The 72,089-nt window shown below is 35.0% G+C and overlaps 1 protein-coding gene across 1 annotated transcript; it reads left to right on the forward strand.

The window, feature by feature from the left end:
• Positions 1-9,019: 9,019 nt before the first annotated feature.
• Positions 9,020-52,852, forward strand: LOC134854772 (uncharacterized). The gene is made up of 5 exons (XM_063871129.1): positions 9,020-9,117; positions 9,325-9,414; positions 31,572-31,739; positions 50,360-50,524; positions 52,656-52,852. The coding sequence occupies exons 1-5, from the start codon at positions 9,045-9,047 to the stop codon at positions 52,850-52,852; spliced, it is 693 nt and encodes a 230-aa protein (XP_063727199.1). The 5' UTR covers positions 9,020-9,044.
• Positions 52,853-72,089: the final 19,237 nt, after the last annotated feature.

The following is a 72,089-nucleotide window of genomic DNA, read 5'->3' on the forward strand; positions in this document are numbered from 1 at the left end:
TTTTTTATCATTAAATTATCAAGACTATTTGTATAAAATTCAACCTTGAATTAAAGGCAAATAGTAGGCTTCTTTTTTCGATTCAATTAGCAAGTGCAGGACTCTTTGGATATTCACTAAGCAAATGTTCTCATTTTATCTTTGCAATGGTATCAATTGTACTGTTTTCTTGTGTGGTACCAATTTGTTCCTACATTTAATGTGATTTTTTTCTACTTGGTGGTATGATCCAAGGACATTGCTCCTCCACAAACCCTTTTTTATGGCAGCAAGACAGCAAGTCATTCTTTTTTTTTCTATGGAAAACCTCCTGGGATTGGTAAAATTGATCTCTCCTCTGAGAAGTTGTCTTCTTTCGCATAATTGTCTTGCAGGCTATCAATGAAACTCACTTTTTCTGGTTATTTCCGTTGGGATTTTTATATTGAGGATCTACTTAATAACCCGCCCGCCCCCCCCCCCCCCCTTTCAAGAAATGGGGTGGTTGTTAAGGAGATTAAGATAGTAGAATTTTTGACCAATCAGAAAGCAGCCATTTATGAGTTCTCAATTCAAAGCTCTGGTGCTAATGTACTGTATTTATTTATAGGATGTGGAAGTTCTTTCGTAGATACCATTGGAGGGGGGTTGGAGATTGTAAAGTAGATCCGATATTGATTCTAAAAATTGGGAGGGTGAAGCTGTTTGGGACATAAATGAATGTCTTATCTGTGTCTTTTTTGCCAAGCTCTGATGCGTTGTACTCTTGTTATTCTACTCTACACTCCTGCTCGCGCAATTGAATAGAGTTAATGATCGCGCTGATGTTTTCAAATGATTTGAGCGTTCGTTACAGTGGTGGATATAGAATTTTCTCTATCGAAGTTTTATTAAGGTCGACCAAATTGATTTTCTCAGTTCACCCAAATCGCTGTAACCATGAGAACCACCCTAGTTTGACTAAGTTTTCTGCGCTGCAGCAGAATTTTTGAAAAAAAGGCAAAATAGGCGTTTTAGGCACTTTTTGGTCCGCGCTTTTTCAATGAGCGCCAGAATCATGGTATGCAGGAAATCGGCCCAAATCCGCCCCTGTTTAGTTGTAAGGCCAGTGCAAGAATTGTACCATAGCCTCAATTTTAATTTTAATCTTTTACCGGTTACTACTTACGAACTAGCGCCGCGACTTAAGAAAAGACTGGCACGCCTCAAGAAAAATCTTTTGGTATTTTGCTCAGTCGTGCATGTCGTGGCGCTTCATTCTCAGTCGCGCCGGTCCGGAATTAAAGTTTTTCAGTCGCGCTGGTCGCGCCATTTCCTTAGGTCACGCAAGCCCCGACATTTTTTTGAGTCGCGTTGGTCGCGGTGGTTTTTTTTTCAGTCGCACCGCCCTTCATTTGCCAAGTGTCGGTGGCGCTAGTCTGGAATTGCTAATATAAAGTCACGCCGGTCTGGAATTGCCATATTTGGGTCGCGTTGGTCTTTTCTTAAGTGGCGGAACTCGACCCGGGTCGTGTTACTCTGTCTCCGAAATTCATGTGGACTTGTAAAGCTAAGTTGGAATATATGCAATAATTGGATTTAGTTTAACAACACGGATATAGATATAGCCACCCCTCGCGACAGACTGCCGCCCAATACAACGTTTCATTAATTTTCTAATCTTTTTTTTGAAATTGGCGACCAATCCGTCTTAGTAGAATAATTGATAATACTAAAAAAGTGAGTGCTTTGCCTCTTGGAAGCAGGCGAAAATTTGTAACGAGCAACTTTACGTAACAGTCGTCAATTCGTAGCAGGAGAAAATTCATAACAGGTGACTACAATTAATACGCGACATTTCGTGCCATGGCTTGAAAAAATAGCGACCGCTTGCTACAATGCGCTTACATTCGGCATGAGAGGTATAGTGCAAAAGAATCAGTTAGTTGCAGATTAAAAAGCTTTTACAAATTGTCGCCTGTCACGAATTATCGCTTGTTTCGAATTGTCGCCTGTGTTACGAATTGTCACTTGTTATGAGTTGTCACCTGTTACGAAATGTCGCCTGTTACGAATTTTACCCTGTTACCAAATGTAGCTTGTTACGAATTGTCGCCCGGTACGAATTGTCGCTTGTTACGATTTGTCGCCTGTTACGAACAGCCGCCTGTTAAGAATTGTCGCTTGATACGAAGTGTCGCCGGTCGGTTACGAACTGTCGCCTGTTACCAATTGACGCCTGTTTTTAATTTTGGCCTGTTATGAATTGTTGCCCATTACAAATTACAAATTGTCGACTGTTACGAACTGTCGCCTGTTATGAATTTTCGCTTGTCACGAATTGTCGCTTGTTACAATTTGTCGCCTGTTATCAACTGTCGTCTTTTATAGTTTTTTGCTCCACGTTTTCTCTCACATGCGTTCAACTAAATCCAAAATACAGTGCTGATTCAACTCTATCGGACATAACGAACAACATTTAAAATTTCAAATGCGTTTTCTCAAATTGGGCTAAGATTAGACGAAAAGTGAAGAGCACAAAAAATGTCTAGAATTTCGTCAAAAAATGAATTAAATCTTAATTAATCAAGAATTACGCTAAAAAAACCAAAATAACTGAATATACGGATATTTCAAGAGAAGTCAATTACTCAGACCAAAAAAGTTTTAGCTGGGTAAAACTTTCAAAAGTTTGCGTAAAACGTTTGAACTTTGTTTTTAGCTAGAGATTTTGATTTGTCTATAATAAAAATGACCTTTTTTTGGCAAACAATCAAAATATATTCTCGTTTAAGAGATTTTTGAAAGTTCTACACAATTAAATTTTGAAATTTTGGCTGAGGAAAAAGCTACAACAAAATAGTTTTGGTGAAATATTTTTGTTCTTTTCTTTTTTTGTCTAATTTTAAACACCCGATTTGATAAAAGGAAATTGAAATTTCAAACATGGTTCGTTTGTCTGGATTACTTCAATCAGTACTGTAAGAGTATCAATTAAAAACTCTTAGGAAAAATAGTTCTTCAGACACGACTGACTGATAATTGTTCGACTTTCGAAGAAAACGGAATATTTATGCTTGCTGTGTGGTTTTTTTATTCTGTCAATTTCCGGCGACCGAAATCAGTTTTCAACAAAAAAAATGCAGCATTGAAGCTATCGACTTCCTGAAATCAAATTTAGAATAATATGTATTTTTATCCAATAAACTTTTGCAAAGTTCGAAAGTTGCTAATTTGGCCATGCTCTGGAATAGTTCATGCGGGGGCTTTGTAGATTTTATCCCGAATCCTCACAACGTGACGCGAACTATTGGTGCAAGGCGAACTATCCCGGACAACAAAATCTGTCCTAGCTAATTGAAGCTAGAATCGAAGCTAGCTAATTAGTCGTATTTATTTCGTACGACTCAAGTTTTAACACTTGATTTTTGATACTGTACAAGATTTATAGTTTTTCAATATTTTGTTTTCCAAAAAGTTATTCGATATGAATTAAGAAGCAATGTGAACTTTTAGAGCTTAGTCCTGATATACGTGCAGTCTTGTTTGAAAATTATCATCTCTTTTTGAAAACTCTGCTTTCGTTTACAAGAGTACAGAAATGATAATGCAATGTCAGATAATTTTATAAAAAAGAAAACTAGCTGAATAATACAAAAAGACAAGTAGTTGCCTTTTTTTAACTCCGTACAACAACCAATCATATCAATATGCAAAAACTGTTTACCTTCTTTTTTTTCGATCCATTAAAATTAATTCTTATTTAATTTGAGTTTTTCCTCCTTTTCTACGACGTGTTTCCGTTTACACATGAGTGGATTTCTTGCTTTATGCTTCCTTATGCAGACACCTTTTATGCTTGCAGTTCAGCGCCAATCAATAGGTCGTCCTTTTCTTTGCCCCTCCGACCTCAAAATTTGATAAACACCCCACCAAAAAAATAATACATTTTGACCCGCAGATCTAATGTCTAACATTGATGAATAAATTTTCCACAAAGTACAGCTTCTTAATTCTATTTTTTGATGGATTTTGGTTTGGCTCGGACTTATATTTATTCCAGCTAGGCTTATTTCCAATTTGAATTTAGATAAGATGGCAGCCAATTTCACCCCTTTGGATTACTCCTCGTGTCAAAACAGACCCATGACTAATAGCCAATATGAGACAGCTTCTTCAGGTATGGTTTATTTTTACCCTAAAAACACTATTAAATGAAATAAATTCAGTTTAAAACATAGTTGTGAATAAAAGGCTGAGGTGTCTATTAGCTCTCCGGGTCATTTCACTTTTCTAAGAACATTTTCCTGGATGTTTTCCGACCATTTTTGCGTAACCAGATGAGATTTTTCTGGCTTAGTACAAAGTAAAATATTCAAAGAAACAAATTCAATTTGAATAGTTTTTTTTAAATATTAAGTGATAATAATTGATTTAGCGTGATTTAAATATAAAATCGTCTTCTCTTTTCTATTACTTTTTATGTTCCTAATATTTCATTTTTTTTCTTCTTAGTGAGAGAGGGATATTCTGAAAAAATGTTTGGCGCGTCGAAAGATTGAAAATTTCATAATTTCCTATTTTGTCACGTCATAGCCAACAACTTTTTGAAAAAAAATGACGGAATTAGGGTAAGGACGTGTTAGATGGAGCCCTAATTCAAACGAAAACAACACTCCCAGGTATCGAATACATTTTGATATATAAAACACCCCTAAGTCCAACTATGATTATGAAAACTAGGTTTTACGAAAAATTTTCTCAGGGTCGAGGACTAGCTTTCCCGTACTGGAAATTATTTTTGGAGTAAAAGAATCCATTTTAATTAGACTTTTGGTTGATTTGAGTTGATCAACATTACGAGGTCAAACTATGAACTGGGTAGCCGCACTACTTTGTGTCTCTATGTTCCTGGATTCCAGAGATAAGTCTTTTAACATGTTACAAATTGTAAGTGGATTCCACTTGCAAAAATTCCGTGAATTCCGCGTTTTAATACCTGTAACGTAAATTTTGCCGGCATATTTGTTGTGTCGCGGATTCGGCAACAAGAGAAAATAGCTAGTAGTTTTGGATTTCACAACTGTCAGTGGATCCCGCAAAGGTAAAAGGAATCCGCAAATGTAAGTGGGATCCGCAAAATCTGTATGTAAATGGATTCCGAACTTTTTTATTACTGAACTTGCATATGCACGATTGCAAGAGCTGGATATCTTAGCAATTCGTAATTGAAAAGCAAGGTCTTAAAAATTGTCAGCGGAAACCACCAACAAATTTTAAAACATGGTTAACTAAATCGATAGATGTCACCTTTTAGTATTTGGGACACATGTCCCAGCCAGCAATTTTTGGGATCATTTTTGAGATTCTACAGACTGCAGACTGTTCCGGATTCCGCGGATTCCGCAATTGCACCAATTTTTAAAATACGGTGTCTTAGTTATTATCCAAAACAGCAAAGAAGATCAAAAGAAAAGTAGCAATCTTGCGGATTCCGCCACAAATCTGATTTTGACCTTCTGGGGAATCCACTTCAATGCTTGAATGCACAGTTTGGTCTCATTCTGAAACAGAAAAAAGACGGTAAGGAATTGAAATAAAGTGGCGCCAAACAGATCGACTTGTATACGAGGGAATATCATGAAAATAGGACCCAGAACATGAAAAATACAGCCCGAAAGGTGTCGACTCCCCGTTAGCTGGTATTGGGTAGTTTTCACACCGGTTTTTTTATTCTGTCAATTTCCGGCGACCGAAATCAGTTTTCAACAAAAAAAAATGCAGCATTGAAGCTATCGACTTCCTGAAATCAAATTTAGAATAATATGTATTTTTATCCAATAAACTTTTGCAAAGTTCGAAAGTTGCTAATTTGGCCATGCTCTGGAATAGTTCATGCGGGGGCTTTGTAGATTTTATCCCGAATCCTCACAACGTGACGCGAACTATTGGTGCAAGGCGAACTATCCCGGACAACAAAATCTTTCCTAGCTAATTGAAGCTAGAATCGAAGCTAGCTAATTAGTCGTATTTATTTCGTACGACTCAAGTTTTAACACTTGATTTTTGATACTGTACAAGATTTATAGTTTTTCAATATTTTGTTTTCCAAAAAGTTATTCGATATGAATTAAGAAGCAATGTGAACTTTTAGAGCTTAGTCCTGATATACGTGCAGTCTTGTTTGAAAATTATCATCTCTTTTTGAAAACTCTGCTTTCGTTTACAAGAGTACAGAAATGATAATGCAATGTCAGATAATTTTATAAAAAAGAAAACTAGCTGAATAATACAAAAAGACAAGTAGTTGCCTTTTTTTAACTCCGTACAACAACCAATCATATCAATATGCAAAAACTGTTTACCTTCTTTTTTTTCGATCCATTAAAATTAATTCTTATTTAATTTGAGTTTTTCCTCCTTTTCTACGACGTGTTTCCGTTTACACATGAGTGGATTTCTTGCTTTATGCTTCCTTATGCAGACACCTTTTATGCTTGCAGTTCAGCGCCAATCAATAGGTCGTCCTTTTCTTTGCCCCTCCGACCTCAAAATTTGATAAACACCCCACCAAAAAAATAATACATTTTGACCCGCAGATCTAATGTCTAACATTGATGAATAAATTTTCCACAAAGTACAGCTTCTTAATTCTATTTTTTGATGGATTTTGGTTTGGCTCGGACTTATATTTATTCCAGCTAGGCTTATTTCCAATTTGAATTTAGATAAGATGGCAGCCAATTTCACCCCTTTGGATTACTCCTCGTGTCAAAACAGACCCATGACTAATAGCCAATATGAGACAGCTTCTTCAGGTATGGTTTATTTTTACCCTAAAAACACTATTAAATGAAATAAATTCAGTTTAAAACATAGTTGTGAATAAAAGGCTGAGGTGTCTATTAGCTCTCCGGGTCATTTCACTTTTCTAAGAACATTTTCCTGGATGTTTTCCGACCATTTTTGCGTAACCAGATGAGATTTTTCTGGCTTAGTACAAAGTAAAATATTCAAAGAAACAAATTCAATTTGAATAGTTTTTTTTTAATATTAAGTGATAATAATTGATTTAGCGTGATTTAAATATAAAATCGTCTTCTCTTTTCTATTACTTTTTATGTTCCTAATATTTCATTTTTTTTCTTCTTAGTGAGAGAGGGATATTCTGAAAAAATGTTTGGCGCGTCGAAAGATTGAAAATTTCATAATTTCCTATTTTGTCACGTCATAGCCAACAACTTTTTGAAAAAAAATGACGGAATTAGGGTAAGGACGTGTTAGATGGAGCCCTAATTCAAACGAAAACAACACTCCCAGGTATCGAATACATTTTGATATATAAAACACCCCTAAGTCCAACTATGATTATGAAAACTAGGTTTTACGAAAAATTTTCTCAGGGTCGAGGACTAGCTTTCCCGTACTGGAAATTACTTTTGGAGTAAAAGAATCCATTTTAATTAGACTTTTGGTTGATTTGAGTTGATCAACATTACGAGGTCAAACTATGAACTGGGTAGCCGCACTACTTTGTGTCTCTATGTTCCTGGATTCCAGAGATAAGTCTTTTAACATGTTACAAATTGTAAGTGGATTCCACTTGCAAAAATTCCGTGAATTCCGCGTTTTAATACCTGTAACGTAAATTTTGCCGGCATATTTGTTGTGTCGCGGATTCGGCAACAAGAGAAAATAGCTAGTAGTTTTGGATTTCACAACTGTCAGTGGATCCCGCAAAGGTAAAAGGAATCCGCAAATGTAAGTGGGATCCGCAAAATCTGTATGTAAATGGATTCCGAACTTTTTTATTGCTGAACTTGCATATGCACGATTGCAAGAGCTGGATATCTTAGCAATTCGTAATTGAAAAGCAAGGTCTTAAAAATTGTCAGCGGAAACCACCAACAAATTTTAAAACATGGTTAACTAAATCGATAGATGTCACCTTTTAGTATTTGGGACACATGTCCCAGCCAGCAATTTTTGGGATCATTTTTGAGATTCTACAGACTGCAGACTGTTCCGGATTCCGCGGATTCCGCAATTGCACCAATTTTTAAAATACGGTGTCTTAGTTATTATCCAAAACAGCAAAGAAGATCAAAAGAAAAGTAGCAATCTTGCGGATTCCGCCACAAATCTGATTTTGACCTTCTGGGGAATCCACTTCAATGCTTGAATGCACAGTTTGGTCTCATTCTGAAACAGAAAAAAGACGGTAAGGAATTGAAATAAAGTGGCGCCAAACAGATCGACTTGTATACGAGGGAATATCATGAAAATAGGACCCAGAACATGAAAAATACAGCCCGAAAGGTGTCGACTCCCCGTTAGCTGGTATTGGGTAGTTTTCACACCGGTTTTTTTATTCTGTCAATTTCCGGCGACCGAAATCAGTTTTCAACAAAAAAAAATGCAGCATTGAAGCTATCGACTTCCTGAAATCAAATTTAGAATAATATGTATTTTTATCCAATAAACTTTTGCAAAGTTCGAAAGTTGCTAATTTGGCCATGCTCTGGAATAGTTCATGCGGGGGCTTTGTAGATTTTATCCCGAATCCTCACAACGTGACGCGAACTATTGGTGCAAGGCGAACTATCCCGGACAACAAAATCTTTCCTAGCTAATTGAAGCTAGAATCGAAGCTAGCTAATTAGTCGTATTTATTTCGTACGACTCAAGTTTTAACACTTGATTTTTGATACTGTACAAGATTTATAGTTTTTCAATATTTTGTTTTCCAAAAAGTTATTCGATATGAATTAAGAAGCAATGTGAACTTTTAGAGCTTAGTCCTGATATACGTGCAGTCTTGTTTGAAAATTATCATCTCTTTTTGAAAACTCTGCTTTCGTTTACAAGAGTACAGAAATGATAATGCAATGTCAGATAATTTTATAAAAAAGAAAACTAGCTGAATAATACAAAAAGACAAGTAGTTGCCTTTTTTTAACTCCGTACAACAACCAATCATATCAATATGCAAAAACTGTTTACCTTCTTTTTTTTCGATCCATTAAAATTAATTCTTATTTAATTTGAGTTTTTCCTCCTTTTCTACGACGTGTTTCCGTTTACACATGAGTGGATTTCTTGCTTTATGCTTCCTTATGCAGACACCTTTTATGCTTGCAGTTCAGCGCCAATCAATAGGTCGTCCTTTTCTTTGCCCCTCCGACCTCAAAATTTGATAAACACCCCACCAAAAAAATAATACATTTTGACCCGCAGATCTAATGTCTAACATTGATGAATAAATTTTCCACAAAGTACAGCTTCTTAATTCTATTTTTTGATGGATTTTGGTTTGGCTCGGACTTATATTTATTCCAGCTAGGCTTATTTCCAATTTGAGTTTAGATAAGATGGCAGCCAATTTCACCCCTTTGGATTACTCCTCGTGTCAAAACAGACCCATGACTAATAGCCAATATGAGACAGCTTCTTCAGGTATGGTTTATTTTTACCCTAAAAACACTATTAAATGAAATAAATTCAGTTTAAAACATAGTTGTGAATAAAAGGCTGAGGTGTCTATTAGCTCTCCGGGTCATTTCACTTTTCTAAGAACATTTTCCTGGATGTTTTCCGACCATTTTTGCGTAACCAGATGAGATTTTTCTGGCTTAGTACAAAGTAAAATATTCAAAGAAACAAATTCAATTTGAATAGTTTTTTTTTAATATTAAGTGATAATAATTGATTTAGCGTGATTTAAATATAAAATCGTCTTCTCTTTTCTATTACTTTTTATGTTCCTAATATTTCATTTTTTTTCTTCTTAGTGAGAGAGGGATATTCTGAAAAAATGTTTGGCGCGTCGAAAGATTGAAAATTTCATAATTTCCTATTTTGTCACGTCATAGCCAACAACTTTTTGAAAAAAAATGACGGAATTAGGGTAAGGACGTGTTAGATGGAGCCCTAATTCAAACGAAAACAACACTCCCAGGTATCGAATACATTTTGATATATAAAACACCCCTAAGTCCAACTATGATTATGAAAACTAGGTTTTACGAAAAATTTTCTCAGGGTCGAGGACTAGCTTTCCCGTACTGGAAATTATTTTTGGAGTAAAAGAATCCATTTTAATTAGACTTTTGGTTGATTTGAGTTGATCAACATTACGAGGTCAAACTATGAACTGGGTAGCCGCACTACTTTGTGTCTCTATGTTCCTGGATTCCAGAGATAAGTCTTTTAACATGTTACAAATTGTAAGTGGATTCCACTTGCAAAAATTCCGTGAATTCCGCGTTTTAATACCTGTAACGTAAATTTTGCCGGCATATTTGTTGTGTCGCGGATTCGGCAACAAGAGAAAATAGCTAGTAGTTTTGGATTTCACAACTGTCAGTGGATCCCGCAAAGGTAAAAGGAATCCGCAAATGTAAGTGGGATCCGCAAAATCTGTATGTAAATGGATTCCGAACTTTTTTATTACTGAACTTGCATATGCACGATTGCAAGAGCTGGATATCTTAGCAATTCGTAATTGAAAAGCAAGGTCTTAAAAATTGTCAGCGGAAACCACCAACAAATTTTAAAACATGGTTAACTAAATCGATAGATGTCACCTTTTAGTATTTGGGACACATGTCCCAGCCAGCAATTTTTGGGATCATTTTTGAGATTCTACAGACTTCAGACTGTTCCGGATTCCGCGGATTCCGCAATTGCGCCAATTTTTAAAATACGGTGTCTTAGTTATTTGTTTGTGCAATCCAAAACAGCAAAGAAGATCAAAAGAAAAGTAGCAATCTTGCGGATTCCGCCACAAATCTGATTTTGACCTTCTGGGGAATCCACTTACAATGCTTGAATGCACAGTTTGGTCTCATTCTGAAACAGAAAAAAGACGGTAAGGAATTGAAATAAAGTGGCGCCAAACAGATCGACTTGTATACGAGGGAATATCATGAAAATAGGACCCAGAACATGAAAAATACAGCCCGAAAGGTGTCGACTCCCCGTTAGCTGGTATTGGGTAGTTTTCACACCGAAAATTTTGATAAATTGCAATTTTTTTTCTTCATTATTGTTAAAAGCTTTAAAACGCTCATAAATTACTCAGAAGACAACTAAAATGGCAGTATTAAAACCTACAAAAAAAAGTTTTTCCCGGGACTATGCATCGCAATTAATCATGAAGCAACATAATTCACGAAAATGCGAAGACTTCGTTTTTGATTCAGGAGTTTTGCTACAAACAGATAGAAACTACATTACGATCAGATTTTGTGACAAAAAATGCAGGGTCGTTGCTTTTAAATTCTCCAAATGAGCCGTTTATACAGCTATAAATTAATGCCACAAAAATCTGATAATGTGCTTAATTTTACACAAAACTAGAAATGTCAAAAACTAGAAATGTCAAAAATAGATAAAGCACAAAAATAGAAATGTCAATAAATTGCTGATTTCATTTTGTATAAATATTCAACGCTTGTTATGAAACAAAAAAGACCGATTTGGAATATTAAGAACAGGGACAAAAGCAGCAGCGTAACGGATTCAGGGGGACGGCTTTACCTCCATAGATCAAAAATGCTAATCAAACAATTCCATAAACTAAGTCAATGAAAAAATACTAGTTATACCAATTTGATACATTTTGCTTTAAAAAAGTGCCATCGAAATTTCAAATACAACTTTCTCATATGGAAATTGTTTGACTAGCAAGAAGAAAAATTTTGCATGTAATTTTGTAATTGCCCCAAAAAAATTTTTTTTTCAACCGCAAATCTAATTTTGTGTGCATAACGTAGTCCTGGATACACAAAATTGGATTTTTTTTGTTTCTCTGGATAATTTTTTTCAAAAGGCTAAATTGAAAGCCCATTTGTTTTTTAAGGATGTTTATTTATTTCTTGATCAACGTCTGATAATTTAAATTTCAATTTTTGAAAATAATCATCACTGAAGGTTTTCTACAAAATTTAAAAGTTTCATGCTTCCAGTATATGATTTGGGTAAGAGACCCTTTGTAATAATTTGAAGTACCCATTTTTGGCTGACGGATCCTAAAACGCTTCTAAAGGTGGCAATGTTCACTATTTTTGAGGTGGAAGCGCCCGCCAAAAAAAAACGCGATTTGTTGGTCAAAATTTTCCGAAGATGGCCATAAAACGCCTGCATGTTATTTTTTTTTCAGTTTTTGCCTGACGCGGTTTTTATTGCTTTGTAAGCTCTCGGAAAATTAATTTAGTCGACCTGAAAAAAAAATATCGACAAAATTTTCGAAATATTTTTGAAAATCCGCCCCCCCTTCGTGAAAATCTTAGATCTGCCCCTGAAGAGCAGTTAGTTTTAGTACTCATTGTGAATAACACTTTTTCTCTAAAACTTAAAAAATCATAACAATAATGACAGCTTGTGATTTTGAAGCAATTTAAAATCAGGTTAAATCAATTGTTTTAGCATTAAAATTGAGCTATTTAAATCTACACTTTTTCCTCAAAGTTATTTTCTCTCACTAAAATCAATCTTAATACATTTTTGTCGCTCCAAAACCTATCTGAGTCTTTTTTTCCGTATGTTCAATCGGTTCATTTTTGCAATTCAATCTCAATTTACCGGATGGGGATTGATTGAAAAATGAAAAAAAAAACTTAAAATGAAAGTCATTCGTAACTACTATGTAAATCCGATTAAACGAACACTATACTATTTTTTCCCTGTTTAAAAAATGAAAAGCCTGCTAAGATAAGAAAAAACAGGTAAGCTGAAAGATCAACTGGATTATAATTATAATGCGCGTCTTTTAACCGCAGAGAAACAAAATTGGCTTGAACTTCACATCTGATAAAATTAGCTAAAAGTTTTTTTTTATATCAAGAACAGTTGTTCGACGTGGGAGTAGCCACACAATATTTGGAGAAAAAAGTAGAACGCTTTGAAAAATTTATATTTTTTTATTTTTATTTTTATTTTAGTTGGCGAGAATTGATTCAAATAAAATTTTTTTAAAAGCATAAGAAAAACCTTTAAAGTATGACATGGATTTTTTTACTAGCCCATTACGAGGCCAAACGGTGTCATTGTGATGCTTGTGCATATTTCGTCAAAAATTCAATCAAACATTCTTGAATAATTATCCCAAATGTATAAAAATTCACAGAGTTACTGATCATATGGTATAAACTTTGCACCGAATAGTCAGATCTGACAATTTGTTGAACCAGGGGAATCATATTTTATTATGTTGAATCATATTATAACGACTGCCGGAATAACTTAACCAGAAAAACTTAATTCAGCCCTTAAGTGAGGCACTGAAATATCGCTTTGGAGCTGAAACATTAGTGAAAAAAAAATCTCATGTATGATCAATAGATAACTTACGATTTTCAATTAAATTTCCTGAAAACACTTTAGTATAAGTTATAACCTATAATTAGACAAAAACTTACGATAGAGCTCAGCAGAAAAACGTATGCTTTTGAATGAACAACAGCTAAATCAAAACAAAAACTAAAATTTTCAAGCTGTACCGTAAAACATTCGTCAAAGCAAAAAAAAGTTTTTTGTGCAAAACATAGGAGTAGGAAAAAAGTATGACATGGATATAGTATTTTTTCTAGACCATTACGAGGCCAAAGAGTGTCAGTGCAAGGCTTATATAGATTCCGCAAAAAAAATCGATCAATGGTTCTCGAATATTTATCCCAAATGTATATAAACTCGCAAATTCGCTGATCCCAAATGTTTAAAAGTTCGCAGATTTAACCTCCGACTGGTTTTCGCAAAGTTTGGGAACTTAAAAATTGCCAATTTGACAACGCTCTCGACTAATGTATGCGCATTTTTGAAAATTTTATCCATAATCACGAAAGCAAATTATCCCGCGCAACAAATTCGTTCCAAAATGAGTTGAGGCTAACTAGTCGGCCGTATTTGTTTTGTACAACTTAAATTTTCACACTTGATCTTTGATAGTGTCCAAATTTTATATTTTTTCAATATTTTTTCCCCAAAAATTTATACGATATGTATATAGGGGTAGTCGGATTATTCAGGGCTTTGCCCTGAATTACGAGCATGAAAATGATCTGTCGAACCATTCTTCTTCTTTTGAGTTTTCAATTACTTCAGTTGCCATGTTTTGTTTCCAACTTCATGTTTCAATCAAAAGTTACAAAATGCGCACGTTTACAAATGAAAGTCACGAATGGCTCGAGCAATCAAAATTAGGAAAAATTAAGGTCAATAACATCCTCGGAGGAGCCCTTAGTTTTTCCTTAGGATTTATTAGTGCTAGTTTACGGCCGGTCGAGTAATTTTACCTAGCACTGTCTTTATCGCGGACAAGCGCGCTCTACTGTCAGGCCCGGTGAAAATTTCGATAGTTCGTCCAAGTGGTCAGATGCCACGCGGAAAGGCGTCCTCCAGTATCCATACGAATTCTCCAGTTTTAATGATATCCTCTGACTGTGACAATTTTGTGCGCTGGATAAGAGTCGGAGCATATTCCTTCAGGAGTCGGCGCCCGAACTAATCCATATTCTCTTTCACCAACTTCCAGGACTTTGAGGACAGCTTAGTTGTTGGTTGGTCGCTGAAGGCCATTGAGAGCGTATAGATAAACGGTCTGACAAAAAGGAAATAGTTTGGCGTCAAGGGAAGGTCGTCCGCAACAGAGCACTCTTGTTCCACTAACAAATTGCAGAGTTCACAAACAAATTGCAGAATTCAATAAGAAATTACAGAATGACTATTGTTTGCTGAAACTACATACATCATAACGAGGCTAAACAGTGCACTTTTCTTTCATCGCCAGGAAAGTCGAGGATATCGATAAGAGTTTTTTGCCAAAAAAAAAATTATAAATCGGACTAATTTGGCGCTTGAAAAATTATTAGAAAATTCTAATGCCTCATACTAGAAGCTCAATTTCAATCGTTTTTTTTTACTAAACATCTCTAAGCAAATGGTGAAAAAATCTTTTTGGCAGCGTCGAGTATGGCCAGTCAAACGCTTCTTGTTTTGGGTTTAACCTACTGTGGCCGAAGACAGGATACAAATAGGAGTATACAAAAGCCACTTTCATTTATGAAAACATATTTTTTGGTCTCTGTAAGTTAAAAAGAGGATTTTTTTAAAATTTAGAAACATAATAATGCTTTGAGCAAAACACTGCATTGCAACTGGTTAGCTAGAAAAAATGTTTGGTAACCGGTTTTTTTATAACTTTTCTTGTTTGAAAGTTTTTAAGCAGTCATTATTTTTAAGATTAAATTTTTTTTGCTAAGTTTGTAATTAACTATGATTAAAAATTTGAGATGTGTATATTTCAAGATAAATTCTAATGCTTCAAAGAAGACAATGTTGACTTACTGAGGTTGAAATAGAGCAAAACAAACTTTGAAAATTTTAACATTGATATAAAGAAACTTTGTCTGAGCAAGGTAACTTTTATAGATATTATTATGATCTGTTTTTCCGCTCCTGGGCTCTAAATCTTTAAAATAAAAATACTCTGAAGAATATTTCCTTTTGTAATTTAATTAGGATTGTTCTTAAATTCAAAAGTTTTGATAGCATGTTTCTGATAGAAAAAACTTCAATTTAAAAAACTTCTACGAAAAACTTAAACTTATGACATTCACTATTATGCACATACTTTAAAAGTACATGTCAATATTAAATTTTAGTGTATTAGCAGTTTAAAAAAAACGCATTCAGGAAACAAGTTGACTCTTTCACTGAATAAAAAAAATAATTGTCTGATTAAATTTTCAATTTAAATGTTTGATTATGCGTTAGGTATTAATAACAACTTGTGATAACTTATAAAATATCATAATTCAAATCACAAAAATCAATTTTGGCGTAAGAAATTGTTAGGACACTTCCTTGGAAAAGCAAAAAAAACATGTAATCAAGAAATTTCAGAAAACCAAAAAAAGATCGATTAAGAAAAATTTTTTGTTTTTTCAATTTCGGGAAAAAAATATCAAGATCTCGCATTAACGTTTTCTGGCTATCATGGATTTTTTATTGAACGCATTACCAAAAAGAATTATCCACGTAGGATAAAACTTTTAGTTAAATTAATTTTTCCCTGCGGATTTGTTTTATTTTCATCACTCTTCGAAAATAAAATTGGATTGCGCATTTTTGCGTCATTTTTACTATTGTAAATAAAGAAAGTAATTTACGTGCTTCCTAGTAAACAAAATTGAAATTAATTGAGACAAAAATCTTAAGTCAAACCAGAAATGTCAATTTTTAAGTTTTTTTTTTCTGATGTGTTTGCCATTTCATTAGCAAAAGAATCGAAATTGAGTTAGACAAACTGCATAAATTTAAATCCGTTCTTAACAACTTGAGCTTTAGATGAACATAAGATGTATCAATAGACTTCTGTACTTATAGGGCATTTACAGCTCTTTCCTGAAAAAAATCAATTACTCTTTCGGTGTTTTCACTTCAATCGCTTCATATAGTTTATGGATGATTTTGCAATAACTAATCCCAATGAGCTCTTTTTATTTGTAATTTTTTATAAGTGGCAGATAACTCGAAGACTCATTTTGCATATGCGATTATATTCAAAGGAAAAAAGGGAATCGCGCTTCGATATGCCTGTTTGACTTGTAAATCAGAGCTTTATTTCTAAATTTCTTCAAATTTGATGAATGGGTTTATTTTGAAAAACTTTTGATTTTGTTGATGACAATTATGCTACTAGCAATATCTTATGTACGTTTGCAGTCGTTTTAAATTTTTCTTATGGTTCCCGAACTGTTATTTTAGCTGTGTTTAGATGCGGGCTTTGAAGTTTGTTAGGATCATTGGCTGTTTATGTTGAAAACTGTCATTGATATGCGCCAATGTCTCTTTTCAAATTTTGTTTGGTTACTTCTGCTGACAAGGGAAATGTTTTCTTTAGGCTCCAATGGGTTGCAGTTCAAATGTTGTACTGCAGAAGATTCTGGTTGAAGTAATTGATAGAATCCGTTTGATTTTGAAAAAGCTACCGAAAGTTTTGTCGACTATAACTAGTGAGTTTTTAAATTGGGTTGCTGCTAAGTGCCGATGGTTAGACTCGGGTTTTTGACTTGTTGTGTAGTGACTTTATGGGACGTTATGTACTACTTTGAGTCAATGCTGAAGGTTCTTTTCTTCCCAGATATCGAGTCCCACGCTGGACGCCATGTAAAAAACATTCAATGTTCCTAACTTTATTTGGCTTCAATCAGTTGGCTGCAGGTGGTTTCAATGTTTTCCAATTTTCTTTTTGATTTTGTTCAACTTTGAAATGATAAGCAATTTTGCAGCTTTTTGTTTAAGCAAATTAATCCAATGTCAATTGCTGCTAGTGGTAGATAACACCAAGAATAATTTTGCATCTGCGAGATTATTTAAAGGAAAAGCGGTGGATGGAGTGATTCCTAGTTAAAACCACATATACCGTAAAAACAATTTCTATAGTTTATAACACATATTGGTTGCTTGTCGTATATTCTGATCGAAGTAATCGATGGTATCGGTATCAATCTCTAAATTCTGTTATAAATTTTGTCGATAATTACTAAAAGATGTTTTATTTTGGGTTGCTGCTTAGTCGTCTATAACTTGGCATGGTTTTCGACTCTGTTGGTGCGATGCTGTAAAGTATCGTCTGCTCTGGCAACAATTCAATCGATTTCGTTATGAAGTCCTTTTGAATTAAGGCTGACGTTTCTCTTTTTTGTCGTTATGGAGTCCCACCTTAAACAAACGGTGTTATTAGGCCGCTCGCTTGTTTTCCATTTTAGACGGTAATCCTAACCCGTTCCAAAAATTGGTTCCAACTCCAATTTTGACCATTTTTTGAAATCTTTCGTTTACTGTAAAGCTATTTATTTAAATTTTTCAGATTGTAGTTATAATAAATGTAATTCGAACAATTATCTCGTAACTCAGAACTTTAAAGTTACTCAAGTTATTTCAATTTAGTGGTTCAAAGACTCTTGCGGGCAAAAGTATCAATTTTTATTAGGTATTATTTATTTTTATTGAGTATGAAGCTTTTTTTCGAGACTAAAGGTCGTTTTCTTACCGTGAGACGTATTTTTGGATAACGTATCTTTGGATATCTAAAAGTCGTTTTCTTACCGTGTGACGTATTTTTGGATACGTATTTTTGGTTACCGTGTGACGTGTTTTTGGATAACTTCGAAGGAATAAGTGTTGGGCAATTTCAATTTGCAATATCACTTTTCCAAAGATGAAATATATTGTGCAGCTCATTTGAAAACTCCATAAAAATAATCGCATGCTTTCATACTCTGATTTGAAATAGGATCTAGCATGTATACATGATTTAGCTGGGAAAATATCTGATGAAATCAACCTCAGCGCCATCACATTTATTTTCAAGCAGTGAATGATCTGGTTGCTTTCAAGAAATCCAAAAAATGAATACACTTTTTAAATTTAGATTTCACTTGTACGGATATAAAATGACTTTTTATGAACATCTTCCACAAATTTATCTGTACTCGGAGCAATTTTGAGCAATGCAGTGTTTTAGCTATTTGCCCGTGGAATCCAAAACAGCAGAGAAGATCAAACAAAAATAGCAAATTTGCCTGTTGCGGAATTTGCTTACAATTCACAAAATACACAATTTGGCCTCGCAATGAAGTCATTTTTGTTGTATTTTTAATTAGCGAATTTTTCCGCAAGTGCCCAAAATGAGGCCAACTTTCGATAAAAGAGGAAAAACCAACGAAAAGCACCCGTACCTAGCAAATATTCCACTTCAGATCTGAAATAATTTTTTTTCCTATCTAATTTGAAAAATAATTTAGGAAAAGGTTATAACGGATCTATTTTAGGATTTGAAGTTTTAATTTTCATGGCTTTTTAAATCTAAAAATTTTTTTTCAGATCTAAATTTCAGATCTGAAGTTTTTTAAATTTCTAATCAAAATTTAAAATAACAAATTTCCGATCTGAGAATCAATTTATGCAAGAAATAAAGTTTTTCAGATCTTGTTTCGTCAAAAATGGTCGTCAAAAACGCTCAGTGTTTTGCCCTGTAAAAACTGAGCACAATTACATTCACTTTTTTGAATTGATTTCCGGAAATTTTTTCGGGTTGCTCCTGAAATGCCAGTCAAACAATTTTTATATATGGACAACTGTTAGTCATATACTTTTTTGCATTTCTATAAATACAGAAAAACGCCTGAAAGGTCTATGAGTAGTGACTCTCATAAACGAAAAATGTATGCCATGCAATTTTCCATCAACCAAAAAAAACAATTTTTTTTTTAAAATTGATTCCTTCTCAAAATCTTTTTGTTGCGTTCCTAATCGAAATCAAGTGGCAAAGATCTTGATTGCTCAAAGCTAGAGTCACCAAAAGTTCAACGATTTAGCGTGTACATGCAATGGAAACGACCTGAAAATATAAATATTGCGCAAAAAAATAATGAAAGTAGCTAAACTAATGAAACTACCAATTTTTGGAGCAGACTCTAACTTTTTGAATGCAAATTTTTATTTAGTGATGCAGTGCTCAAGGCATCTAAGAAATGTGCAGTGAAAACATCAAGCTTTTTGAGAATTTCTGAAAAAGTTACCTAGAGAAAAATTAAATTAATCCATTTTTTGAAAAGCCAAGACTACGTGATACGCCCAAACAAAACTTTTTGTTCAGGCAGAAAAGAAATTGGAAAAAGTTTATTTGAGTACAGAAATTGCTTTGCGCTGGATGGAAAATCTAGAATTGTTTTTGGAGCGATTTCACGAAAATTTTTCTTATAAAGTTTTTCAGTAAAATTTTTGGTGTCGCCATCAAAACTATGCTAGTCACACAGTTTCTGGTAAAACACATGAAGTTGATGCCAAAAAAAAACAGAACAAAAATCTTTGAAAAAATAGTTAATCCATTTTAGCAAAAAATATAAAAACTGTTTGAATAGCATTTTTCAACAATTTAGCATTTTTGAATTTGGAGGTCAAACCGAGCCATTTGTGTCTCCACTATGTTTTTCTATTCTTCTCAACACAAGCCATAGATTTAAGTGCGTTCTGATTTTTATGTTTAAACAGACTGATGAAAAATTTTAGTTTAAAATTATTTTCCCAATTGGAGATAAATTGGTTTCACCATAACTTTAAAGCAAAAAAGACAACTCGTCTCTGGTCCAAACACTTAAAGCTTTGATTTTGTCTGCTCTAATAACTATAAGCTTTCGTTACAAGATAATTTTTGTAGAAAATAAAAAAATTCTCTTAAGCTCACATACTAATAATAGTTTTATTTTCATGTCAGAAACCTACAATCATGCGCTCTATTAATTTGTACGTTTACAATTTAATTCGACTTGTAAGAATACCAAAAATGCATCAACCTGTCGGATGGCATCTCCATGCGCAAAAGCTTTTCACCTTATCTAATAATTTAGATTATAAGGACAAGACTCAACGAACTTTTTACGAACCCATTTTTGATTTTGTTTTTGTTGTTGTTTTCAGCATATTTTGGCCGCGAAACTTTATTTCCACAAAATGTTTTTATAATTTAACCATGAGTTTGGAAAGTGACTCTCGGACCAGAGGGTGTGCGTTTGTGCCCACCATCATTTGGAACTTCGCTTTTTTCTAAATTCAAAACGTTTCCTCCACGCCCGTTTTTGCTTGATTACTATCTTTTTAAGTCACTCTACTAGCTGTTCCATCAATCTCAACCTAATTATTTAGTGAATCTTTTGTTGGATTTTTGCTGCTCAGATCTAAAATGGTTGTTTTATCCTTTTTTATAGCGCGCGGATTCTCCAAAAAAAAATTAACCTTGGTGTTGAATTCCAATTGTTTTCGTTATAAACAATGCGCAATGATTGGTAAACATAACTATTTTTTTCTCCCTCTAGACATTTGACGAGTAAAGTTTTTAAAACAAACTGAACAACGTACCCTGGACTGAACCTTAGGTTATAGGATATTTTTTGTCTTAATTTCCTAGAATGTTTTGTTGTAACTAACCGGCTCAAAATTCTGCTGTTCACGATCCTCAAGGTATTCTACTGTTCACGATTCTCGAGGCACTGTTCACGATTCTCAATATATGACCTCGAATGATCAACAAATTTATCTCGTAAACCATCGAACTCACTTGTTTGTAGTGAAAATTTGTGAGCAACTGTGTCATTACGATTATGTAAGATCTGCTAGTCCGAGCGAAGTCAAGAAAATCTTCTAAATTTTCCAATTTCGGTTCGATGGGTCTTTAGTTAACAACAACATGATATTACAGTTCTCAGTAAACTTCTCAGACGGTTCTTAATCAATTTTTTTGAAAAAAAATTTCAATAACTAGAGGAAAAATTATTGTTCGACAAATACTACAATATCATGACATTGTGCCGTTTTTGCAGTTTGGATGAAGTTAAGCATTCTTGAAATTTGAACGACAAAAAGCTAACTCTAAAAAACTGCCAACAATTTGCAACAATTTTTAGGCTGCTACTTTGGTTGTCGAAGCTGTTTTTCTTCTTCAAACTTTTGATTACCTCATAAATTTCCTCTAGTGAATTGTTCTCAATAAACATTGTTTTTCATTCTCAACACAATTTTTCGCAAAAAATTGTCCAATTCTTAATAGCTGCGAGCTCAAGAACGAATTGTTCGCAAGCATGTTGGATAAATATTTTTAAAAAAATGTGAAAAACAGCCATTTACATCTTCAATGACATTTTTCAAATCTAGTTATTCGTTGGTCTGCCAAAATGCGAAGTTGAACTGTAACAAGATCTCTTTGTTATTCGAAACATCATCCCAAATGGAATTTTAATGGAATATCACTGTGGAACAAAAACTGGTAAAAATACATCTATTGTTGACTCGCTGCTTGTTATTTGTGTAGTATCTCCTTTTAAAAAATTTAGCCTAAGCATTAGCAAGCTGTTATCCAAGACTTACAGAGGGTCACATTTCGATTTGGACACTTCAACTTTCATGTTTCCCCATCAACTCAAACAGAGCAACTGTAAGGGTCTTGTAATTGATCAAGAAGCTTAAAGTTGCTCATCTGGGGCCTTTTGTACACTAATTATCATCACAGTTTTTACTTAAAATGATCAGAATTGGCATTTCCCCCGAGGTCGGATTCTAAATTTTATCATGTGAAGTAACTTCAATTGCGTAGAAGCAACACCTCCACTGCGTCTATACCTGATCACTTTTTCTTGTTTCTATAATATGGTAAACTTTCAATTCGAAAATATCTAACTCCTTTTGATCTTTCAGCCGTGTTTCCGTTTGAGCTATAGTTTGCTGTTTATCAGCTTTAGTTTCTGGACTTTAAATTTTTCAATTTAACTTCCGTATTTTTTCGTTTACGTCAATTTTGAGCAAGAGAAAAACTAAATGCACCAATGCCAGTTAAAAAGTAAATATTTGACTTTATTGCGACTCCTTGCCTCCTTAGACTCGTTTTCTACAAAACTCAGCAAGAAGCTAAAATTAGCTCAGCCTTGAAGTTAAATTGAGTTTCTAGCTGGAGTCAATCAAGTAGCGAGCTTCTTTCAGTGGTATAAAAGTCTTGGTGAAAATGTTGTTTTTTTGAAGATTTGAAATAAAAGAAGATTTTTGTCTCAGATTATAGATGTCAATCATGATTGAACAAATTAGCTAACTCCTAAATCTAAAGAACATAGACAATTTGTGATTCCAAAAAAAAAGCATTTTGGTATTTTATTTTTAAGTCAAAAAGTGATCATTGTCTTCAACAAAATGCGAAGAATGTGAATCAATTATCAGTTTATTTCAAGAAATCTTATCTGAAAATTGGTTTAAGAAAAGCTTTCTGAATATTTAATAAGATTGTGCTAAGAAATCTAAACGTAAAGGTGGTGAGAAAATCACAACAATGAATTCAAATAACAACAAAACTCTTCGAATCAGGATGAAGCCCTGAAGGTTTTGATTACATTTAAAAGTCTATGCTCTAATTGTTTTCAGATTTTTGTAGAAATCAACCAACCACTGGCTATGAGAATTAAAAAATAGTCTATTTCGCATTTAGCCAACCATTAAATGGCCAAACAGCATGCGTTAATTCTATTGTTGGAGCAGATTGTAAGACGGATTACGTCGCCGCCTAACAGTATCAGCATGAAATATATTGCGCGATAATTATCCCAAACTGGTCAAATTGCAATCTTTAAACCCTCATAATTTTACAAATATTTATCTTAGGTGAAATACTCTTTTGAAATTGAGCGCAGTAAACCAGAACTTTTCGAATGGTAAGCTATCCCGTCAAATAATTTCTAATTTTTTCTAGTCAAAAACTGCCTGCTAAAAAGTCGAGATTATTCTAAAGAAAACAAACCAACTAAAGCACCAAAAACTCAAAAAAGGGAAAAAAACTTGTTAATCAAAAATCTTAATTTCGTCTGGAGAGCTAGAACCACTCCGAGGATAAATACTTCTCGAAAGTCGGAACAATAGGTTGTCTCACGTACTTAATCAGCACATGGAAAAAAGCTACCCAAAAACTGCGTTACGTAGCAAGGAGAAGATACGTTAAAAAGAAGACAAGTACTAGATAAGGCAATCAGAATCTAGTTAAGAATACAATTGCAGGAAAAAAGTAATTATTTGTTTTGCTTTAATACAATTATTTTCATTTGTCGCTTGATTGAATAGTTCATGTATTTAACAACCTTTTTTGCGAGTTTCAAAAATGGTTGCCTACTTTTTGACAGCATTGTTTAAATTTTGTTGTTTCTTTAGGGTTCTCCTACTCTTAAAATTTAAACGCTCTGCTACGCCTGCAAAAACAAAAAAATATTAATTTTAGTATACTCTGCTATAATTAAATATCATTTAACAGGACAAAAAACCTCTAACAGGAATACTCCAGCACCAATATACCTAGAAAATTTTTCAAAATTGTATATTTTTTTCTAAATATTTATCTGAAAATTATTACCACTTTTTTTAATCAATAAATTGTTGACTTTCTAAATGAAAATTTTTTTGAAAAAAAGTAGGTTTTATAATACCATCTAAAAACATTGATTTTCAAAGCTTCAATTTGAAAAAATAGTTCACTTTCGTCGTTGTTACTACATTTACTGGAGTTTCAAGATTTCCATTGAGGCCGATTTGGGACAATTAATCTATTTCGCGATAATAACCCCGAGCATAGATTTAATGCGTGTTTAGAACTCGTTCCAAATGGATTGAGACATGCAATTTGGCCAATTAATGTTTTACTATTTTCAAAATTTACCACTGTGTAGCTTACATAGCGCATGAGGGTTTTTCTAAACACTACAGCATAGAGTTTCAATTGCAGTCGAAATATTCAGGGCTTCAGTTTGATACGAGCAGCCTTGTTTCATAGTATGCTTTGAATATTTTAGTTTTTAATTTATAAGACCCGATTTATAACTTGCAATTTTTAGTTTTTTTTTAATCAAAAAGCAATTAGTGCTCTTCCATCATAAACTATGTTTTTTCTTCTCTCTTTGAAAATTATCTCACTCAGTTTTTATAGATTTTTATAAATTTTCCCGGGAAACATTTTGATGAAGCAGTCTCGGATCAATTGAGTAACGTAGAAATCAAGATGGCGCCTCAAGAGGCGTGCTCAGGTATGGTTTTAAATATTATAAATATTTCATATCTTTCGTTCAGGAGCAGAGATAAATCAAGCGATATTTTTAAATACCTGAATTTCTGCGGGAAAAAAACTCTCGTAAATTTAAATTTTAAATCACAAAAGGTGAGTCCCAATTCTACAGAATGAGCCTTGTGAAAGAAATCTGATGCAATCATGGGTCCTCAGAAAACTATTGTAATGCACTAACTGCCAAAACTTAACTTTTGAGGCTTAGCTTTATTTTAGCTTTAGCCTCAGCTGAAGTGATCGAGAGGAGGAAACAAAAAATTTTACTTATTATTGTCGATCTTTTTTCAACTTAAATTAAATAAACACCCTTATTTTATGGAGCCTAGTTGTGAACGAAAAACGTTTTTTTGCCATTTTTCCCAGGTGATACATCTTCGAGAACTGAGAGTTGACGAAGTGGCAGATGTTTCACTTTTGGTTGCTGAGGATTTTCTGGGGACCGTAACTTTAGATGAAATGAAATTGCAAGATTGTAATTAAATGAATTTTCGAAAAAAAAATTCAGTTACATATTAGCCAATCAAATTACCCGATACTAAAACTAAGTAAATTATTTTGGTTCTCTATCTCATTGTTATAATTGAGAAAATTGTTGTAAATCAGTTTTTTTGGGTTTTAATCAGTTTTTTGTTCTATAAAAGGAAAAAATTATAAATATACATGCATCAGCCACAGCGAAATGCTTTTCCTCAACTGTACTTCTAAAATTTTTTTTAGAAGCACGCCATAACGCCTAAAAATTACCAAAATTTTGTGCTAATTTATCAATATGCTGTTTCATACAGCCCCGGTTTCTGCTTTTGCCTACTTTCTTATCTGTTACTTTCTGCATATACATACCCCAGCACTGAAGCAAAGTAACGTCCATAATGGGGACATCGTGATAAGCATGTGTGCTTTTAGTATGCCCCATTTGATCTGATTAGTTGTTCAATTAATACATAGTGTTTTCGCACTATGTATTAAATTTGGCACTTTTTAGTTTACATAGCGCTTGGGGGATGATTGAACACTACGGCATCGGTTTTCAAATGCAGTTGGAACGTTCCGGAATTCACTTTGATACGAGCAGCTTGTTTTATAATGTTTTGTTCGTTTCAATTTTTAATTCAAAAGATCCATTTTGAAACTTTCAATTTCCAATTTGTAATGTTATCAAACTGCAATAGAAGTTTAGTACTCTTTCATCATATACTCCTTGGATAATTAAACCACTCAGTTATTTCAGCTTTTTTTGTAAATTTTCCCAGGAAACTATGCTGAAGCAATCTCTGGTAGAATAAGTAAAGTAGAAATCATGGTGAGTCCCTTAAGAAGCGTGCTCAAGTATGAATAAAAAAATTTTCACAAGAATTCACGAGAAAAAATATATCAATCGATAATATATGCTGAATTGTTGCGGAAAAATTGACTTTTAATCTTTTATCGCAAAAAATGGTACGTCATAATTCACTGACCTGGAAAAAAACTGGTGCCAACCATGAAAAAACCCAATTTTAAAACCAAAAAGTCAATTTGACTGTTGAGGATTTTCATGAAGGTTAGCATGAAGATGAAGTTGGATTTAAAATGAATTTTTCGAAAAGAAGTTCAATTACATATTGACTAATCCGATTTCCCACTCTAATACTTAACAAAATATTCCGGACTTCTATCTCATTGTGGTATCTGAAAAATTTGTTGTAAATGAACAATTACGGCTTTAAATCAGTTTTTGGTCTAAAATAATAGTAAAAATGAAAAAATAGTCAATTATCTGGCATAAAATGGCCAAACAAGTTCAACTATATATTAGCCAATCCGATTTTGCAATACTAAGTAAAACAATTGGATTCTCTATCTCGTTTTTATAAATGAGAAAGTTGCTGTAAAACAATTTTTTTTGAGTTTTAATCAGTTTTTTGTTTTTAAATAACAGTAAAAATGAATAAATAGTCATTTATCTGCCACAAAAAGGTCATGGCGAATTATTTTTCCAGAACTGTACTTCCAGAATAAATATTAAAAGCTCGAGATAACGCCCAAAAAGTTAGAAATTGTGTATGCTGTTTTACACAGCGTCGATTTTCTGTTTTCCCCTAATTTCTTTTCAGTTATTTCATTCATGTAAGCCAATCAGCACTGAAGCAAAATAATCTTGAATATAATAATCCGGACAACTGTAATCGATTTTAATGAATGGGACTATGATCTTTTCCTTAAAATAAGCCTGAAGTTTTCGAGCACATTTCAGTGTCAATTTGAAATTCAAGAGTGGCGTTTGCAAAACTGAGATTTACTTTGGGCGTATTTTAAAAACTTCATATCTAGGTTTTACTGAGTACCTTTTACACTTCAAACTCTTGTTCTCCCCTCAGATAGCTCTTTTCCCTTCCTTAAAATTTAGCAAACTCTCCCCACTCCCCACTCCCCCTTACCCGTGGTGGGGTAACTGTGAGTGTAGATGTGTGTATGTGTAGGGGACTAAAATGGGGGGGGGGGGGGGGGCGTAGGAAAAAGGAGTATTTGTGGCGTTGGATAGGAGATAAGGACGTGGGGTAAGCGAGTCTGTGCAAAAGGTATAGTTGTGAGGAGAGCAATTATATGTTGCTGCGGGGAAAGGGTGGCCAACTTTCAGAAGACGCGATGCAAAAGGTTATAATAATAGCAATTGTCCTTTCTGCGATTCGCAGAGGATCTGTGAAAGGCTATCCAGGCCGTCAATTTTGCGTCTAGAACTTTCATTTCCCAAATCCATCAATCTTTGTTATCTTAGAAAAATCTTGAGGAATCTTGATCATATCTTAATGAAAATCTTGGCTGTCTTGGCAAGTTCTTGCCAAAGAGTCTTGGAAGATAACAAAGATTCTTCAAGACGATTCAAAGAATCTTGAAGAAAAAACAAGGATAGCGAAGATTTTAAAAAAAGATTTTTTGACGATTTACGAAGAATCTTAATTGATTGATTGCCCAACACTGCTTTTGAACTGAGAATCATAACAAAAACTTCATGTCAGAAATTCATGTCGAAAGATCCACTTTCTGACATCACATCAACTCGCAGGTGTATTTGCACAATTATAGAAACAGATTTCCATACTAACAACTCTAAAAAAAATGTTCAAAACATTAACTATCAAAAAAAATTTCACACAAACTTATTAATAATTTAAAACCTTCGAACACGTTGTTCGATGCAAACTTTAGACAAAGAGGAAGCATAGTTTCGCATCATTTGCAATACAGCGCAAGCAGGGTTGCGTGTTTAAAATTAACCTGATTTAAATCGATGATTCAAATCCGATTTTAATCAAAAAACAAAATTCAAAAAAATCAACTGCGCAAGTTTATTGCGTCATCCTACCGCGGTAAACAATTATATGTTCAACAAATATTCGTGTGTTCTGCTTTCGGGTGCTGAGTTAGTAATTTCACTTGAATTGAATGATTCTTGAAATAAAAACGTTTTCAATAAAAATCTAAAAAATCAAGGAAAAACAATAAAAATCGGATTCAAATCAATTAAGAATATACATCAGATTTTTATGCAACCCTGAGCGCTAGCGTGGCAATTCAAGCTGGCGCACAAAAAAAAAGAGACGGAAGTAACTAAAAAAATATAGTCCTGAGAAGCTTGACTACGGGCTTACTCTTAAATTGGCTATGAAATGTTTTTAAAAATTAAGAAATTTTTTTCGGCTGTTTTTAAAGATTGTGAATACTCTTTGAAAAATCATGAATAGTCTTGGAAACTAATTCCTCTGTTGAGCTGCCTCAGCCATCGCACACTTTTTTCAGACGTATTCATGTAGTTGGGAGGCTTAGGTACCTTGGAAAAAGCCGCAAGTATTGTAAACTTTCTTTCCCGCACCGAGCGCCCATGGATCATAATCGATTATATTAACATAATATGGTCAGCATCTATAAAATGACAAAATAATCGATTATAATGCATTAAAAATGGATTATAATCCTAAATTTTTTTATCCCAATAAAATCCTTTTTAATCGATTATAATGGATTTTTTCGAGGGCTTATTCATGAAATTTACAATTTTGTTCAAAATTATTTCATTTCCTGTTTTGTGTAGTTGCTACGTGTTATGTTTCATAAAATGTTACATTTCAGAAAAAATTTTATTTATTTTTTGTCTCTACTTTTTCTAATTCATCGCAGTTTAAAACTTCATTTTACTGTTTTTTTTACCATATAAATCGCTAAAAAAATAATCGAATTTAGTTGAAAAAATGAAATGGATTATAATCAATTATAATGGATTATAATGGATTTTCATTTCAAAATAATCAATTATAATGGATTATCTTGGCAAAAAAAAATCGATTTCAGTGACAAACATAATGGATTATTATCGATTATAATGGATTATAATGGATTATTTTTGTTCAAAAATAATCGATTATAATGGCTATATAATCAATTTCGTGGTCTGAATTTTACATCAGTAATGGATTATAATCGATTATTTTGTCTCGGGAATCCATTATAATCGATTAGAATCCATGGGTGCTCGGTGCGGGTTGCTATCTTTGATAAATCTTCAATAGTTTTCAAGATCTTGCCAACATTTCTAAGATGACTGGACTTGGGGTATTGGTTATAAATATAAAGAGAGATATTGAATGACTGAAAGATATTATTTAGATAATTGAGCAAATTGAAAAAAGTTCTCTAACAAAGATGGTTTAGATAATTGAGCTAATTGAAAAAAGTTCTCCAAAAAGATATACAGACGATAATCTTTTATAATTCACTAAAATGCATTTAAAATTTTTTCGCTTCCAAGTGATTAGAAGGTACTTGAATCCATTCCAAATTCTTTTCTCCCGGAAACATCTTTGCGGGGCTGTTTGTCATTTGGGTGGTCTCTATGATATCACTGCTAATAAGAATAAAATCAGTCTTGTTAATTGAAAAGAAGCTCGCGTTATGTTCCCAAGTGGACCATAATTTGGATCAAATGTCCCCCTACGCCACCCAGTAAATAAAACCCACCTTTATAAGTAACTAGTTCAGAGGTAAAGCAGATGCAAATTTTGTACGATTTTGTAAGATTATTTGCTACTAAAGTTCCCTAACTTTACATAAAATGATAATTCGAGACGCCTGATTGGTTTGAGCTCAAGGCGTTCTTATCTTTCATATAGTGTTCAAAACTTTAAAATCGCACTATGCCTGGGAACTAGCACAATTATTCCGCCATCATCATTTCGTTGAAAATAAAAATTTAAGTTAGTTGCTGAAAACATGTATTTCTATCTTGCTCCAATTTGTCGTAGTTGTTTGTTCGTTTGAACTACTTCAGGATCTACTTAACCATCTCCCTCCCCTTTTCAGAAAGGAGAGTGATTGTCAAGTAGATTAAGCTAGTAGAGTTTTCGACCAATCAGAATGCTGCAATAAAATTAGAAATCTCCCCGGGTTGACCTCCATAGACAAAAATAATAATCATACAATTCCATAAACTAAGTCTATGAAAAAATACTAATCGTACAAATTTCATACATTTTGCTAAAATGGTGTCATTGAATTTTCGAACAACTTTTTTCTTGTTTTGGCATAAAATTCGGTGTATCGTACTAAATAAAAAACGAAAATTTTTGTCAAAAAAAAATGCTAATCATACAATTTCCATATATGGAAAATGTATGAATAGCATTTTTTTGATGGCGACGTATTTTTGAAATTGCCCCCAAACATTTTTTTGTGTTTATTTTCAACCGCAAATTGATTTTCGTACTCAAACAAACATTTTTTGAAAAAAAATTTTTGCATGCAAAATTTAATTTTTTGTGTGTATAACGTAGTCCTGGATATACTAATATTGGATTATTTTTCCTTTTCTCTTCATAACTTTTGTCAAAAACGCTTAAAATTCCTCTTTCTTTTTCTTTTGAATGACATGTTTTTGTATGCCTTGATCAATATCTGGTAATTTAAAATTTCAAATTTAAGAAGTAATCATCTTTGAAAGTTTTTGCCAAAATTTAAAATTTCGTTACTTTCATTAGATTATTTGTGTGAGACCGAATTATAACTTTCAGGCTGTTTCATATGCATTTTTAATGCGCAACGGCCAAACCTTTGGTTACTACGTTTGTGTAACCAAGGTTGATGTCATTTGTGTTCGGTTACGAACACAACCAAAAAATTTTGAGAAATTAAACTGTAAAAAATCAATATTTTTGGTTTATGGTAAAATGCTAGTCATAAAATTTCCATATATGAAAAAAATACTAATCATAGACCTTTCATGCAATTTTCTGTACTTATGGAATTGCATGAAAAGTGTATGATTAGCATTTTTCAATATATGAAAATTGTATGACTAGCATTTTTGGTCAACCCGGGTCAATACAAAGCTCTAGTGCTAATTTATTGTATTTGTTTATAGGGGTGGATATTTTTAAGTAGATACCATAGGGGAGATTGTTAGTTAGATCCTACTACAAAGCAACATCAGAAATAAAATGAAAATATTTTTTTTCCATATCTCCTGTCTCATCAAGATTGTTAATTATTGAAATATCCAATTTATTGTTTTCAATCACCCGTATTATAATAGTAGTATCAGCCCAAATTCCAATTCAAATTTTTGCCTACTGACTTTCTTTGAAAAATGTAAAGGATCTTGTCAACTATTAACCTCATTTCAGTTTTCCGAAAACTAACTCTGGGTGCCACATTTTGAATAGCTTTAAATTTCAGATAAAATAACTAATCAAATTTCTTGAAGTTTGTCTTATATAAATAGTCAGTAATACAAAAACGAACGCCCAAAAACGAAAACCGAATTTTGAACATTTTTGAATTGCACATCCATACAGAAATGGTTGTCAAAAATAATAATGCATAGAGGAGGAAATTGTTAATAAAGTCAAAAATGGGGGAATTTGAAAAAAAAAATTGGATTTAACATAGGAGCAGTGTTGTCACTGTTTCATATTTTTTGTGTTTGCCTTTGCAGACCTTGCCACTGGGATGAGGAAGCACAACAAACACGTTGAGTCTCTACGAGATGATACACTGTTCCATGATGAGTACACAGTTCGTATAATCGGCCAGTTGCTCATTCTTCTCATTGCAGTCCCTCTGAACAGTATCGCCATCTACTCTTTCTGGGGCATACACGCAGGTGATAACAACATTAACAACTATTTCCGAATTACTGACAGTATGAATAGGCGTCAGCAAACTTTTTTATCCTAAATGAAAAACGGGGAGGTATATATAAAATTTTGAGTGAAAGGGATTGATTTTTGGTTTTTCTTACTGACTGAAGTGATGATTTCCCAGATCTCTCTAACTACAAAACGACCCAGTTTTGAAAACAGTTCCTGACGCTGGCAAATTTTCCATGAAACTGAAAAAGAATAGTTTTTAACCCTAGCCATTGCGTCCAAAATTAGTAAGCAATGACGACAAAGGCACATCGGAGTTGGTCAGCAAGAATTTGCTGTCTTGAATATTGCCTTGAATATTGACAAAGGCACATCGGAGTTGGTCAGCAAGAATTTGCTGTCTTGAATATTGCCTTTTTGATCATGATGAAAATCTAAAATTCCAAAGACAAGTCTTTAAGTATGTTCCAAAAAGTAAGTAGATTCCACTTACAAAATTTCTGTGGAATCCGCGTACAGATATTTGTAACGTAGATTTTGTCGGCATATTAGTTTGTTGCGGAGATTCTGCAACGAGCGAATATAAATAGTTTTTCCGGATTCCGCAAAGGTAAGCGGACACCGCAAAAGTAATTAAATTTCGGAAATATATGCGCCTTCTACATACAATTTACGGTGTCCACTTACAGTTTCGGATTCTGCAACCGCTTAAGTTTACTAAACACATATATTATCAATTGTTTATGGATTCCACAAACTTTTCCGGAATCCGCAAACTTTGGTGCAAATTCCACAACTTTAAGAACGGATTCCGTAAATAAGCCTGTATTTGGAGCGATTTTGGGCAACACAGAGTTTCAGCTATTTTTCCGTGGGACCCCAAAGGTAAACAAGACTGCTCGTATCAGGGCGAAGCCCTGAATGTTCCGACTGCCTTTTAAGGTTTATTGAGCAGCAGTAATACATAAAAAAAATAAATGAAATGAAATAAAATGAAATTTTTTTTCTAAAATTTTAAATTTTTAATGAAAATCATCCCCCCCACGCCATATAAATTACAAAAAAAATAGATTTCGTTCCTTGTAACAAATCAATTATGGCAAATAAGCTTCGTTCAACCAATTTGGAACGATTTATAAGACGGATTAAATCTCGTTTACGCGTTCAAAGCGCGAATTATATTGCGCGTTAATTGTCCCAAATTGGTCAAAATGGCCAAAATGGCAATCTTTAAACCCTCATAACTTTGCGAAAAATGATCACAGGTGAAATATCTTTTCAAATTTAAGCTCAGGACAACAATACTTTTTGAATGATATATGATATAAAAAAATTCCGTCAAAAATAGCTAGTTAAAAAGCCGAAATTTGTCTGAAGAAAAAAAAACCCACCCCGAGCACAAATATTCCGTTACTTTCGTATCGAAAGTCGGAACAATAAAATTACAGAAAAAAGCAATGATGCGGATTTCGCAACAATACTTGCTTTGACCTGTTGCGCACTCCGCTTACAATTCACAAAAAGCACAGATTGTCCTCGTAATGCCGCGGAAGGTATAATATTTTTGGCAGGAAAAACCAACATATCCTGACGAACCTAAAAAATAACAAAATCTTGTTCATCTTATTTTGGATTGAAAACAAAATGGTTCTTTTAAAAACCTTTAACCTTTAATTTTTTTCTCACTTTTCACTTTCAATTCAGGGCAAATTAATTTTCGATGTAACAAAATAATCTTATCAGAAGGAAGTTTGTTCCCTTTTGTTCAAGAAATTGCGCCCAAAATTATTGGTCCCTTTTGGTCCCTTTTGTTCTCATCACAATTTTTGTCCATTATGGAGAAGTATTTGCCCGATATTCTATATATGAAGCGTATGATTTAACCTTGAATTATTTTTGTTTGAAAATCATTTGAACATTCCCTCAATGGTTTTTAGAGCCGAATGAATTCGGTCATTGTTGTGCATTAAACAATAACTTTCAATTCATTTTAACAACGTATTTTAACCTAATGTTAAATTAGATGGCTAACCACTTCTTTACTAGTTTTTTGTACTAATCATGGTTTGAAAGCTATCTTATTTTTATTGGCAATTCTACCCTTTTAAACCGAATTTCTGTCAAAACTAGTCATAGTATAAAAGCCAGCCTAACTTCCGTCTTATGTTTATAATTTAACAATTTAGCTTAATTCCAAATTTGAAATGACGCAAACAAACGAGTTGGATTAACGTTAATTAGAACTTTTCTATTTCAGTATATTAAACGAAACCATCAAATTTCTTTGAGGGTGTCCAGTAAGTTTCAACGAACAGTTATAATAAAGGGTTCAGTCGATATCAAAGATGTTATCAAGCTTACGGTCAAAAATGAACTAATCTATTCACAACACCAATCATCGGAAGCGCCGAGGAAAAAACCATCTCACTTCAAGGGAAGAATGAATCAAACAAGACTGCTCGTATCAAGGCGAAGCCTTGAACGTTCCGGCTGCCTTTTAAGGTTTATGGAGCAGTAATAACACTAAAAATTTCAATTTTTAGAAGAAAAAAAATTTAATTTAATTTTTTTTTTACATTAAATTTTTTTTAAATAAAAATCATCCCCCCACTAGCCATATAAAATACAAAAGGATGGATTTTGCTCCTTGTAACAAAACAATTATGGCAAATAAGCTTCTTTCAAGCAATTTGGAACGATTTTAAGACGGATTAACTCTACGCTTACGCGTTAATAGCGCGAAATATATCGCGCGTTAATTGTCCCAAATTGGCCAAAATGGCAATCTTTAAACCCCCGTAACTTTACGAAAAATGATCACAGGTGAAATATCTTTTCAAATTTGAGCTCAAGACAACAATACCTTTTGAATGATAAAAAAAATTCCGTCAAAAATGGCTAGTTAAAAAGTCGAAATTTGTCTGAAGAAAAAAAAAACCCACCCCGAGCACAAATATTCCGTTACTTTCGTATCGAAAGTCGGAACAGTTACTTGGACTAATAATTCCGACGGGACATCCCTCGGTCGGGACAAATACGAATTTGAAGTAAGGATGGGGGACTTTTTAGTTTTTGCTATTAATAAAAATAATGAACGGAACCTTATTAGAAACCGCATAGAAAGAGGAGTTAGAGCAATTTGCTCAAACGAAAAAAGCTGAAGAAAACAATCATTGTAGCAATTGAGAACTATATAGCAATTGCGTCCTGTATAACTTATGAAAAAGACCTCCGCGAACTCAAAATAACTGATCGATTCCTGAATTTTAAAATCGTAAACAAACTTATCAAGAAGGCTCAGGTAGTGTTATTTTTTGGAGGACGATCAAAATCATTGGAAATTACTGGTGAGATTTTAATTGAAAAGTTGGATTGCGAGAAATCAGAAACTGCACATTTTTGAAAGGGCTGAAAAAACTTGCTGAGAAACAGCATCTTGCTGTGTAGGCATCTGGGAGTCTGTGAACAACGGCATCTGGAAATCAAATATTCTCAACACAGCTGGCACCATCAACATAAACTGAATCTCGGACAATCGCAAAAAAATCCTCACAGGCCGTCAAGACAGCCGCACAAAATCAAATTCGAGTCTGATATCTGTACAGCCACAGGCTCTGAAACACAAAAGCGAAGTGAGTTTAAATTTTTTATGCGAAGCGTATTCAAAAAATCCAGAATCCGTAGACAAGATTAACTGTGTAAATACCTATCTATTTTAACGACCAATCAAAACCAATTCAAATAAGAGAAAAACGCAATCTCATTCACTTACTTCCAATTTTTAGCCAATGTATTGACTAACAATTTCGGAAAAATCACATCAAAAAAATTAGCTAGATGTTCAAAGGATTGATTTACATCTCCAATCGTTATTTTCACAATAAAAGATAGGTAGATTAAACTGGCTCTAATCTCTAAAACGTTGAAAAAACAAAAATAATGTATCAAAAGCTTAACTTGCTTGAACTGATTGATATTGAGGTATTGAAAATCTGGATTTTTGTTCAATGAGTTAAATTATCCTTACAGCAAATGCTTCTCGCAAGAAAGAAATTTGTAACAAAGCTAAGACCCACCATTTCGCTGCTAAGCTTAAAACGACTATAAAATGTGACGCTTCACATCTGGCGTCAAGAGTGCTCCTAAAACAGGACCAGAGGAGAAATTGAAAGACAGTAGCCGTTGCTTGTAATTTTTTAAACGTTGCAAATTAAAGTTTGTCACGAATGAGCTTCAACTAATGGGAGCAGCTAGTTTGAATTGGACGTTTTAAATTTGTTATCTGGGCCAAAATTTTTCGTTTCACACATAAAAAAATTTAATAGGGTCCTCAGGAGGCGATAAAACACGTTTAAGGCACAATCTTGCCTAAAATGTTGGGTTGACAGGCTTTTGCTTAATGTTTTTACCGTTTTACCACGTAAAGAAATAGGATTTGTGGACTAAATTTGAAGACACCCAATAAGTGAGCCCGTACCAGTCGCAATTTATGATCCAAATTTCATTATCGCATTTGTGAACCATATTAGAGTTTTTTCGTTATAAAACAAGTAGAAACGAATGATATCAAAGACTGCAATCTGACTGGTCGAAATCAGAGCAAACAAACATCAAGCAAACTTGGAAATAAGAGTTGAATTAGGAATACTGCAGACTTTTTGTTAGCTTATGGCACTCGGTCTAAAACTTCACTCGCGTACAGAATATTGGTTTCCATCCTGCAAAACGTTAGGTTTCTTAATTTTGTAATTTTAAAGAAAAAGTTCGATTGAATTGAACGAATAGAACTGAGTATTTGTCGAGTATGCTCTCCCCGCTGCTATCCCCGTTGCAGATAAAACTTCAGTAACGACCTTGAATCCAAATTCAGAACCAGCTTTGAGCCGTTTATCGGTAAATCAATAAGTGTCTTGATTCTCCTGGCGGAGATTTTTAATACAAGGTTCAGGTCCCTTCTCCCCAAACAAGAATTAGTCTCGAAAATATAAAAAAATTATCGACGCAGGAAGAAAACTAACAAACTACATCTGTGAGAGTAATAGAAACCATGCCAAACAAATTTACCCTATACTGGTGGATACAGGTACTTTGACCTACGACTGACGGTACCAGATTGGTCGAGAACCAATGTCTTCACGAAGACAACCTGGACAATTGCTTTGAAAAGCCTGGCTATGCAATAAATTTGATGGTTATATATCAACCAAGAAAAAATAGTGCATGGCGCAAATTAAGTTGAAAGTGTTGATTAAGGTATAACTTAAAACCTCAAACCAAAAGGATACTTGGGTAAACTACCGACGGTCGTTAAACCAAATCATAAAATACAATTAGGTTTCGTCGGCATTATACTCTTATTTCCAGGGACATATGTATTTGTCTGTGTTAACAGAATTTCAAAAAAATTCTATCGGACTCAAGTATCATTTAGCACCTTTAAAAAATTTTCAGGAACTTTTTAGCATCATACGTAATCCCAAGATCGATTTACAAAGAGTAGGGTTTATTTTAAAAGAAGTACGCGCAATTTTTCATCATTATAGATTAGGCGTGATATTTAGCACAATGGCTTTTCACAGGGCTACGGGGTTGGCTGAACGGCTAGTTAAAACTTTGAAAGAGCAAATTTTGTTAATGGCCCAAGAGAAGCCAAAACCAATTTTGCAAAAAGCGTAACTGAAAATCATAAAACGTCTAAGAGAACGGTAACTCATCGATCACTTAACTGATCACCTTTTGGAGCACACTTTGTGAACATGAAACACGATTTGGCATAATCTAGCCAACCACTCTTCTTCGAACAATCTAAATTGGAACAAAACCTTGTTATGTATAGACCAAGAAAGAAAGTGCTATAAAAGAAGAATGATTAGGCCGTTCCAGAACGTTTTGAAGACCTACACCTTTTCGATGAATCATCGTCTTCAGAGGATGTTACCAATACAACAAAAAATGTATAAAGCAGTTTTGCATCCCCAGTCGAAGGGCTTCCCATATCTCAAAAATGAAAAGCACTGCGAGTCACTAACCCCATCTTGAATGCCCCGTGGAATAATCCCATTGTTTATAAAAAGCAGACCTGGTGAACACCAAACACAATTTGACCAAATTTAGTCAGTCAATTATTACTCTTCGAACAACCCAGATTGGAACAAATCCTTACAGATAAAAGAAGAAACGGCCGCTAAAGACGAAAGATTAGGTCGTTCTAGGCTATTTTGAGGACGAACACCTTGACGATGTTTCATCCTCTTCAGAGGATGTTACCGATACAACGAAAAATGTACAAGACAGTTTTGCAACCACAGTCAAAGGGCTTCACATATCTGAAAAGCGGAAAGCACTGAGAGTCTCTAATCACATCTTGAATGGCTCGTCCTAAAACCCATTGTTCATAAAAAAATTAAACATAAAATGAAAGATGAACTTTACTATAGATTACTTTAGGAAGAGATTGCAAGGGAGACTGATCATACGATTATATTTACGGTTGTTAAAGTAATCCATAAATGTAAATTAGCCGTGAAAAAATCAATCGAAGTGAAAAAACGAAGAACTCGTTAAGAGAACGAACTAAAACTCTACGCGACGAAGGGACGCTAGCAAAGTTCAATAAATTTGATATCAAAATATAAAATGCAGCTTTTAACAGCTCAAGAGATAGCTTGATATGGGAAAAGGAAGAGCAGCGAAAACGCTTACGTGTTCCGCTGGTGGCGGAAGGAGAGGCTGACACATCGGGCCAACCCGGACCAGTCAAAAAGAGCGAAGAGGGAGATAGAATACAAATTTCTAAATATATATCTATGGAGACTGAGTCGGATCATTGACCCGATGGTTAAAGAAAAAGCGTACAATCCAAAGGGTAGCCACAACGAGTTGAGCCAGCTGCTTTTCCCGAACTGGATGAGGGCGAGACATCCCTTACTGATGCGATGGAACTCCTGCGACGAACAATATCACTGGAGAAATTGAAATCCTGGACTGCCCAAAAAAGTGCAACTTGAGATTCAGCCTAATTAACAATTTAAAGACTAATATGCGCCCGTTGGACCTAATAAAAGTTTCGTCTAATGCTTCAAAGTTTGCCACAACAAATTTCATAAGGATTTGTTTCCAAGTTTTTTTTTCTGAAATCTGGCTGAAGTAATACTCTAAATTAATTTTGAAAACATTTCATTGAAGTTTTGCCAAGTTTTCCCGCTAAAACCACCTCCAGCTGCAAGTTATTACTGACATGGTTAATGTTAAAAAACTTCAATCGAAGAGATCCAACCCGTGCAGTCAAGCAAGACCCGAAGATCCAACCCGAACTTTTTCAGCTTATTATAAGTGATCCGCCAGGCAAATTTTTGTTCTAAGCGTTTTTTACAGAGTAGCGATCAGCTACCTGGACATTTCATATAACATAACATTTTATGACCAACCAATATATATTTGTTTTTTTATTCATATATATTTACAAAAATTTATATTTATATATATATATATATATATATATATATATATCTACTTTTATAATGAGCAGTGTACCTAATTTACTAGTCCCACTTTCTAAAAACTTTTCAAGGGGAATTTGAAATGTATGATTTAACTTTCAAATCATTATGCTTAAAAGTCATTTAAACATACCAGCCAAAAGCGAAATAGTTTTTGAATCAATTGATCTCGTCCACTGCTCCAGTTTCAACGATAACTCATAATTCAACTGTAAAAACACATTTTTAACCTAGTCGTAGTTCAATTAGCCAACCTCTTCTTTACTTGAACTGTCTTCGAAACTAGACTTTGCTTAAAACTATTTTGTGTCATTGGGATTTTTACCCTATGAATGCGAACCCAATTTTTGAACTAGTCGTTTTAAGACCAATCTAACTTCCGCCTTTTGTTGTTTAACGATCTAGGTTAATCTCTTTTTTTTTCACAATATACTGCACTTAAGTACATCTCGTTTCGTAGGTTTAAACGTGCTGAGCTAGAACCACTTTTAGTAGACGTTTAATGGGCAAAAAAATTTAAAAAGAGCTCTTCGCTGTTCAAGTAGTCTTAAAAAATCCTTAAAACTAGGGGATTATGGATTTTTTTTCAATATAATTGCTCATCCATTTCATTCGTGCTGATTAAAAACTTGACAATGACTCTGATATTTTAATCTTTAGAACCCATTATTTTGAGGCGCAAAGATCAAAAATATCAATTTATAACACTAATTAGACAAAGAAATTATAAGAATAGGCTTCAAAAACGCATAAGAATTTTAAAAAGAAAATTCGTATGATTTTTTTTGAAATTCATGCTAAATTTTTTGACTTGTTATCTCTCATTTCATGGGTGGACCTACAATTTTCTGAAAAGGTTTTCGACTTGTTAGGCTGGCCAATTTTTTTTGAGCTCCCCGGAGCGCTATAAATACTTATTTTCCCAAAATTTTTGCGCCCTTGACTCATTAAAAAAATAGGCCATAAATGACGCTTTCGGTCATAAGTTGAACGTTTTTTGCTACCAATTTGAAAAGTTGCTTTTTAATGTTCATTTTTCAAAGTGAGTGTATTCTAGCCGCATTTATCATTTTGAAAAGTTCTTGGCCTAGTCAGGGGGTAAAATTCATCCAGTCGACTCCCTCAGCCCATTTAAATTCATCCCTGCATTGACATGATAGACAGCAGTATAGTGGACCCTATCATTTTACTTGGTGATCCTCGGATCATTGCCAGGAACTCAAAGCTAAGGTAATCCGGTAATCAAAGCTGTGGGATGATTTTCAAACATTCGCGGTATCATCTTGTTCGGCCAATTTTTTGATGACAGCATTGAAATTTATTATGGTTATCATGATTGTTTTGCATAGCGCGGTCTTTCCAAACTGTTTTTTATGTCAATTTTTGTCAAAAGTCAGAATTCCATTTGATGTATTTTTTGCTAAAGATGGTTGTGCAGGTTGTACAGAACTGATTTAATTTATCGGGCAAAAACGAACGAAACTTGAAATTCAAAAAGCGTCTTTTTTTTCAAAACGCATTGAATTTAACCAAAAAAGGGTTAACATTAAGAAAAATTTGGACCTGAGTTTAAATGGCTTAAAGTTTTTAAAAAAATAATACAGTGCATTTTGTAAAGCAAAATTTGAGCCCAAAAAATTACTCCAAAAACTATCTTTTTTGGCTTGTTTTTAGTCAATTAAAAATTAGTACAAAATCTTTTGTTCATTTACAGACGAAAGGATATCAGTGGAAGCCTCTTATGAAGCCCAAAAAAATTTACAATTTTCGCCAAAAATGATTGTTTTTAGGTAAACTGAAGGGCAAAGTTTTGAATAACACATTGCACCATATAGCGGATATTCACAACAAGATGTGATGTTCATTATTTCATAATTTGATTCTCAGATCTGAAATTCGTTAACTCAGATCCTGATACGAATTTAGAAATTTCAGATCTGAAATTAGATCTGAGAAGCCCTTTGTTAAGTTATAGTGTTTGCGTTTCGAGCAAATGAATGAGTTTTCAGTTCTTGCTAACTGCGCAAAACGCAATTTTCCTAGAATAATTAGCGGTAAAAATAACTTCAATAAACACGCGAGCAGTTTTTCAAATTAAGTTTCTTGTGCAACTGTCTCAAAAAGTTTTCAAAAGTTATTGGAAGACCTATCAAATTTCTGATTTTCATGCGCTATTTATGCAACTCCGTTGTTTATGTCATGATTCGGGAAATATAAATCAGCAGTCTACGAAAAAAGTTTAAGCAGTCTACATTGTAGCTGTAAAATACACCAGCATGTAAAAAATTTTGTAAAAAATTTCAGATCTGAAGTAACCAAGAAAACAAAGTTTTGAATCTGAAATTAGATCTGAAATAGTTTTTTCACATCTGGAACAACCAAGAGCAACAAATATTCAGATCGGAAATTAGATCTGAAATGACCCATTTTTAAAGTAGTCAATCATTATTCAACTGCACACAAACTTTCTAAGATTTGAATTAAAATACTTACTAGGTGCGGCCCCGTATAACAAAAAAACTGCTTTCGCAGGATTTGTCTGTGCGAGTGGTTTTTTTAAACACTCAATTTCTCTGAAAGTTTTGAAGGTTCAAAATTATAAACAAAATGTTCTTCATCATTTGTTAATTAAAATCAAGAGGTTTCAAATTTCAATTTTTTTTTTCGTTTCGTCCGGCTAACCTAAGCCACCAATCTATCAGAGAAAAGCTGTCTGTACAAAAACAGTAACCTCACAGAACGTTTATTATATGTGAAGGCTTAAACTGGTCATTTTGCAAAACAAATTGCACCACACATCTGATATTCATAACATGATGTGAATTTCATTATTCCGTAAAACGATTCTCAGATCTGAAATTCGTTAACTCAGATCCTGATACGAATTTGGAATTTTCAGATCTGAAATTTGGATCTGAAATAGAAATTTTCAGATTTGGACAAAAAAACTTGAAAAACAAATTTTCAGATCTGAAATTACATCTGAAAACCCTTTGTTAAAATTAGTGTTTGCGTTTCGAGCAAATGAAAGAATTTTAAATTTTTGCTATTTGTATTATACGCAATTTTCTTAGATTAAATAGCGGTAAGAAAAACTTCAATAAACCGACGAGCAGTTTTTTTTAATTAAGTTTCTTGTGCAACTGTTTCAAAAAAATTTCAAAGTTATCCGAAGACCTATCAAATTTTTGATTGTCATGCGCTTTTTATGCAAATCCGTTGTTTATGTCATGCTTCGGGAAAAAATGTCAGCAGTCTACAAAAAAAAAATTTAAGCAGTCTACGTTGAAGCTGTGAAATAAACCAGCACCTAAAAGAATTTGTAAAAAATTTAAGATCTGAAAAACCAAGAAAACAAAGTCTTAGATCTGAAGTTAGATCTGAAATAGATTTCTCAGATCTGAAATAAGCAAGAGCAACAAATATTTAGATCTGAAATAACCCATTTTTGAAGTACTCAATCAAGATTCAACTAAACACAAACTATTTCAGATTTGAAATAAAACACCTGCTAGGTGCGGCACCGTATAAAAAAAATGCTTTCACAGGATGTGTCTGCGCGAGTGGATTTTTAAAACGCTTAAGTTCCCTGAAAGTTTTGAAGGTTCAAAACTTTAAACGAAGTTGTTTTTTTTTTTCTTTTTTTTTTTGGAGTCAACCCAATTAGAGAACAAAGCTGTTCAAAATTCAGTTTTTCTTTCGTTTCGTCCGGATAACCTAAGCCACTAATCTATAAGAGAAAGGCTGTCTTTACAACAACAGTTAACTCACAAGTTTGTGTGAACTTTTAATATGTGTGAAGGCTAAAGCTGGTCATTTTGCATAATAAATTGCACCACACATCTGATATTCACAACAACATGTGTTCATTATTCCATAAATTGATTCTCAGATCTGAAATTCGTTAAATGAGATCCGGATACAAATTTGAAAATTTCAGATCTGAAATTTGGATCTGAAATAGAAATTTTCAGATCTGCAAAAAAAACTTGAAAAACAAAGTTTCAGATCTGAAATTACATCTGAAAACCTTTTTGTTAAAATATAAAATAATATATAGTGTTTCCGTTTCGAGCAAATCAATGAATTACAATTACAATTTCTTGCTATTTGTACAATACGCAATTTTCTAAAATTAAACAGCGGTGAGAAAAAATTCAATGACCACACGAGCAGAAACACACAAGCAGTTTGTTTTAAATTAAGTTTCTTGTGCAACTGTTACAAAGAATTTTTTAAGTTATTGGAAGAATTGTCAAAATTTGATTGTCATGCGCTTTTTATGCAAATCCGTTGTTTATGTCATGCTTCGGGAAAAAATGTCAGCAGTCTACAACAAAAATTTAAGCAGTCTATGTTGAAGCTGTGAAATAAACCAGCACCTAAAAGAATTTGTAAAAAATTTGAGATCTGAAATAACCAAGAGCAACAAATATTTAGATCTGAAATAAGATCTGAAGTAAGCCATTCTTAAAGTAGTCAATCATTATTCAACAACTACACACAAACTTTCTCAGTTTTGAATTAGAACACTTACTAGGTGCGGCCCCGTATACCAAAAAAACTGCTTTCACAGGATGTGTCTGTGCGAGTGGTTTTTTGAACACTCAATTTCTCTGAAAGTATTGAAGGTTCAACATTTTAAATAAACTGTTCTTCGTCATTTATAAATTAAAATTAAGAGGTTTCAAATTTCATTTTTTTTCGTTTTATCCGCTAACCTAAGCCACAAATCTATCAGAGAAAGGCTTTCTGTGCAACAACAGTAACGTCACAGAACATTTATTATATGTGAAGGCTTAAGCTGGTCAATTTGCGAAAAATATTGCACCACACATCTGATATTCACAACAAGATGTGAATTTCATTTTTCCATAAAATGATTCTCAGATCTGAAATTCGTTAACTCAGATCCTGATACGAATTTGGAAATTTCAGATCTGAAACTTGGATCTGAAAAAGAAATTTTCGATTTGCAAAAAAAAACTTGAAAAACAAATTTTCAGATCTGAAATTACACCTGAAAACCCTTTGTTAATATTTAATGTTTGCGTTTCGAGCAAATGAACGAATTTTAATTTCTTGCGTTTTGTACTATACGCAATTTTCTTAGATTAAATAGCGGTAAGAAAAACTTCATTAAACACACGAGCAGTTTTTTTTAATTAAGTTTCTTGTGCAACTGTTCCAAAAAAATTTCAAAGTTATCCGAAGACGTATCAAAGTTTTGATTGTCACGCGATGTTTATGCAAATCTGTTGTTTATGTCATGCTTCAGGAAAAAAATTTCAGCCGTCTAGAAAAAAGTTTAAGCAGTCTACGTTGAAGCTGTGAAATAAACCAGCACGTAAAAGATTTTATAAAAATTTTCAGATCTGAAATAACCAAGAAAACAAAGTCTTAGATGTGAAATTAGATCTCAAATAAATTTGTCAGATCTGAAATAACCAAGAGCAACAAATATTTAGATCTGAAATTAGATCTGAAACAACCCATTTTTGAAGTACTCAATCATTATCCAACTAAACACAAACTATTTCAGATTTGAAATAAAACACTTACTAGGTGCGGCACCGTATAAAAAATGCTTTCACAGGATGTGTCTGCGCCAGTGGATTTTTAAAACACTTAAATTCTCTGAAAATATTGAAGGTTCAAAACTTTAAACAAAGTTGTTTTTCATCATTTTTTAATTAAAATCAACCCAATTCGCAAAGCGGTTCAAAATTCATTTTTTTTTCGTTTCGTCCGGATAACTTAAGCCACCAATCTATAAGAGAAAGGCTGCCTGTACAACAACAGTAATCTCACAATTTTGTGTGAACTTTGAATATGTATGAAGGCTAAATCTGGTCATTTTGCATAATAAATTGCACCACACATCTGATATTCACAACAACATGTGAAGTTCATTATTCCATAAATTGATTCTCAGATCTGAAATTCGTTAAATGAGATCCTGATACAAATTTGGAAATTTCAGATCTGAAATTTGGATCTGAAATAGAAATTTTCAGATTTGCAAAAAAAGCTTGAAAAACAAAATTTCAGATCTGAAATTACATCTGAAAACCTTTTTTTAAAATATAAAAAAATATTTAGAGTTTTTTCGTTTCGAGCAAATCAATGAATTACAATTTCTTGCTATTTGTACAATACGCAATTTTCTAAGATTAAACAGCGGTGAGAAACACTTCAATAACCACACGAGCAGTTTTTTTAAATTAAGTTTCTTGTGCAACTGTTTCAAAAAATTTTCGAATTTATTGGAAGAACTATCAAAATTTTGATTGTCATGCGCTTTTTATGCAAATACGTTGTTTATGTCATGCTTCGGGAAAAAATGTCAGCAGTCTACAAAAAAAAATTTAAGCAGTCTACGTTGAAGCTGTGAAATAAACCAGCACCTAAAAGAATTTGTAAAAAATTTAAGATCTGAAAAAACCAAGAAAACAAAGTCTTAGATCTGAAACCAGATCCGAAATAGATTTTTCAGATCTGAAATAACCAAGAGCAACAAATGTTTAGATCTGAAATTAGATCTGAAATAACCCATTTTTAAAGTAGTCAATCATTATTCAACTAAACACAAAGTATTTCAGATTTGAAAGAAAACACTTACAAGGTACGGCATCGTATAACAGAAAAACTGCTTCCACAGGATGTGTCTGCACTAGTGGTTTTTTTAAATATTCATTTTCTCTGAAAGTATTGAAGATTAAAAATTTTCATCAAAATTGTTCTTCATCATTTCTTAATTAAAATCAACCCAATTCGACAACAAAGCGTTTCATTTTTTTCCGTTTTGTCCGGTTAACTTAAGCCATCATTGTATAAGAGAAATGCTGTCTGTACAACAACAGTAACATCACAAGTTTGTGTGAACGTTAATTATATGTGAAAAGTTAAGCTGGTCAATTTGCAAGACAACTTGCACCACACAGCGGATATTCACAACAAGATGTGAAGTTCATTAATTGATTCTCAGATCTGAAATTCCTTGAATCAGATCCTGATACGAACTTGGAAATTTCAGATCTGAAATAGAAATTTTCTGATTTGAAAAAAAAACTTCAAAAACATTTTTTCAGATCTGAAACTACATCTGAGAAGCCCTTTGTTAAATTATAGTGTTTGCGTTTCGAGCAATTGAATGAAATTTAATGTCTTGCTATTTGTGCACGACGCAATTTTCTGAGATTAATTAGCATTAAGAAAGTTTCAATAAACACACGATCAGTTTTTTGTAATTAAGTTTCTTTTGCAAGTGTTTGATTTTCTTGCGCTATTTATGAAAATCCGTTGTTTAGGTCATGCTCGAGAAATATAATTCACCAGTCTACAAAAAAAGTTCAAGCAGTCTTCGTTGAAGCTGTAAAGTACACCAGCAAGAGTTTATAAAAATTTCAGATCTGAAATAACCAAGAAAATAAAGTCTTAGATCTGAAAATACATCTGAAATAGAATTTTCAGATCTGAAATAACCAAGAACGTTAAATATTCAGATCTGAAATTAGATCTGAAATAACCCATTTTTAAAGTAGTCAATCATTATTCAACTACACCCATCCTATTTCCGATTTGAAATTAAACACTTAGTAGGTACGCACAGTATAACAAAAAAACTGCTTTCACAGGATGTGTCTGCGAGGGTTTTTTTCAAACACTGATTTTCTCTGAAAGTATTGAAGGTTCAAAATTTTAAACAAAGTTTTTCTTCATCATTTTTAAATTAAAATGAACCCAGTTCGAGAACAAAGCGTTTCAAATTTCAATTTGTTTTCGTTTCGTTCTGATAACTTAAGCCATCATTGTATAAGAGAAACGCTGTCTCTACAATAACAGTAATCTCACATGTTTGTGTGAACTTTGAATATGTATGAAGGCTAAATCTGGTCATTTTGCATAATAAATTGCACCACACATCTGATATTCACAACAACATGTGAAGTTCATTATTCCATAAATTGATTCTCAGATCTGAAATTCGTTAAATGAGATCCTGATACAAATTTGGAAATTTCAGATCTGAAATTTGGATCTGAAATAGAAATTTTCAGATTTGCAAAAAAAGCTTGAAAAACAAAATTTCAGATCTGAAATTACATCTGAAAACCTTTTTTTAAAATATAAAAAAAATTAATAGAGTTTTTTCGTTTCGAGCAAATCAATGAATTACAATTTCTTGCTATTTGTACAATACGCAATTTTCTAAGATTAAACAGCGGTGAGAAACACTTCAATAACCACACGAGCAGAAACACACGAGCAGTTTTTTTTTAATTAAGTTTCTTGTGCAACTGTTTCAAAAAATTTTCGAATTTATTGGAAGAACTATCAAAATTTTGATTGTCATGCGCTTTTTATGCAAATACGTTGTTTATGTCATGCTTCGGGAAAAAATGTCAGCAGTCTACAAAAAAAAATTTAAGCAGTCTACGTTGAAGCTGTGAAATAAACCAGCACCTAAAAGAATTTGTAAAAAATTTAAGATCTGAAAAAACCAAGAAAACAAAGTCTTAGATCTGAAACCAGATCCGAAATAGATTTTTCAGATCTGAAATAACCAAGAGCAACAAATGCTTAGATCTGAAATTAGATCTGAAATAACCCATTTTTAAAGTAGTCAATCATTATTCAACTAAACACAAAGTATTTCAGATTTGAAAGAAAACACTTACAAGGTACGGCATCGTATAACAGAAAAACTGCTTCCACAGGATGTGTCTGCACGAGTGGTTTTTTTAAATATTCATTTTCTCTGAAAGTATTGAAGATTAAAAATTTTCATCAAAATTGTTCTTCATCATTTCTTAATTAAAATCAACCGAATTCGACAACAAAGCGTTTCATTTTTTTCCGTTTTGTCCGGTTAACTTAAGCCATCATTGTATAAGAGAAATGCTGTCTGTACAACAACAGTAACATCACAAGTTTGTGTGAACGTTAATTATATGTGAAAAGTTAAGCTGGTCAATTTGCAAGACAACTTGCACCACACAGCGGATATTCACAACAAGATGTGAAGTTCATTAATTGATTCTCAGATCTGAAATTCCTTGAATCAGATCCTGATACGAACTTGGAAATTTCAGATCTGAAATAGAAATTTTCTGATTTGAAAAAAAAAACTTCAAAAACATTTTTTCAGATATGAAACTACATCTGAGAAGCCCTTTGTTAAATTATGGTGTTTGCGTTTCGAGCAATTGAATGAAATTTAATGTCTTGCTATTTGTGCACGACGCAATTTTCTGAGATTAATTAGCATTAAGAAAGTTTCAATAAACACACAATCAGTTTTTTGTAATTAAGTTTCTTTTGCAACTGTTTGATTTTCTTGCGCTATTTATGAAAATCCGTTGTTTAGGTCATGCTCGAGAAATATAATTCACCAGTCTACAAAAAAAGTTCAAGCAGTCTTCGTTGAAGCTGTAAAGTACACCAGCAAGAGTTTATAAAAATTTCAGATCTGAAATAACCAAGAAAATAAAGTCTTAGATCTGAAAATAGATCTGAAATAGAATTTTCAGATCTGAAATAACCAAGAACGTTAAATATTCAGATCTGAAATTAGATCTGAAATAACCCATTTTTAAAGTAGTCAATCATTATTCAACTACACCCATCCTATTTCCGATTTGAAATTAAACACTTAGTAGGTACGCACAGTATAACAGAAAAACTGCTTTCACAGGATGTGTCTGCGAGGGTTTTTTTCAAACACTGATTTTCTCTGAAAGTATTGAAGGTTCAAAATTTTAAACAAAGTTTTTCTTCATCATTTTTAAATTAAAATGAACCCAGTTCGAGAACAAAGCGTTTCAAATTTCAATTTGTTTTCGTTTCGTTCTGATAACTTAAGCCATCATTGTATAAGAGAAACGCTGTCTCTACAATAACAGTAATCTCACATGTTTGTGTGAACGTTTAATATGTGTGAAGGTTCAGGTTGTCATTTTGTGTGCGCAAAGGAAAGAAACCAGCTGTTATTATTCTTCTGACAATCATAATAACGAAAAAATGCGACTTTTGTGAAAATTATGCAGCTTAAACTTGAAAAAAATTGAATAAAACGGCAGGATCACAACAGATCGAAACATTAGCGTTCTAAACTGGTTCGCAAAATAGTTTTTCGTTTGGAAAAAGCACGAAGACAGCCTCTAAAATTTTTGCCGGATTCACCAAAAACTCGAAGAAAAAAAACGGTATTGTTACAGCAGAGACCCCGACAATTTAGTGAGCACCAGGCATTTTTTATCAAAAAAATGTCACGTGAATTTGATTTTTACATTCTCTGCCATTAAGCAAGATTGTCTCAAATTTTTTAAATTGAAGCTATCCAAACCTTTTTTCTTCCATGAAATCAAGAATCAACCCGAGTAGCAAGGCCCTTTTTTGACATAGCAATGCCGTTCTTAGGTGTAGCAATGCAATTTTTTCCCGAAGTTTTGCATAGTTCGTCTCAACTGCCGGCGCTGTATTTTTGTGTTTTTCTGACATTAAGTGTATAAAACAGGAAAAAAGTTTTAAAAGTTCATTCGGATGGATAAGAATGGATTCACTTATTCGAACTCTAATGCAGGGTAATTTTTACGCAAATTTTTTAATTTAATAACTCCATTTCTCGGAAATTATTGAAGGTATAAACTCAAACTTTTGTGCAAGCAGAGGAAAGTGACGGATTGTCACAGAACCAACGTAATCAAAAACATGGCAGGCTTTGTACAAATTTTTGAATTCTAACAAAGAAATAGTTTGAATTAGTGAAGCGGAAACGTTCAAAACCCATCAAGAAATTATCGTAGTAAAATGGTTTGCAAAGTTTGCCATGTTTTTGATTACGTTTGTCGAAACACTAAGTTGGTTCTATGACAATCCGTTACTTTCCTCTGCTTGCACAAAAGTTCGAGTTTATACCTTCAATGATTTCCCAGAAAAAGAGTTATTAAATTTAAAACTTTGCTTAAAACACCCTGCAATAGAGTTCGAATACGTTCTGTAGAATAGTATACGCTTCAATCAAAGATGATAGAAGACATTTTTTGATAGATTCTCAGCATTTCACAGAAAGCAAAAAATATTTAAAAAATCAATATAAGAAGAAACAGATCGAAACATGAGTGTTCCTGTAGGCCCTCGAAGCAGTCGTCCCTTCCCTCCCTCCTCTGGCCCTAGTGTGGTGCGGATGGTCAGACACACCCCCTCTCGGATGGACTGTCTGGTTGGACATCTGTGTGCGATCAGTCTGGCATACACTCTATTCACAGTCCCACTGGACATCACCTGGCACATAACAGGTCGGAACAACCGATTCACTGACTTAATGAAAACACTATATGATTAATATACAGCTTAGTTTACGTTTAATCGTTAGCCTTCAATCGATATCTCAAAGCCATATACATTAACAACTGAAGTTGTCTATGATTTAGGCCTTTGAAAAATCCAAAATAATCCTTTGTTGGTACCACAGCAACAGTACAGAAAATTGCATCTTTTCAATTTCAATCAATGACCTGAAAGAATTTTCAGTCATTTATCTAACGCATTATCTGTCACAAATGAAGAAATGGGCTGAAATACCATTTACAAATACAAGTAAAAGGATCTAGCTCGATAGATAGAATATATTAAGGATATTTTTGAAAAGATGTAGGTATTTAACAAAGCAATTAGATCTGGCCAGAGAATTTCTTGGTGCTGAACAATCGCCTCGTAAGTAAGCACCAATGAAAATTGCATTTCATGAACCAAATCGAAAATGAAAATCTATGATATTGTCCATCAACTCGCAAACAGTCACAATATGAAAAGACTGAAAAACAATTATGCTTTCTCGTGAATTTTCAATTATTTTTGCAATGTTTGTTTTAAACAGTTTCATGCCTTGAATTTGATTGTGTTTATTCAAACCATGAATTTCTGACATGCATTAAATAAAGCCCTGCGTGAAGATGAAAAAGTTGATTTTTCATTACCCGTACTAGATGCTCGTATATTGACTTTGATTGTCGAAAATCACACGTTGGTGTGAAAATACGCAGTCGAAAAGCAATTTTAGAACCAGTGCAAAAATTGAAAAATATCCAATTTTGTTTGTGAAAATCAACATAGAGGTCAAGCACAACCAAAACAAAGGTCGAGCACTGTATTATTTTTGTCTTTCATGATTTTTTTGAAGAAATCAAGTGAAATATAAAATACAAAAAAAAAACATCTACTCGAGCACTGCCTCTGTTGTTTTCTATATTGTAAACTAATGTTTCAACTTTTTTTTGCGCAACTTTTGATTTTTGTTACTGTTTGTTTTTGTTTTTATGCTACTCAAGTTTTCTATTTTTGTTCGTTTCAACAATTTTATTAAACCAACAACCCCCCTGAGATTTGCCGAGGTTTTAGAATGAAAACTTTGTTGCTGAACAATAAGTAAATTGTTTTAGAGTTAAATATTTTGTTAGATTGAATTACTTTGTTGCTTAGTTTCGAATATAGTCTTGGTTGAGGAAGTTTATCCTGAATGATCATAAGATTAAGTTGAATCAGATTTTCTAGCAAACAATAGAGATAACAGATATGGAGTGAACACGCTCTGCGTGGTGTTAAGTAGAGATTAGCGCAATGACCTTGGTTTGTATAAATAGCAACAAACTGCAGTAGAACTGCAAAAGAACAAGTAACTAACGAGGTACCGAAGGTCGCCTCACGACATTCCCCGCGGGGGAAAAATTTTGAGAAACTTCAAAATTAGAGAGAAAATAAAACTGCACCCGGACGAGCAAATGATTGATAGCCCCCTATCCCACACAAATGTCTTACAGTGAAGCAAAATATGATAGCACGAAAGAGTTTGACTAGAGTTTAAAGAGTTTTAAAGAGTTGTTAATAGTTTTAAACTGGACATATGGTCAATCAGTGCCAGTAGTTTCATTCCTTTGAGCAAGAGAAGGAGACGTCGGAGCTGAAGGTCGAGGTGGAAGACGATTCCGAATAAGTGGTTTCCGTGGTGAGGATGTGGATACGACCGGCGCATCTGAGGGCATATTTTGATCCTCCGTAACTGATCTGAGTGATGAAGCTACTGCCGTTTCAGAGGGCAAAATTGAGTCCTCCTCTACTGATTTCACCGAATGCCGCAACTGATCGCCAAAAAACTGAGTACGCTTTTTACTACGATGTGACGTACGGATGACTCGGCATCGTCAACCACTGGTTGAGCTGGTAGAGAAAGCGAAGAGTAGGAGGAAGGCAACTCTGAGGACGCTGAATGAGAGGGGAGACCCAAATCTTGTGTCGAATCCTTTTCCGGCGACGAGACAATAATTTCAGGACGAGAAGGACTAACCTCAGGAGGCCCAGCAGGATGAGCGGTCGAGGAAGAAGCAGCACGATGTGAAGTCCGCGGTTGAGGCCAAGTGAACGATCCTTCAGGCTGTTTAGTAGAATCAGTATTCCGCGAGCACAAGTTGAGGTATGGGGAGTCGACGTCGAGGCAAACCGAGGAGCAAACCGAACCGGAGGTGAGTCACACTGAAACCTCTGGCGTTTTCCGATTGGAGCAGAATCTTGAGCCACCTGACGACCATTGTTGGATCCAACTGGACTTTCACTGGAAGAATCAACTGTGAGATCCACCATCGGAGTAGAGAGAGGGGGATTGTTAGGCCGTTGTTCCAGTAGTACAGGCTGCGACCGCGTAGTGGGCCGTTTTACCGCTCCTCGAGAAGTTGAATTCGAAGCTTAGATGCGATCACCTATAGTGTTTGGAGCAACTAAAACGGTAGACCGATAATTAGGTTTGAGGCAGATATAATTTTTCCGGTAAGCTTTCCCCTTGTCGGTAACATAAGTATGATCCGTAACACGAACAATTTTAAACTTAGTCATTTTATAAAGAGGTTTCCCCGATTGACGATCAATAATTTTCCTAAAGACTTTAACTCGACTAGGATCAGACAGTAGAAGGATTTCTAATTTACTTGTTTTCGAGAGGCGACGAGGTTGCACAACTGGTGCACGCCTGGAGCTGACTTGCGCCCCCGGAGGTGTTACTATTGCCGAGAAGCGAAGAGTGTTGCTATTGAGTCCGGACTTAAGAGAATGAGTGAGGTCCGAATGCCGGGTTGCGAGCTTCTCGAGGACCTTTTTTCCTCCATCTGGGGGAAGATTACGTTTGAATTGCGACCATTTATTCGCCGCCCGAGCGAGAAATGTGGCCTTGTATGGTTCACTATCTGCCACATTTCCGTCCATCGAAAACAAGGATTTGAAGCGGGGAGGAAGTGTTGGACTGGTACTGCCGCAAGGAACAACATTTTGCCCTGTCCCTACTGTAATCGTTGCTGGCAATCTGGTCTGGTGTAAGGAGGTTGCGCTCCAGTCCTTGGGCTGAAGTATCAGATTGAACAACATTATTACGAGCCTGAGATTATACAGTATTAGGTTTACGGCCAAAATACAATTCAAAAGGTGATTTCATAAGCACCGAATGGTTACTCTTGCGAATATCCTGAAGTATTTGATGAATCGTATCCTTAAAGTTTTTGAATTTAGGATCGAGTTTTGCCACACCCAGTTTTCTCTTGATTGTCCGAATCGTTCGTTCGACCAACCCACTGCTGCGATGATCTCCGACCGCTGAGAGGACATGTTTAATATCTCTATTGGAGCAGAATTCTTGCACCAAGTTATTTTTAAAATCTGAACCACGATCCGTTCTGATAGAATGAGGAAGACCATGAATTTGAATATAAGATTCAAGGACTTTAGTAACCTTCTAAGCCCCAGTGGTTTTAGAAATCAGAAGTGAAGGAAGTTTAGAGAACGGATCAATCGCTACCAAAAGAAAGATCGGACCAGCAAAATCTAGTTGTAACTCCTGAGTAGGTCCAGACACGACAGGCAAAGATTGCGCAGTATTAAAAGTTGACGCGGGCTTAAGATTCTTACCAAACAGGGTGCATTCACGACACGTCTCAATGATCTGACGGTTCATAAATGGCCACCAGAGGTATTCGGAGGCTGCCATCATAGCTTCTTGTCTCGGTGAGATCGGTGAAGACGAGTGAGCACGGCTTGTCGAAGGGGTTCAGGAATAGCTAATTTATTAACAATAACTACACAGTCATTTACCACAGCTGCTTTAGGCCAAAACTGGGCCATATACGCACCAAGATTGTTGAAAGAGGTGATATCCTTGTTTATGTCGGCTCGCTTCATGGGGCCAAGAAAACGATCCTCCGCCGTCAATCCCGCCGAAAGATCTGCATCAAAGAGCTCAGGCAAGTCCACAATTTCCTTCTTTGATGAGGAGAGGAGAGGTTTACCCCCATTCACAGCGAGGACACCAATCTTTGCGGCCGTGTTAACTTTGCCTGTTTTCGACAGGCGACATCGTCTCATCGCCTCCAACAGCTGCGTGTGACCGTCTTTCCTAGTTGTAGTCCTTGTGGCGACAAAACGGGTTTTGGCGGCCCGTTCCCGTGTTCGGTTTCGTTGGCGTATCTGATCCAATCGGGACATGCGGTTGAGTTGACGAGATCGTATTTGCGGCCTTGGACTAGCTCGGCGAAAGTTTGGAGAACTAACTGGAAAAGACTCCACAAATGTTTGTAAATCAACCTGCTCAGCAGTTGAGTGCAATATAGTCATAGAGTTAGGTTGAGTGATAGTAGCGTTCGAGTCAGTAGTAGTTGGGTTATCGTTTTGCGGTTTTGTCATGTTGGAAAGTTTTTGAGAGAAAGAAGATGAAATAAATTGACTGTTTGCTAAAGATTCAGGTCGGAGACAGTGATTTTTTGAAATGTCATCTGGTTTGTAACAATCAATTTGCATACCAGTCCCTGATTGGTTGAATTCGTGAGAGCAAAAACCGACACCCTCTTTTGACAAACAACGCAAACAGTCCATTTGCATACCGCAATATGATTGGTTGAAACATTGAGTGACATTATCATAGCCCCCATCCGGCGAGTGACGTAAATAACGACCACCATTTTGCTGTGTCACAAATTGGACCCCCTCTTGCGGCGATATACAATTTTGATTCCACTTTGGAGAGGAATTATAAGAATTGATAAATGAGAGGGCCTGATAAAATGCCTCAACTGACTTAACTACAAAAATTTAGTCGTTTTTAGAGGGTTCAGGAGCTGGAAACGTAGGATAACGTGATAAGTAATCGACTATCCCCAACGTGATCCCTGGGAAGTGAATAACCTCAAAATCAAAAGGTAGCAGACGATCTGCCCAGCGAGCAAGGCGAGACTGATATGACTTATTATTATAATTTTCACTTAATGCCGATATGAAAACGCGTACCTAACAAATAGGTGCGGAAATGTTCGCAAGCCCAGACAAAAGCCGATAACTCCAGTTCGTTAGTGCTGTATTTAACCTCCGCATTATTAAAAAAACGCGAAGCAAAAGCAGTTGGTGCCCAAACTCCCGGTTCAACTTCCTGTTCGAGGCAAGCTCCTAGGCCATTATGGCTAGCGTCACATTTTACCCTCGATCCTTTCGATGATTCGAAATGATACAGACTCGGAATTCTCGCAATCATCTCGATTATATCATAAAAAGCTTAATTCTGATCCTCACCCCACAGGAACGATTGTTTATTACAGGCCTTCAATGAGGCCCGGAAATGAACAGTATGAGTATGCCAATCAGGAATAAACCTTTGTAAAGGGTTTAGCGTTCCCGTAAACGACCGAAGTTTTTAGAGTTCGCGGTGGTTTAAGCGATTGAATTGCCTCGATCTTTGAAAATTTTGGGGAGTAACCGTTCTCATTATTGTCATACCCTAACCAAGTTAGTTGGTTAACAGAGAATTCGCACTTACTCGGTTTTAGGGCCCAGCCTTCCACATCAAGCCTTTGCATAACTTTTTCGACCAGAACGTTATATTCTTGGACATCGCATTTAGTGACTATCAAAATGTCATCGGGGTAACAAATAACCCCTTCTAACCATTGCAAGGTACAATCCATTGCCTTCTGGAACTCGGTAGGCATATCAGTCAGTCCAAAAAAAAACCGGTCTTGAATCGGTACGTTCCCGTCGCCTCGCCACACAAAATGTTGAAATTACAGTGGCCGCTAGTGAGTGATGACAGTGGCAACTGATTAAACGCATACTCCAAATCCAAGGACGTGAACCAAACCTTACCAGGAACAATTCGAGTTATGATGTGTGCCGCGGAATCAATAAGCTCATGAATGTTCGGCATCTGGTACTTGTTTTTCCAGATCTGAGCATTCATCGGTTTAGCATTGAGGGCCAGTTTGATATATTCATACTTTTTTGCAGTTAGCACAATCGGTGCTATGAAGAAATCAGTCGTACACTTGTCCAACTTTTCAATATGTCCTTGCTCCACCAAAAGTTTTATCTCACTCGCGACCCTATCTTGAATATGAATCGGAACTTTTCGTCCTTTAATTCGACGTGGCACCAATGGGAACTTGAAATTTGTGTATACTTTATGATTTTTTGATCGACCCAAACGACTAAACACATGGGCGTATTTTTTTGCAAAAAAGGAACTCCAGTATTCTGAAATCGGATCTGAGGAACTATACTCCAACGACTGGATTGTTTCGGCCTTCAATTGTGTAGTAACAATACACAGTTGCTCCTGCAAGTCCAAACCGAGAAGATTACGAGTTCTATTCTCCGAAATGAGGAACCGAGCGTTTGACACCCTCCAGCCACTAGAAGAAATCGGAATTTGATTCGACCCAAGGAGGTGAATGGGCTTCTTATTATAGTCGACATACAGGGTATCAATAGGGTAACGGGTGATATCGCGAAACTCAATTGGTATACTCGTTGCAAGAGTAAATCACAGGTGCGTTTATTCAGGAACGAAATTGGGCTTCCTGTGTCTACTGTCGAATAGAAAAAACTGTAACCTGAACCCAACTGGTTACTGAGGCTTCGAGATTGTCCTCCACTTGACTTGAGGGTTTCTATGTTATTAATCATGACAGCGGATTCCAGCTCTAACACCCCATATTCGGGCTCACTATCCTGGTCTACATCTATAAAATTGCAATCCACAGAGGGACCCGCCACGTCCTCATTTTCCTGCACCAGATTTACACGTCTTTTCGACGAGTTGCAACATTTTGCGAAGTGGCCACGTTTTCGACAGAGATTACACGTTACTTCGCGAGCTGGACAAGATTTACGGTGATCCGGACTATAAGGATTACCTCAGAAGTAACATGATTTATTTGTTTGATTATTCTGTGACGTTTGTCGGTTAGTTTGGTTATGAGGATAATTCCGTTTCCCTCTCGATGACTGAATAGAGCAAGTAGGTTCTTGTTTAACCTTAATACAGTTTGAATGTTGATTATGAGGGAGTAGTTTTTGGAACTGAGCAGACGTACTTGCCCCTTTTTTGCACTCAAGTGCGAGCTTAAAGCTGCTATCTAGATCAGCTTTTGCCTTGATGAGTTGTTGTTGAACATCGCATCGACTTCTCGAATCCGTCCAATCAAGAGGTCTTTCAAAATCTCCTTTTCTTGATCATTAGGCCAATCACACAAAGCCACTTGGGCGCTCAAACGAGCGTAAAAGTACGATAAAGTGTCATTTTCAAGCATGAAAACCATGTTATACAACTTGATACGCTCCACCGTATATTCACGTTCAACCTTGAATAGCGTTTCACAGCCAGTATGAAATTCTCGAAAAGGAATATTACTAATGTCCGTGTGAGGAAATGAGTCAGCAAATCGTCTCCTCCCTTCATTTCCCATAGCAAAGAACAAACGAGACTTCATACGAGATTCAGCTTCGAGCCCTCCCACTAGAACCACACGCTCTTCATCTGAACTACCCGCCCCCACCTGAAACTAAATCCCCTTCGCCTAAACCAACACCAGCCTCACGCCCCCACTAGAATCAACCCCACACCCCACCAGAACCAACCCGGGTGGGGGGGGGGGGGGGGTTGGTTCTGGCGAGGAGGGGGGAGGGTGGTTCAGATGGGGGCGGGTAGTTCAGGTGGGGGTGGGAAATGGTTCAGATGGGGGTTGGATGATGATTCAGGTGGGGGTGGGTTGGTGATTCAGTTGGTGGTGGGGGGGGGGGGTAAATCCGATGGTCAGGTTGGGGTGGGGCGCAAACGTTTGGGTGGGGGTTGTAAGGGGGCAAAGGGGCAAAAGGGGGAGAGGTTAACGGAATCCTTTTTGCAATTTTCACATATTGCTCGCAGCGAAACAAAAATAAAATGGAAAAAATTCATTTGAATTGATTTTAAATGGATCAAAATTAGTTTTAAATCGGATAAAAGCAATGAATTTTTATCGATTTTTTGTTCTATTTTGTTTTCTGAGTGCAACCTGGGAACCAGTTATATTGATAAAACTTTAAAACAACAAAAACCCATTATAATTGATTTCCTTTCACTTTTCTTAGATGCCGGTATTTGTAGAGCATAGTTTAAGCATAGATCGAGCACGGATGAAACATAGGCCGTCAAAAAGTAGGCCGAGCCCAACAGAAACAGTTGAAATAATTGTCACGCACAGTCAAAACGTTCAAAAAATGGGTTGAGAACAGATGGGTCGAAAAGGCAAATTATGCGAGGAGAAGCTCAGTCTTAAAAAACAATATAAATGTAGACCAGGCATATACATTTCACAATTCAAGGTTGGACTGTTGAACTGAGTTGTGAAAAAATACGAAGACTCCGTCGCCATTAGCGTTATCAGTAATATTTTTGTATTTTTAAAGTACAGCTACGGCTCTGTATTTCATGAAGAAAAGGCTAGGAAAATTTTGGTTCAAATTTTTCTGCTAGATAAAACATAAATCCATAATTGGTAGAGAAATGCGAAACATCTGAATTTGGGTTCAGCAACTAATAGGGATTCAATACGAACTTTCACGTTGTATTGAAACACAGCCTGCATAGTTACTGCTCACTTTCAAGAGTGGTCAAAAAGATGAAAATTCGAAGCAGTACTTAGCAGTTTCTGCAAGAAGATGACTCTTGAATAATTTTAAAAAGAATTACCAAAAAAAGTGGTCGACTTGTGTAAGGTTATTATTGTTCCGACCATTGAAAATGGGGAGGAACTTTGGATTCGGGTGTGTTCTGTTTTTTTTTGCTTTCCACGCAAAATCAGCTACCAAAAACATTCATTGGACAGGGTTGAGTGATATATCATACAAAAACCCTTTTAATCGTGATTCGAAAGACAGTTAAAAAATTTTAATAAGTTTTCACAGTTCGAGAAAAACCGGTGTGAAATTTTTGGTTTTTGGTCCTATTTTGAACTAAATAGTAAGGTAGTGAAAAGTTGCAATAGCTTATTTAAGCTTAATTTTAGCCGTGAAAACTTAGTTTTACTCAAATAAAGGTAGTTTTTGGAGTTTTTTAGCGCAATTTGGGGAATCAAAATATTCAAAATTCAAAAAATTTCTGCACAAAAAATTTGAAATGTTTTTTTTTTCGTTTTTCTAGTGATTTCTCTTCAAAAACTGTTTTTCAATTGACGTATATTACTATTACTCTCAATTATACCTAAGTTTTATTTTTCGTTCGGATTTTTGTTGTTACAACATGCAGAGAAAAACGACACAAATATGAGAAAAAATTTTTGTTTTTTCTAAGACTGTAGTCGGAACATTCTGTGCAGAGAAAAACGACACAAATATGAGAAAAAAATTTGTATTTTTTAAGACTGTGGTCGGAACATTCTGTGCTACTTCCACAGTAACCGGCTATCCTTGTAAGTAATTTAGATTTTCAGGGAGGGCCAAGTTTTTAAATGGAAATTTCGACAACTTATGTCGACTTGCCTTTTGAAGTTAATCAAATTGGAAAGCGTTTGAAAAAAGAGGTCAAAACAGCTGTTTTGGGGCAAATTTTGTTAAGTTATGACCCAAAAAGTTCTTTTTTGTTTGGTGCGCGCTTCACTTCAATTTAGTAATTACTAGAACCAAAGCCGCCTTTAGCAAAATAGCCGCCTTTAAGTTCGGTCAGCCTTTGTGTCGTTAAAGAAATCTGTGGACCCTTTAGTTTAGGGGCCCTCTGCGGCCATTCCCTTGCTCTAATTACAATCATTGTAATCAATCGGAGATGTTTTTATCGGTTTCTTCTTACTAGTTCAATGGAAAAACTTTGGACATCTTTTTTTTTGCAATATATACTGTGCTTGAAATTCAAAACAACCATTTTTTTACCATTTTTTCTATTAAAAAGTGAATGCTAATTTAAAAGTGAAGGGTTTTACAAATGACAAAAGCTCCTGTTTTGAACCTAAACCAATTGCGATCCAATCCCACTTTTGTATAAATGGACTTGATAAGCAGCAGATAAATAAGCGCTAAGGATTTGTTAATATGCAAATGTAGTTTTGTCTGCTTGAAACTAGATATTTTCACTGAGAATTTTTTATTGCTTTTTTGTCTACACATTTTTATTCAATTAAAATAAAATGTTTGAGTTTAGCCATCAACAAGTCAGGCTTTAATTTTAAAAAAAAAACACAATTTCTGCTTACAGCTCTCTCTTAAACAGTACATAAGAACAAAAAAAAATCAAATTACCTTTATTCTAAACTTTTGACGATTTCAGATCCATTGCTTTATTAACCTTATTTGCTCTCAAATTTCAAACAGTGAATTTTTTGTCACATTTTTTGTAAATCACTTTGGTAATTCATACGATTTTTCTAGGGTATTTTTAAATTTTTAGGTCAGAAATTGGGCAATTTTTTTTTGTAAATGTCCATGTTAACTTTTAGAGACCCATATGTCAGAGTTGTACTCTCACAATTTAAAAAAAAATTGCGGCAAAACAAACGAGACTGATTATATCAAGGGAAAACTCTGAACGTTCTGATTATAAATTAAGGTCTATGGAATATTTTTCAATTTAAAAATTGACAAAACTTTAATAATTTTTTTTTGATGATTTTCCCTCACTTACTCCTCAAATCATCCCTCACTCGCTGAATAAAATATAAAAACAGTAAATTTTGCTTACTTTTAATAAAAAGCTAGCGTTTTTTCAGTTTTGAACGCTTTTTGAGCTGGATTGAATAGCCGCTCATCTTAAATTAAGTTCACACGTTATCGAGAGAAAAAAACCACACCTAGCACAAACATTCCGTTTTTTTTGGGGTCGCGGATGCAGAAATTGAACCGGAAAAAATGAGAGATGGATGAAGTCTTGGCTATGAAAGTTTGATTGATTTGTTTCTTGAAGTGAATGCAGAGATAGTTTGAAATAGAAGGAAGATCACGTCAGAACACATGCTGATGGGTACTACTAAAGTTCCGCGTTGAAACAAGTCGTCTTGATTGCTTATTTTTTTTTCAATATTTAAAAAATAAAAAAGGTATCGTTTCAACAGGACTTCAAAATTTTTTGACTATTTTCCAAAACTTTTCCGTCTATTCAGAAACAGAACAACTTGACCAGATTCTTTTGAGTTTAGCTATTAATTTTGTGAGCAATTAGCCAACGCTTAAAGTTGCGCTAGAATCTCGAAACTTGCGTGGTTGTACTGGTTTCAAATTTATTCTCCTTGAGAGCAAGTTCCTGCCACTGAACCACTGGATCAGTTAGAAAGAGTCAAAACTTTCTCCAGTTTCTGTTAACTTATTAATTTTTCTACGTTAAGTCATTTTCTATTACGAGACCTCTTTCAAAATAGAGGTAGACAAAATACAGTAAACTCATATCTCGACACTAAAGTTCATCCACTAAAGTTCAACGCATATTTTCTATACCTCGACTTCAATTTTGATGACGTTCAGAAACAAAGTCGGACAGAAAGTTCAGCAAATATATAACTTTATTGGAAGTTTTCGAAACAGGCAGATTTTCAAAAAGTGCCTCATGGAATTGGTAGCTAAAACTGTACATCAAACTCAAATTTCCTAATTCTTATTACTTCATAAAGTCAAGTCCATGCTTGCTTAACCCATTGTTATTTAAAAATCATATTTTGCTTTTTTTTCGGAATTGAGATTTTTGGAAAACATTCACGTTTTTACAATAAAAATATCGAAAACTATATTAAAGTACATTGGAGCATGTCTCTCTCTGTAAACATCTTGAAAACAATTAGGCAATGCGATGTTCTGGTCACTGTTTAAGGACCAGTGTCTCATAATTTTGCCATAAAATTTTAGTTAAAATCGCATAGCAAAACTGTTTTTGCTGCAAAAACCAAACCGATTGAAAAATGAAAGTTATCAAAACGCATCAAATTGGTATGATTTACTTTTTTTGTGCAGTTAAAACTGAAATAACTCAAACTGACTGTAATACCACGTCAGAAAAGTGGCTAATGCGTCTTTGCTGTTTGTTTTTTGTCATCTTTTAATCCTTAAAAAACTTGCAAAGAACTACTTTCAACAGAAACTCCCCGATTTTTGTATGCTTATTTTTATAAAAATTCTCCAACAAAATCGGAAACAGAACAACTTGTCCAAACCAAGAAGGAGAATTGGAAACATATAGACTCCTAGGCAAGAAATTAGTATGCTGTGTTTGCTAGCTCGTTTGTGAGTTACTAACGCTTGAAACTGCGCCAAGTTCTCGAAATTCGGGCGTCGTTATGGATTGCTCGGTAATCGAACCCAGACTTGGTTCTCACCACTAAACTACAGGATGAGATAGAATGGATTGTTGTTTTTTAAAGTTTCAAAAGATCAAAACAAATTTGTCAATGATCTGATGATGAACTAACAAAAATGGTCTTGTGACAGTTTGGTTTTTAGTTTGTTTGACAGATAGTTGCTCTATCTACGCTGCTGCTATTTTGTGTTACGGAGACCGGTTGTTTATGAACAAGATTTGCCACAATTTTATCACGATTTTAATTTTCATGACATTACCAAGCAAAATATGTATCAAAAAATTTGTTAACTTTTGAAAGGTAAATGCAAATAGGTAATTTTTGAATTGTTTGGCTTTCCAAACAAAGCCCTGGGATTTTTTATGTTCGTACAACTTCACTTTCAGCTTATTGTTTCAATTTTATTCTTCCAATTTGTTGTTTTTTGGCGCCAAGTCACGTGTTACCACATTACGTCAGATGAATCACATGAGGTTTCCCACTGAAGCCTGGTAATTCTTGAAATTTAAATGGAATTTATTGAATTTTTTTGTGTTGAAAAAAATCGGGCGGTTTGAAATGTCTGAACTTACTCCATTTGTTGGAAGCTGCACCAATGTTGGAACTTACTTCAAATTGATTTTAGGAGAGTTTCATGAATAAAACAACAAGATTTATTTTTTGGAAGCAAATAATTTTTCCGCATAGTAGGAATAAAAGAGATCAAAATTTCTTTTTTTAGTCAAACGTTGGTTGACTTTTGATTTCTTTCATTTCATTTGCCATTAAACATAAAATGGTTTTCCCTCGAAACCTCATTTCTATGAACCAAATAATGGCATAATTGTTGTGAACCTTGACTGAAATCGCCTAAGTAATCACCTAACAGCCAAGAGCGAAGACATCTCTCATTTGGCGTAGAAAGCTCTCATTTCTATCAGGGAATACTAATTTTAATTAGTTGAAAACTATTAGAAATTCCATCTTTGCCTTTTCTGCATACCTACTGGTTCATTATTTCGGCAACAAGAGCGGAGGCCCGCCCTCGCTAATACTTTGGCCCCGGCTAACAGCGGAAGCGAATCAAGCTTTACTGTCAGAGGAGTAAAAATCCGCGTTTCCACTTTCATGTCAGCTAATATGGGACATTTGCCTTCCCGGTGAGTTACAGATGAGACAACGCTACTACTTCCGCAGTAGAAGGTGGTGCATGGCTCGAAACAAATAGCCAGCTTAAATCTGATTAGTTAAATCAGAAATGCGAACAGGAACTACCCTCACAAATGCTACTCATACTTTGGGTTTGAATAAAGGCAGCAAACATTTAGCTTGGGTTATTTTTCAGCGGCTTGGGAAATTTTAGACTCCGCTAATGCAGAAACATCCATGATTCCTGAATCATATTCCGCATGTCAATCCTGCGCCCAAACTTGAAATTCGACAGTTTTTTTAAACAATCAGTGAATAATAAGTACTTAATCTACGGTCAATTAAGTCCAGAAGATTAATGAAAAGCCTAGTTTGAACTAGCATTTTATCTACACAATGGAATTGAATTACTAGCTGTTTTTCCATGATGTAAATTGTATGACCTTTTTCTTCTAATTCATCAAACCAAATTTTTCCTCTTATTTTAGAGTAGTTTTCATCATATTTTCGACATTTTTTTTCAGAGAAGAGTGTAAGTCCAACAAATTAAATAGTATAGTGACTTTTAACAATTGGCTCAATAGTCTTCGGCCGTACGACAAAATTAGTTTTTTTCTGAACCCTAGCAACCCAGCCCTAATAATGCTTTGTTTGGGAATTATTAATACCTGGACTACGTTATTGACTAGAAAAATGTATTTTGGCTCTGAAAACAAGTTATTTATTTGCTTGTTTGAGTCTAGACATATTTTGAAGACCAAAATTGATTATTATTTTTGGTCGAATCAGAAATTTTAACCTGAGAAAAATCTGATTTCGTCATTAGTTAGATTTTTTATTTTTTTTATACTGTTGTATTTGGTTCAAATAGCCGCAGAAACTAGATTGAATCTTTTTTCAATCGTTTTTTGAAATTGTATGAAAATTGTATGATTAGCATTTTTCCATACATTTGATGCAGGCAATTGTATGATAAGCTTTTTCGGTGTGGGCAAATTTAAAATTAGCATTTTCGGTTTATGGATGTCAACCCGGGGTCACATTACCTTTCCAGGCCTTTTTGTTGGTTTTAATCGGTTTTCTTTATAAGACCGCTCAAAAACCGCTCAAACCGCTCAAATCTTGCTGAAAAACCGCTCAAACCGCTCCTATCTTGAGCGGTTTTTGAGCGGGATCTCGACCCGGGGGGGGGGGGGGGGGAGTCTAGAAATATGAATGTTGGAACGCCAAGCTGAAGGAAACCAAACGCAACGGTTGAATTTCTGGGAGCCGATTGAGTGCATTACAATTTACAATTTTTCCTGTTTTCTCGGTTTTCTTTAGTTAATTAAAATTTTATGGGGTTTTAAGTCCCATGTGAGTAACCAGGTGCAACTTCTTAGTTCCGCCCTAATTTAGTAATGCTTAAGAAAAAATCTTTTTAGTTACCATGAAATTGATGATAAATTATTAGAGATTTTGAAACCTTCATCAAAATAGACCTCATTTTTTTACCTTTTTCATGATCTTGATTCATTATTACTAGAATATGACATCAGCCCAAGTTTATTAAGTTGAAACTGAAAAAAAAAAGGCAACATGGTGATGCTTTAAAAGGTAACTTGACCACTAAAACAATGCGCGGGAGACAAAAATCAACTCGTATTTTTTAAATGTTCCTTTCTGACGTACTGAAAAAAACTATTTGAATAAAAAATCATGATTTGTTGAAATTGCAGAAGCAGAGGGTGTGTGTTTCTGTGGGAGCAGTGTGGAAGATAATTGTTCCTACTTTCGAAGAAAACGGAAAACATATGCTTGGGGCAGTTTTTTATTCAGTAAAATTCCAACTTTAACAAGGGTAGCCGGTTACTCTGCAAGTGGCTCAAAATTTTCCGACCATAATCTTTAAAAAAAACAACGAAGTTTTTTCAAATTATTGTTGTTTTTTTTTCGGCGTGGTGGATTAGGTATATTAAAAACAAAAAAACAGGGGTAAAAAATGAGAATTAGTTATTTTTGATCGCCATACTAAAATAAGCTAATTGAAAAACAATTTTTGTAGAAAAATTACTAGAAAAACGAAAAAAAAAATTCAAAAAACTTTTCACGTTTTTTGAATTTTGGAAAGTTATAATTTCAAAGATGCGTTAAGCGTTAAGCGACAGATACTCAAAGTAAACTGAGGTTAGCCAAAAAAAATGAATTTTAACGTTTTAAATTAAATAAAGTTAAGCTTTTATAAGCTTTTAATCCATAATAAGACTGCTCGGTCGCTTTATTCGATCGAAATAGACGAAAGATCAAAAATTTCATAAAGATTTTTCTCTACAGTGAGAACACTTTTTTAAAATCACTTAATGTGATTTGAATCACTCTAGAAGGGCTTCAATTTGATACATCATCAATGCAGTCCAAAGATTATTTGTGGTACCCATTTTTGCGTGGAAAAAAAAAGAAAAAAACACAAACTCACCTGAATACAAAGTTCTTCCCCATTTTCAATGGTCGGAACAAATAGGCCTTTTTGACGCATTGTTTTGTGTCATCTGAATGATGTTGTTGTTGCGCTGAGCTCAATTTTGGAATGATAATTCACCTGTAAATTTGTATTCGGGTGTGTTCATTTTTTTTGAAAACTTTTTTACTTTTTTTTCACGCTAGAGGAAGAACCACAAATAACGATTGGAATGGATTGAGTGATAGATCGTATTAAGCCCCTTTCAGCCGTGATTTGAACAGTGTTTTTCCAGTGTTGACAAAAATGGTTAGACTTACAATAGCATATTTAAGAATAAATTAAGCCGTCAAAACGTAGTTTCATTTTAGCTTATATTGCAAATCACATTTTTAAAAATTCAAAAGAATTCAGCAAAAAAATGAAAAATGATTTGAATCTTTTTAAAAAAATTGTTGTAAATTATTTTTTGACTTCTAATCATTTTTGATTGAAAACTGATTTACAACTCACCAATTTTACTATGACTAATATAGCCCCTCGAGAAAATCATAGATCCGCCCCTGCCTCAAACTGCAGTCAAACTTTCAGGGCTTAGCCGTGATATACTAGCAGTCTCGTTTAGTGTCACGATCCATTTATTCAACTGGCAGATATTTTGAAAGAGACCGTTGCAAACTCACAATTAAATAACTCAATCGCAAAAAGCGTTCAGTAGTAACAACTCATTTATTCAGCCATTTTGCTCTCAAGAAAAACTCGTGACTTTCTCAGCTGGTTTTCGATATTAAGGAACAATTTCCTGGAATATGATTCTGGATTATCCTTAAAATCGGCTAACAATTATTCTGTTTTGATTTCTTGATTATATTTTTATATATTTTTATGAACATGAAAGAAACCGAAAACCCACTTGCGAGATCTCGCATGGCATAAATGGTTGCTTGTAAAAAAAGTTTTGTGCTTCATTACTTTCATGTTGCCGCCCCTACGAATCTTTAAGTGTAAATAATTTTGCTGACTCAGTTTTGTCTTGAAAGAAAATTTTTCTGGATCAAAACTTGAAAACAAACAGGTCACCCTCAAAACGCGTGGTGATGCAAGGTTTATAAAATTAAAATCATACTCAATTTAATGGCACTTAGTTTCGCTTTTTTTCTCCATTGGAATGATCGTCTCGTTTCGCGCACTTACTCCGTTTTCCGCTTCTGCTTCTTGGACCCTTGCTTAGCTCGTATCCAACTTGCTCTGATACTGCTCTGAGTCCGTAATGACTTGAGTCACACACTATCCCGGACGTCTTTATGGACGTCGAATTGCCTTAGTTCTACCTTATTTGCCAACTGACTTTTTAAGTTTTTGAAAACTGGCATCTCTGTTGTCCACAAGTACTCCTTTTTTTCTTCTTAGTATCGGGCGTAAGAGTGCTGACAATTCAGCCAAGGCTACAAGATATTTCTGCAAGCTATGTGTCGATCCCGAAAATCTTACTAGTTGGAGTTATTTGCTGGGCCATTTTATAGACTCAATCGGCTCTGTCTTACGAAATAGCGGTAAATACCGGTTGAGGTTGTTCGATGACCTAGCCGTTCGGAGCTGGTAAAGTTACATTCAATCAACTTCAGGACATAATTTCCTTATCTAGCTTTAAAAAAAATTCTGTCCTCAACTTGTGTTCATATTCCTTTTTTATTCATTAGTAAAACATCTTCAAAAAAGGCTTATGCTTGGGGAAAGCTGCATGTATCTAATCCCTTTAGTTGAACCTATCACTCTCTGAAATTCCTCAGGCATCTTTGTAAGCCCGGCCGGATAGCCCCATACCCGTATTGATTCAATGTGCGCCAGAAGATTTCCTTTCCCGACAAGGCAACTTAAGAAAAGAATTAAGCGGCGCGACTTAAGAAAAAGACTGACGGTGCGTCCTAATAAAAAACTGAAGGCGCGACTTCAAAAAAGACTAAAACTGCGCGACTTAAGAAACGACTGGCGGCGCGACTTAAGAAAAGACTTAAGCGAGGCGATCTAAAAAAATACTGACACCGCGACTTAAGAAAGACATAAGCCGCACGACTTAAGAAAAGACTGACGGCGCGACTTCAGAAAAGACAGACTGAAGGCGCGACTTAAGAAAAGACTTCAGCGGCGCGACTTGAGAAAAGAATGGCAGCGCGACTTAAGAAAAAACTTATGCGACGCGACTTGAGAAAAGACCTAAGCGGTGAGACTAAAGAAAAGACATAAGCGGCGTCTTTTCCTTAAGTCGGTCTTTTCTTAAGACCGACTTAAGAAAAAAATTAAGCGGTGAGACTAAAGAAAAAGACTGACGGCGCGTCTTAATAAAAAACTGAAGGCGCAACTTCACAAAAGACTAAAACTGCGCGACTTAAGAAACGACTGGCGGCGCGACTTAAGAAAAGACTTAAGCGAGGCGATCTAAAAAAATACTGACACCGCGACCTACGAAAGACATCAGCTGCGCGACTTAAGAAAAGATTGACGGCGCGACTTCAGAAAAGACTGAAGGCGCGACTCAAGAAAAGACTTAAGCGGCGCAACTTGAGAAAATAATGGCAGCGCGACTTAAGAAAAAAATTAAGCGACGCGACTTGAGAAAAGAATGATGGCGCGACTTACGAAAAAACTTAAGCGGCGCGATTTAAGAAAAGACTGATAAGGCGACTTAAGAAAAGACCTAAGTGGTGCGTTTTAAGAAAATACTGACGGCGCGACTTAATAAAAGACTTAAGCGGCGCTACTCAAGAAAAGACTTATGCGGCGCGACCTGAGAAAAGACTAACGGCGCGACTTTGGAAAAGACTGACGGCGCGACCTAATAAAAGACTGACTGCGAGACTTAAGAAAAGTCATATACGGCGCGACATCAGAAAAGACTGACGGCGCGACTTAAGAAAAGACTTAAGCGGCGCGACTTGAGAAAAGAATGGCAGCGCGACTTAAGAAAAAACTTATGCGACGCGACTTGAGAAAAAATGATGGCGCGACTTACGAAATGACCTAAGCGGTGCGACTTACAAAAAGACCTAAGCGGTGCGACTTAAGAAAAAAATTAAGCGGTGAGACTAAAGAAAAAGATTGACGGCGCGTCTTAATAAAAAACTGAAGGCGCGACTTCACAAAAGACTAAAACTGCGCGACTTAAGAAACGACTGGCGGCGCGACCTAATAAAAGACTGACTGCGAGACTTAAGAAAAGTCATATACGGCGCGACATCAGAAAAGACTGACGGCGCGACTTAAGAAAAGACTTAAGCGGCGCGACTTGAGAAAAGATTGACAGTTGACTCAGAAAAAACTTTATGCGGCGCGACTTGAGAAAAAAACCTGATGGCGCGACTTAAGAAAAGACTGACGGCGCGACTTCAGAAAAGACAGACTGAAGGCGCGATTTAAGAAAAGACTTCAGCGGCGCGACTTGAGAAAAGAATGGCAGCGCGACTTAAGAAAAAACTTATGCGACGCGACTTGAGAAAAAATGATGGCGCGACTTACGAAATGACCTAAGCGGTGCGACTTACGAAAAGACCTAAGCGGTGCGACTTAAGAAAAAAATTAAGCGGTGAGACTAAAGAAAAAGATTGACGGCGCGTCTTAATAATAAACTGAAGGCGCGACTTCACAAAAGACTAAAACTGAGCGACTTAAGAAACGACTGGCGGCGCGACTTAAGAAAAGACTTAAGCGAGGCGATCTAAAAAAAATACTGACACCGCGACCTACGAAAGACATCAGCGGCGCGACTTAAGAAAAGACTGACGGCGCGACTTCAGAAAAGACTGAAGGCGCGACTCAAGAAAAGACTTAAGCGGCGCGACTTGAGAAAATAATGGCAGCGCGACTTAAGAAAAAAATTAAGCGACGCGACTTGAAAAAAGAATGATGGCGCGACTTACGAAAAGACCTAAGCGGTGCGACTTAAGAAAAAACTTAAGCGGCGCGACTTAAGAAAAGACTGATAAGGCGACTTAGGAAAAGACCTAAGTGGTGCGTTTTAAGAAAATACTGACGGCGCGACTTAATAAAAGACTTAAGCGGCGCTACTCAAGAAAAGACTTATGCGGCGCGACCTGAGAAAAGACTAACGGCGCGACTTTGGAAAAGACTGACGGCGCGACCTAATAAAAGACTGACTGCGAGACTTAAGAAAAGTCATATACGGCGCGACATCAGAAAAGACTGACGGCGCGACTTAAGAAAAGACTTAAGCGGCGCGACTTGAGAAAAGATTGACAGTTGACTCAGAAAAAACTTTATGCGGCGCGACTTGAGAAAAAAACCTGATGGCGCGACTTAAGAAAAGACTTAAGCAGCGCTACTTAGGAAAAAACTTAAGCGGTGCGACTTCAGAAAAGACTGATGGTGCGACATAAGAAAAAACTGACGGCGCGACTTCAGAAAAGACTGACGGGGCGACTTAAGAAAAGACGTAAGCGACGCGACTTGAGAAAAGACTGACGGCGCGACTTAAGAAAATACTTATGCGGCATGACTTGAGAAAAGACTGATGGCACAACTCAAGAAAATACTTATGCGGCGCGACCTAAGAAAAGACTGACAATGCGACTTAAGAAAAAGTTTAAGCTGCGCGACTAATGAAAAGACTGACGGCGCGACCTGAGAAAAAACTGACAAGGCGACTTAAGAAAAAACTCAAGCGGCGCGACTTACAAAAAGACTGACGGCACGACTTGAGAAAGACTTTCGGCATATTTTAAGTTACGAATGATGGCGCGACTTAAGAGAAGACTTGAGCGGGGGGACTTGAGAAAAGACTGACGGGGCGACTTAACATAAGACTGAAACTGCGCGACTTAAGAAAAGACAAAAGATATAAGCGGCGCGACTTAAGAAAAGACTGACGGCGGTACCTAAGAAAAGACTGACAAGGCGACCTAAAAAAAACTTAAGCGGCGCGACTTAAGAGAAGACTGACGGCGCGACTTAATAAAAAATTGACGGCGCGAATTCACAAAAGAGAAAAACTGTGCGACTTAAGAATAGAGTGACGACGCAACTTAGGAAAAATCTTAAGCGGCTCGACTCAAGAAAAAACTTAAGCTTCGCGATTTAAGAAAAAACTTCAGCGGCGCGACTTACAAAAAAAAGACTGACGGCGCGACATGAGAAAAGACTGTTGGCGCATTTTAAGATACGACTGACGGCGCGACTTAAGAAGAGACTTAAGCGGGACGACTTAACAAACTACTGAAACTGCCCGACTTAAGAAAAGACAAAAAGACTTAAGCGGCTCGACCTGAAAAAATACTGACGCCGCGACTGAAGAAAGACATAAGCTGCGCGACTTAAGAAAAGTTTGACGGCGGGACTTAATAAAAAATTGACGGCGCGAATTCACAAAAGAAAAAAACTCTGCGACTTAAGAAAAGACTGACAACGCGACTTAAGAAAAGTCTTAAGCGGCTCGACTTAAGAAAAAACTTAAGCTTCGCGACTTAAGAAAAAACTTCAGCGGCGCGATTTACAAAAAGACCGACGGCACGACATGAGAAAAGACTGTTGGCGCATTTTAATATACGACAGACGGCGCGACTTAAGAAGAGACTTAAACGGGGCGACTTAATATAACACTGAAACTGCGCGACTTAAGAAAAGACAAAAAAATATAAGCGGCGCGACTAAAGAAAAAATTTAAGCGGCTCGACCTGA

Source organism: Symsagittifera roscoffensis, chromosome 9 (genome assembly GCF_963678635.1).
Source record: "Symsagittifera roscoffensis chromosome 9, txSymRosc1.1, whole genome shotgun sequence".
NCBI lineage: Eukaryota > Metazoa > Xenacoelomorpha > Acoela > Convolutidae > Symsagittifera > Symsagittifera roscoffensis.

What these genes read in the sequence shown, in the direction of transcription:
- LOC134854772 (XM_063871129.1), top strand. Translation starts at nt 9,045, where the DNA reads ATGAGTGGATTTCTTGCTTTATGCTTCCTTATGCAGACACCTTTTATG. An exon ending in AGTTCAGCGCCAATCAATAG is followed by an intron (nt 9,118 to 9,324) that starts GTCGTCCTTTTC and finishes ATTTGAGTTTAG; the next exon opens with ATAAGATGGCAGCCAATTTC. An exon ending in ATATGAGACAGCTTCTTCAG is followed by an intron (nt 9,415 to 31,571) that starts GTATGGTTTATT and finishes TTGCCTTTGCAG; the next exon opens with ACCTTGCCACTGGGATGAGG.